The sequence below is a fragment of the Hydractinia symbiolongicarpus genome, chromosome 4 (assembly GCF_029227915.1).
Source record: "Hydractinia symbiolongicarpus strain clone_291-10 chromosome 4, HSymV2.1, whole genome shotgun sequence".
NCBI lineage: Eukaryota > Metazoa > Cnidaria > Hydrozoa > Anthoathecata > Hydractiniidae > Hydractinia > Hydractinia symbiolongicarpus.
Window position 1 is genome coordinate 1,570,125 of NC_079878.1, and position 72,089 is coordinate 1,642,213.

Sequence of the window (72,089 nt, forward strand, 5' to 3'; positions counted from 1 at the left end):
TAATTGGGAAATCTTGCTTCAGCACCGGAGATATTCTTTTACATACTAAGCTGTATTCTTGTATTATTTAGCCATTACCAACTTTGTTTTTTTGTTGTTGTTTTTTTTTTAAATTGCTATTACAAAAAGAATTTTCTTCACCTTACACTTCTAACTTTATGGACGTCGGAGATCATGGAAAAATGAACATCACTATAACAATCAGCGGAATAAGAGCCGATAACCATAGCTTTTGAGGTGCACAATTTAGAGAGAAAATAAAAGAAATTGCTGAATTTTTTTGGACAATCTCTGGGAAGCAAAGATAAAATAGGCATGTTGTAAACTTCCATGTCAAAGGTATCGCTATCCAAATTTATAAAAATAAAATAAAATAAATCTATATACAAAAATTATTTGTGCGAAAATATAAAATGATTGGCAGTTCACAAAATACAACTGATAACAATGCGAAATTTTAATACTAATGTTGTGGCAAATCGAAATCTATAGCATAATGCCCATTGTATGTCTAAGCGTGGTGGCCGTGACTAGCGACAAAATAATTTCCGTGGATTTTTCATGGGCTACCTAATAGGATGATAAATTATTAGACTGCAAAATGTGAAAAACAAAAAGCTGTAACATTTGAGAGTTAATTAAACTTGAGATTACAATAGAATTTTATATGTGATCAATAGCATTGGTGATCATATAACTTAGCGCAGAACTTAACCTATATACACCATGCTCGCATGCCATATCTACCAAAAAAATGCCCCAGTGGTTTACACTTGCGAATTACATTTTTATAGGTGATTTTACTGTTATCACCCATTCCATACTCGTTCCTTTCAGTTTGGTTAAACCAATTATCATGAATAGATGTATTTGTTAATTTATTGACACGCATCAGCCAAAACTTTTCAGCATCGTCCTCTGGGACATAAACAGCCAAAACATCATTCTTTCAAGTCATTTTTTGTATATGGTAAAATAGACAATAAAGATTTGCTGAGTTTTAAGCATTTCGTTATTGTATTTAAGGTGCAATTTAAATTCAAAATTACCTCCCTTAACATCTTTCACTGCGTTTTTCCCAGCCACTGACTAGTATAATATTGACTGTCGGTCATTGAAATTAATCGAATATAAATTAATATTGTGACTTCTTAGATGTTGCTTTACATTTTATTTGGTGGGAGAATGCGCATGTCATATTTTGAAAATATATCAATTAATTACTTACACCAAATGCAAAATCAAAAATCTACCTTATCTTGAGCAGTAAAGGAGCTGCTTATATCTAAATAGAAATAATGCAGACATAGGAACAATAAGTTGCAATTCCCAACTTTAATAGAAATTTATCCGAAATTTTTTAGTCGAAACTTTGTGGGTGTTGAGAAAAAAAATAAAAAATGCAAATTCAATTTTCATGCAAAGTAACCAACTTACTGACATTATTACCATGTATATCCATAGCAAGTTTCACAGAAATATGTGCATTTGTTGCTAAAATAATAAATTGAATTTCAGCAGCTGAAATGTTCAAACTAATTTACCAGATTCACCGTTATGTAATTTAGTAGGCTAACATCAGTGGTCATTTTAGAACTGGGACAGGCAGTGTTTTTTTACTTGTGTAGAGCCACCTAACAGTCTCAAAATGCGGTTTAATAAACTTTTTAAAAATGTTTGCAGACACCGCTTTCTTTGATAGAATGTTCTATTCATTAATAACTCGAGAAACAAATGAAAATTTTCTTTTATTAAGCCTACTATGAAACTTCCATATCTTTTTTGAGTGTCCTCTTGTCAGTAAATTATCACTCAGTTCAAAAAAGTCATTCGGGTTCAAATTTTTATACCCATTCGTTATTTTAAATACTTCTATAAGGTCAGCTCTTAATCTGCTTACTTCCAGAGACATCAAATTACATTGTTTAAGTCTTTCTTCATATGGTAGATGACTGGTACATGTGATCATCTTAATAAATCTCTGGACCTTTTCCATGTTGTTATTGTCTTTATGCAGGAATAGTCTCCATGATTGTATGCTGTATTTAACATGTGGTCTCACCAGGGATTTGTATTAACAATATACAAAAAACCTTAGCGAATGAACATTTATCTTTAACATTTTCTTTGTTACTTTCGCTAGTGCCTGGCAGTTCCTCGTTTTGTGATTCTGGAGAAGTTACTTTAAGATTATCAGTTACTGAAATAACATGATCACAAGGTCAAAAAGACAATTCTGTTGGTCACTTTCCTAACCTACTTTAAACAAGCTGAAAGAAAAACGAAAGAAAAAGAAAGAAATAAAATGATTTCCATTAAAATTGCCTTACCCCCATTACCTCAACGTTCTGTTCATTTTATTCTGTAACATTTTTTTAAACTCATCTGAAAATAATTTAAGTTTCGGATTTAAAAGATGTAAAAATGATGTGTGCTGTTACACACAAATTTACTATACCTTTTTAACTTTCTGTAAACACACGTCGAATCAACTGACCAGAGTAACTGTTTTTATGTCTGTTGCAAATCCCTCTGTGCTAAAAGATGACAATGTCATCCAGAGGGATTCATATTTCCATACAAAACCCATACGTGCATGTTGTGCTGTGCTGTGTTCAAAATATATACCTAATGTCATAGAGAATCATATCATAAAATATGGCAGCTTAAGTCACATGGTTAAAATATTTTCCGATATGGCTCTGAATTTTAACTAAATAAAAACTATATTTTTTTTTCCAAGATCAGAAGTTACCTCTACTGAGAAATAAAGTTTGGTAGACTGTTATACAGCATTTCTTTCCTGTCCATTTGCGTGAGGGCATGGGAATATAAACAACACCGCGTCACAATGACAGTGGTCTATTGCAAATTGCAAAAAAAAAATTTTCTACAACCAAGTTTTTTATTTATGCTTAAAATTGAAGAAATAACCTTATTTACCATTTTTTCTGACAGTTGGATTTGGTCGTTCCTGGTTGTGTTTTTAGGAATGTTTAGTGCATGCTTTCTACTTTTATTTTCTGACCACAAGCAGATGCATTCAAGGTAGAACAATTAGGGCAAATCTGAAAATTACAATGCTTATATAAGAGAAATAGGTTTCATTGATTTCATAATAAAGAACCTACCTTGTTTCTAAATGACTTTTTAGGATCTGTTTTGCCATCACTAGCTGCGTATTTTGCTGGCTTTGCTGCCAAAGCTGATGTCGTTGATGCTGTTGGCATAGTTGACGTTGTCATCGGCAATACTAACATTACCGATGTTGACATAATTTTTTTATAAAAAACACTAGTAAAAAACAAACAAAGTATGGCTTCAGGAAAGCCACCAGTTTAAACTAAAAATAGTAAAAAAAAATAATCATGCAACGTTTGAAAAACGTTTTTGACAACAGTTCCTTTCTCTGGTAAAAAAATGGTAAAAATTCACAGTGATCAAGTTTCTACAGGTCGAAGCGAATACAGAAAGTGGGGTTCTTGTTCTTTATAGAATAGCTAATTCAAAACAATACCTTGTAAGTTGAAATGTTATCTGTTAGGGAACTACCTGGGACCAAATTTTTGCGGTTGACTCCTGGGCGATTCTTCGCTTATATCCACATCGCATTTAACTTTTTTGATTCGGCCACAAATAATCTAAAATTGAAATGTACGGTTAAACTCGTACATGTATGTCAAATGAAACCTTTCTGGTCATCATCACCATATTCACAGTAATATTTGTTTCCGGATAATTGATGACATCATTAGCAATAATGCTAACATGGACTTAGTTGTTACTTAATGTCTTGTCAACACTGGTGGCACGTTCCATGCCCAATCAACAACTTTAGATATTACAGTGGTCGGTTGAGAGAAAGAAACTATGTAATAATTTGAACCCTAATAGGTGTCGTTTTAAAAGTAACACTAACTCATTACATTACAGCAGAAATTTGGTCCCTGTCTCGTTTGGATTTCCTGTTTTTTAAATTTTACTTAATAAAGAGAATTATGAATAGTCGATAAATGAGTACCGAAGAAGAAACGGAAATTTAGTAGAAATTCAAAGTTTGATTGCTTACACGTTGTTATCTACAAAATTGGCTATAAAATAAGAGGAGAAAAATAACCTTTAATTGTTAAAATAAGTGGCTAGATGTTACATACGTGAAGTTACAGTGCTATCCCAAATAACTTCACGTCTTAGGTATTAAGTGCATTGCTTGTCATAATATTACCAACGTACTTACTCAGGTACACAACAAGAGTTAAAGACAGCAACGCATTATTTTAAAAAAAGTATATATCTTCAAAAGAACTACGGTTTTGACAAGCTTTCGAGTGTATTCTCTTCGTCAGGTTAGTTGTGTTGTGGAAGTGGTGACTGACTGTTGAGAAAAGGAATCTTTAGAAACGTAGGTACTTTTATAATATGGCTTTTTCGATTTGTGGAAGTGGTTGCAACGTTTGATTGTTCAGAAAAGGATTCTCTTTTTAATGCTAGAAAAGTAGGTACCTTTTGTAACCGAAATGCCCCCCACCATTCTGTAAATGGGAGGGGCCCTTAAGAAAGGGCTGCTTCTTTGGCCCCCTTCTATTGCTGGTTGAAAGTTTCTCGGCTGGAACCTTAACATCCTGCTTTATTGTCTTGCTTAGATCTGCCATGTTTTCTCTGTATTTTTTCCCAAACAGTTTACTATCATGAAGTTGTAGGAGCGAGGCTTTGTTCTTTAACGTCGTGTTCTTTCGACGCTCATGCGTTAAAAACGTTACTACAATGACCCACCATTGTCATTGTTTTTTCTACCGCCGAAGCTACTTTCTCAGGTGGAGAAAGTTTCACATCATCTTCACCAGTTTGCACCTGCTTCACCATCATCCAAACTTTATTATGTTACTGCCTTTTTCTGGACTTTTTTCAGCACTCTATCCATTTCGAGGCTTTTTGGATGCTCCTTTTTTAGATTTCTGGATAAAGCCTCGTCTAAAACTTTTATCGCATCCAAGTTTACTGGTCTGGGAGCCTCCAACTGCTACTCCTTAGTTCTTTTTCTGGTATGAATTCTTCGGTTGCACCGTTTACATAAGAGTCTAAATCATCAGGAAGAAACCTTTTTAGTCGACAGAAATAGTGGCAACATAAGATGTTGATTGCATAATGATAATTTTATAATAAAATATATAACAAATAATGCAATGATTGCGGTTAAATAAGTGGATATTAACTTGAACAAATATCCGGGCTCCACTAGCTTTGTGTAGTGGAGCGGGTCGTGTTGTAAGAATCCGGTATTAGATTGATTAAGATTTTATGAAAAAAAATAAGTGCTGGCAATTAATTAATTTACCTCACTGGATGTGTTCGGTGGAAAGAGGAACATGCTATTTTTTTTAAAAAAAACTTTCTAAATTTGGTGCGATAAACACACACATATAAATTCAAAGCTAAAAAAAGGAGAAAAAATAAATCACACAAAAAAAAAACTAAAATAAATACAAATTAAAACTCAACACTTACTATTATTAAAATCACGCAGATTATCGCCATGCTCCACTATTCGGCTTTTTTTTTTTTTTTTTACTAGCTAGGAATTTGGAATAATAAAACGTACGATACGTGAATCGGTTTTTGTCATCTTTTTTAAACGCAATTTTTTTCTTTCGATCGTCTCTGGTCGGTCTCTCGATGGCAACTGATTCGCGGGGTGGTGCAGTGGGGCGTGAAAATAATTACTGAAAAAATCTATCTAATATACCCGCAAAGATAATAAAATATAATAAAGCATTCTTCACGGAGTTTCTCCGTCGCAACTGGATGTAACACCATTCATGATGTGACAGAATCATTACAGACACTTTGTTTTACATGACTACGACTAAGTTATAACCTACTTTTATGGCAGACAAGACTTTTGCAGTGAAACTTTTATATTGTGTCTTCAAACCTAAGAGTGTCTAAACTTTGTAAGGATAACCTTCTTTTTCTTCTTTTCCATTTTCGTGTACTCACTTCCTACAAACGAAATATGAAGATTACTATTTTACTAAATAAAACTTGAGAGAATGCTATTATATGTCCCAAAGTGGCGAAAAATGGCCTAAATTTGCCATATTTATGCTGATGTTAATGTGTTTTATTGGCTTCTAAAAGATTGGAGTTAACTGATTTGACTTTGCTGTCAAATGTCTCACTGAACCTTGCGTAACTTGTGTGCTTTAATGATTTATTGACAAATACATATTTCATTTTCTTTCATTTTATAATTTTACTGAAAATTGGCTTTCCCTAAGACGTTTTGTTTTTTAAACTAATTTTCCGAATATCGGTTACCAATTTATTTTATTGGATTTTATTGAGATTCGTTCTATGTATTGCTTACTCAGACTACTTTCCCTGATATCCGAACCTGTTCTGTTTTACTGTGGTGCAATAAATAGAATTTTATTACCTGCAAACTTGTAAAATATTACATGTTATATATTTATATGTATTTCATTAATTTTATTATCTTAATAATATAACTTGTAAAGATTTTTGACTTGTTGTTTTTTTCTGGATGTACATTAGAAACGGATATTTTTCGGGTTTTTTTTCTGTCCGAAAGTTTTTCTGTCCGAAATTTGTTTCTGCCAAAAGTTTTTTTGTCCGAAAATTTTGTTTTTTTTAATATTTTTTAATAAAGGACCAGTGCATAGAAATTATATATAGGGTAAGCAGAAAATCAATAAAAACTGCAGTTTTTGAACTTATTATTTTCGTTATTTTCACATTTGGCTGAGGCTCTATATATAAAGTTTGATCCTGAAGAAACTTTTTTTAGATGTTGATTAAATATATGTACACTTTAAATGCTTTTAGCCTTCTTTTTGTGTCATTTCCCGTAATCATTACTTTTTGAAACTTGGTTAAAATTCGTTCAAAAGACTTACCCCATACATTTTTTACAAATCTTGTTCAAATATTTTTCGGCTGAAAAAAAAAATTGTGCCCAAAAGTTTTTCCGTCTAAAATTTTAGTTCTTAATGTAGTTTGGTGTGCATTTCTTTCTTTTTTTTTTTTTAATAAGGTGGACAGCAAATGAGTGTCACTTGCTTTATGTAAAAAGCGAAACAGATATAACTGGAAATAATTTCAGTTAAAATGTTTCAAACAGTTTGGTCAGGGTTAAATTACTTCAGCCGACATTTCATATATACTTTGTCAACTTGTGCTCGATTTGAAATACAACCAGCAGGACGACAATTTTTTCGTACAATTCTTTGTCAGATTTAATTGGACATTGGACAAAATATCTAAAATCACCGAAAAAGTGTTTGAAATTCTTTATAATGATATTTCTATCAAATAGCGCACTGTGTTTATCATAACGGTGTTTCAAGTGGACACGTGGAACAATTCTGTGTAAACAATTAAAATATATGACGATTAACTAGAAATGGCTTGCATCTCGAAAAAAAGGACAGACCAATATGGAGACTTGTCGTTTAAATGTTTCATAGCGTAAACATGCGTAAAACATGATTTTTTTTGAGGATGGAAGGTACTTTGTACTTCTTTTTCTTCCAGCAGCTTCATAGAACTGCTTTTTGAGTGTTTGTCAGTGATTAACAATTCTAAAATATTAAATTTGTCTTTTCTCTTGGAGGGAGGGGTAGAATCCTTACACTCTTGGCTTTGTGAGCCATTTCCTATAAAATAGATTGAAGAACCCGAAAGCGTTGACTATCTGATCTGAACGTTTCTGTTGATTTAACAGAGGCTTTTTTAACGAGGTTCTTGAGGAAACAGTTTTCAATGCTAAAAAAGTGAGTGTAAAATCAGTTCCTATATATTGTAAATTAATAGGTCCAATTAATCTCGCATACCCATTCAATTTCCAAATAGAAATATACCTGCTAATACGTTTCTTAGGGCGAGTGTAAAGGAAAAAATGATTTTTTTTCGTTTTTTTTTTTTCGTGAAATCAGGGCAAAATAAACTAAACTTTTTAATTATGAATTTTTTTTTCAAAAATTCCATCTGGATCTCTGTTTATTTTGTTTGTTTATGTTTACTCGCTAATAACGCTGTGATGATCTTTGTAACACTTTTTCTTGTGTCATATGTGCTCACGTGTGCATATTTCCTTCAAAACAAACAAAAAATTTGAAGAGCTGATATTTTTCTCTATTTCCAAAGAGAAAAATATCACGCTTTAAAAATAGAAAACCTGTCAAGTGTAATTTCAATGCCGCAAGTAGCCGCATGTGGGTAAAAACTTCAAAACTTTAAAACTCTTTTTGTCAGTGTTTATTTTTTGATAAAATGGTATCTACATCTGAACTTTCTCTTACAAAACTAAATAACGTTTGTGTAGGAGAGCTGTTTTGAAATAAAGCTAAATATAATATATCTAAAAAGGTTTTTTTTATTTTTTTGTAAAAACGTGTTTAAATTTTTTTACAGCCGTCTATGTGAAAGAAAACAAGTTGAAAAAGTAGCATTTGGAAGAATATGAAATAGTAAGAAAACTATATAATGTTGAACAAAATAGTAAAAACCCTTTTTAGATACAGCCCAGCTGGGAAGAATGGTCAAAAAATTTTGAAAAAAAATCCAGCCGTTTTGTAAGAGAAACATCAGTTAGGAGAGACTGGGGTAAATTTTGTATACACCTAAACCTCAAACGACATTAATATTTTTCCAAAAAAAATATATCACTCAATTGAGAAAAATAAGAGCTTCCAAAATATCTACATATCAGGTTATGAAAATGTTATTTGGAGATGATATTTGGATTATAAAAATCATGCGCACTTTTCTTTACACTCGCCTTAAGTAAGAATTGACGTTGCTGTCTATAAATCAATCCACTTTTAACAAACTTTTTCGATGGTGCTGTGAAATCAAGTAGAGGGTGGAAATGTTTTAAATGTTTCATATCACGATACTGAATGCGTCATCAAAGTGGCCTTGGGTCATGAGGGTTCCTGAGATCATAAAAAAAGTCTCGGGATTTAGTTAGGTACAGAAAAGTCATAGAATTCACGTTTTTTTTAAAAAACATGCCATGACATTTTCTTTTCACGATGAGTATTAAAATTGCTTGTTTAAATTTTCAGCTCTTTGTGTTTTGCGTATGCATTTGCACTTAACTTCTTAAAATTGACACGATAGGTCCTATTTATCTAAAAAAAAAGCAAGTCTTTGGAATTTATGCGTGTTTAATTCCATTTTTAGAGAAAATTACAAAGATGATTTTCGTAATTTTTTAGAAAACTATCGCATCCAAAAAAGAATTGATAAATTGTTAAAGACGATAAGTAAGAAAAAAATTGCTTTTTCGTCCAAAAATGTCATTAAATAGAGAAATCTTTGTTCAAACTTTTAAAAAAGATTTTATGTCCGTGCTTTTGCTTTAATTAAATCTCCACGTGTAATTGACAATGATTTCCAGATTATCAGACTCGTTAGGCCTAACAGTGAAATATCTAAAAACACAGAATGTCCTGGTTCAAGGTTGCGGAATAGCTCAATACATATCTGTTTAAAAAGGTTGCTCAAAAGACCATTCGGTATTGATGCTACGGAATAGCGTTATTATTACTGTTTTGAGCTTTTAAAACTAAACTCTAAAAGTGTTACTCTACTATTATTACTGAACAAAATACATAGATGACTGATCAAACGGCCAGACCTAAGGACTGCGCAGATATTAGGAATATCTTGAATTTATTTTTAACAAGTATTCTTGTTATTTTTTTTTTACTATTCATAATACATTACCAACCGCAACACCTAACACCCAAACTCACCATTGTCCTCTTTTGTACTGTTATCAAATGTTGTCTTGCCTCTAGTGCATACTTGACAAACAGGTTACCTTACGTTTCTGTAAAAAAATTGATCTAAAAATTAAGGAGCTAGCCAGGAGACTCGCATAAATTTTTCTCCGCCCCGGAGAAATCGAAAGAATTGAATGAGAAAAATTACGCTGGGTCGCAAACGATTTTCCTGCAGGGAAATAAGAATTGTCTGGTTGTTGCTATAGTTGTTAGACAACGATCTGTAACTGAGTTATAGTTTATTGAGAGACGAAAGCCACCAACCAATTTATCCTACTCTAGGGTTCTCATATGTATGAAGCCAATATCTAATCAATATATCGTAATTCAATAAAAGACTCAAGTCTCACCTGCATAGCATTCGCTTAAAGGGATGCCAGGATAATTACTATAATTCTATTTTTTAAATTTCCACAAACGCAAGACTGAAATATAATGAAATGAAAAGTTACCTCATTTTTTGAGTAAAACGTTGTACCAATAAAAACATATTTTAATTAAACAAAATTCCCAGCATAAGAGCTAATATATTTCAAAAAAGAAAATACAGCATCGAGGAAACACTTTACAACATTCAGGTTAGCATTGCAGGTTAGGTTGACCACTTATTTCAGTTAAACCATGTCGTACAACTAGTGTGGAGTGCTTAACACATGTGCTGTTGTATGTTCGCGTGTTACACATACAATGAAAAGTACTTTTAGCAATGCTATTTATATAATCATATAATAAACAGTCTGTCGTTTACCATGTCAATTATATACCTCTCTCGGTTAAGCGAACAAGATATGTATACTCGATAACAAAACAGGATCTGTTTGAGTTTTTATTGTATTATTTTATTATGTAAAATAAGGTTTTGGTGCTTGTTCTACAGAGGAAAAAATTAAACTGGAGAACTCCGTCTGAAATGCACTTATACCAGACCAGACGAAATGGAAAATCACGTAATAACAAGAAATCTTACCCTTGACAAATGCACCTCGAATTTGAAACATTTTAAATTATAAGCCCTTAATTAATTAAACTTAATTAATTAAACAATATTTCCCAAAGTTTAACACCAAAACGCTATAAATTCGTGTCTTGTTTCAACTTTCTTCGTAGAATACAATGAATAAAAACGCTTTCATAAAAATGTCTCAATCTATGAGAAAGTTCTACGCGAGCAAAAATTACATTAGATCTCTATAATTCGCCAAAAATCTGTGTAGTATCATTAAGGAAGATATTAGAAAACGAACATTCTATTTGAGGAAGTTCCATCATATAGACGCCACCGTATACTTTCTTAACTGCTCTAAAATAACGGCAGTCGACATAATAAAATAATCAGGGGGGGAATTTCGGCTCTTTTGAAGTCACTTAAAAACTTTCCCCCGACTAGTTTTTGATATTCCTGTAGATAACATCACAAGGGAATTTGAATTAATTTTTTTATATTTTATCTATGTATGTTTTTACACAAAAACAACTACGAGAAAAAGTACGAAGATCTTGTCCGACACAATTATGTCGTTTTTTGCACTAATTGGAAAGTCAGTATCTGTGTCATTGTCATCCTCCTTCTGATTTTCTTCAACTAAGCCAGTGTAATTCCAATCGTAAGTTTTTTTTATCGTTGCACGTAAATGTTAGCAGTATCGGGATTTTCAAACCTCCAGATGGTATAGGCGATGGTCTGTACATTAAAGTATTTACATGACCAATAACTGTTCCGCCTTCACTCTTAATAAAGTAATAAACACGACATGATGTTTTAAGGGGAATTTAAGTTCAACTGTTACAAGATTGTCAAAGAATCGAGTTTTAATTCTGTTAGCACAAGGATCAATTTCGAGTGACGATTCATTCGTTTCCATCCCCACTTTAACTTTTTCCCAAACTCTTGCATTTTTCCAGGACGTATTTTTGAAAACGTGGTATCCCCTTGAAGCGACAGTTACTGCAAACGAAACCATGATGATTATCATAGAATTGACAACCCATTCCTTGCTTCTCGAAGTGAAAAGAACTGAGAGACCATTCGTTGTGTGACTTAAACTACTGCCGATGTTATTTGTAGATTAAAAACAGAAAATGTTGTTCCTTTTTTTGTGCAATCTTCCTTGCAATTTATTAAGGTGGTAACAATGAAAAAAAAGTTTAGGATAAAAGAAAAAAGTCAGGGTAAATTTATAATTTTTGCAAAGCCTTCTTTTTTATATCGCATTAATGCGGTATAAAAAAGATGGGCGAACCCGTGGATTTTTCCACGGGCTAACGACTAGTGTGGTGAAAATAACAGACCTACGTGCCCTTCGGAGGATTTTTACCTCCGATTCTGCACGGAAAAATGCCTTCGTCAGAAGATGACCTTTTAAAAGATCATTTTTGGCAGTGGCTAACAATATATATCATAGTCCACATTCTTTATGATGAAACAATTAAGCGTATTTCCTTTTTGAGACAACATTAAATTTATAAAAGAAATTTTTTTACCAAGGTGTAAAATTAACAGAAAATTATTAAGAATTCAGCAATTAAAAAAAAAAAAAAATGAACACACCACTTTGCCTGTCACAGACACAGCGTATATAAGAAAATTTTTTTGTTGTCACACTGCCTACACATTTTGATACTGCTTTTGCTGAAAGAATAAGGGATTCACACATTACGTAATCAATTTTTCGCCTAATTTCTCCTCCCCCCATGTAATCAGTTGTAATCATTTGGTTGACCCCTCCCAGAATTACGTCGTCATCCATTTAAGCCCCCTCCCCCCTAAAAAACAAAAAAAACCATAAAAAAATTACGAATATTTATAGTTGCGCCGCTCCGAAGGGGCGCACATTTAGTGGACCGCGGGTATATTGTGTTTGTTTTGTGTATGGAGAAGTTTTTTTCTTACTCTCAACTTCGCGGGGGACTTCGCCTCGAACATCCAACCTAGGTTTGATATAACACAACCTGTGTGTTTGGTACCATCAAGACAAAAAAAACACTGATCGAGCAAAACTTATCTTGTCTCGGTTTCCTTGTTGTCTCTAAAGATTTGACTGCCATAAAAAATGTTAATCGAGATTCTTTTGTTATGTTAATTTGAGGCTTTGTAATATTGTCTGTAATATTAATATTGTCGTTTAATGTGCTTAAATGAGGCTGCATGTGAATTTATCTTCAAGAAAATATTTGTTTTTGTTTGTCCACAGTCAGGGAAATCCTCTTAATTAAGCTGTACAGCTTAATTGGGTTGTCAGCTTAATTAGGATGTATCATGCAGCTTAATTAGGTGACATACATCTAAATTAGGAGGTAGAAAAAGTTTTTCCCCGATTTCTTGAAAAATGTAAATTTTAGCAGAATCACCGCTGCAGCTCTTTCATCATCAGTTTGACCACTTCGTTATAAAAAAAAAATGGTATCTCCAGAACCCCGGGTTTAAAAGATATGGATAAAGAATGCTAGAAATCGCAAGTCCGGCGTCAAATAACGCGCTGGTCATGTAGTTTCATTTTAACTTTCTCGAATTCATAATGGCAGCAACTCAAGTCCGGTGTAAATTGAAACAACGGTTCATCGTAGCGATAGTCTATTTAAGCTGTACTGCATCCTAGATAGGATGCACGTCACATGATACAGCCTATTTAAGCGGACATTTTTAAAACTTCAAATTTAGCGGATCTCCGGGGTGCTACGAAATAACTAATGTATAGGAGATGTTTATATGCACGTAAATATTGGATTTATTGAGTTAGATAGATGCTAAAATTCAGTTAAATGTGTGTTTATGACGATCAAAGTTTTGTACATCTTAATTAGACTGTATGATACATCCTAATTAAGCTGACATCCAAATTAAGCTGTACAGCTTAATTAAGAGGATTTCCCTGACTGGTCCACGTTGTTGCCAAACTTGTTAACAGTAAGTAAGTAGAAGGATTACTTATATCTTATATGAAATTAAACTCAGAACGGTTTATGGCGTTAATTTAAAGTCAATCAAGAACAGAAGATTCCGTGTATGGCCATGACTAAAACTGCTTACATTTTGTTGGTCTTTCCTTCCCGATGGTCTGGCTTGTCGTAATAGCTTTACTTATGTAGCTAGGGAGCTAAATACTTATTTTTAAATTCTTGCATTTTATTAGGTAATAGTCGTAAAACTACTCTTACTTGTACTACAGCTATCAAGCTAGAACTGCACAAAATAGTGCTTTCATTAGACTCCCGTTTTTTCAAAAGTCGCAAGCAACAAAAAACTTTTATCCTGCCCTATGTAATTTTATCAACGAGGGTGCTGGTATGCCACATACATCGTAAAAAGTACAGGCGTTTTGGGCGAGTAAAATAACTTCTAAAGGAACCTTTGTGGGGCTACTATCAGGTGTATATATAAAAAGATATTTGTTGAATCATGAATCATCAAGTTGAACTGATAAATTAATCAACAACATAACATAATTAGCCGTTGGAGTACAACTAGACGCTACCCACAGTAGGTTACAGGTTTCTTTGTTTTCTTACTTTTTCACGTTTTTTCTTGAAATTATAATATGATGTTGTTGATTTATTAAATCTGACAAATTTATTAATTCGAAAACAATGACCAATCAATTTCCTCGATAATAAACAATCAAATTTGTATATATATGTCAATAAATCGATTTCGACAAAATAAGTCCTGTATTGTCCACAGGTTTGAAAATCTTGTATCGCCTGCTTAATTTTTCTTGTTTAACCAGCTTGACTAAATTTATATAAATATTTATATAGTATACCTTTTGTGCATCACATGGCATTGATTTGTATCTTTTTAATAAATTCTAACTTTAAATAAGAGAAGTAGACAATAATTAAACATGTTATCAAACCATGCACCATCAGCATTTTCGAAAAATCTTTAACGAGTTATTATATATATTCGAATCGTGAAGTTCATACATAGCAATCCTGTATCCTGGAATTTTCAGAATTTTTCAGATCGAGATCAGTTATAAAAATATCCAGTTAAAGTTTTAATTATTGTTTTAAAATATATACTATATATATGTAAAAAAAATATTTTTTATTTTTTATCTATAAAGTTGTATTTTACGTTAATTACAATAATAATTGGGAATTAGGATACTTTTGATGTGTTTATATACCCCATTGTTCTCCGTTTTTAAAGTCTATTTCAAATTTCAGAATCTTTCAGGCTAATGATGGAAATCTTCAAGTCGCAGGGCTTTTTATTTAAAAATTTTCCCCCAGGCAATAAGCTTATTCACAAGCCTCTATCCAATTCCGTACTGCATTTCTTGTTATCATATTCGTTATCACGCAGAACTAAAATTTTTGGTGGAGAATGTTTCAGCAGAAAAACTTTCGGACACAATTTGTTATTTCAGCACAAGAATTTTCGGAGATTTGTTAAGTAAAAAATGTATGCGTAAGTCTTTTGAACGAATTTTAACCAAAATTCAAAAGCAATGTTTACGTGTTTAATCAAGATCTAAGAAAGAGTCTTCAGGATCCAACTTTATAGATAGAGCCTTAGCCAAATGTGAAAATAACGAAAATAATAAGTTCTAATACCACCATTTTCCATTTTAATTTTCATTCTTGTTCTAAATGTAAATGTTTTAAATCATTATTAGCAATTCGGGGCGCATTAGTGGTAACTATGGCTAGTTTTACATTTTACCTTTATAATTTACATGCAACATATAGAATATGGTGAATGCAAACGCTTTAGATAGTTGATATTTTTCCCACTCATAATAGAATTTGCTGTTAAATTTTTTTGATTTGCTTATGTCATCAACCTACTTGACCCCTCCCCCTCCCCCATAATCAAGCGTAAGCAATTTCGATGACCCCCCTCCCCTTACTTGATTACGTAATAAGTGAACGCTCCCTAACAATACCAATCCTTTTTGGGGAAATTGTAGATGCAACGTTTCTTGAATGACAGTGTATAATGATGAGCCTGCTCAGCAGTTTTTAGAAAATCTTGAAAATACAGCTTTAATGATCTTATCAAAAACAGTTTAAGTAGAAAAAGGTCTGAGATTAGTGTAAACAGATCTTGATAATGTCTACTTCGTGCAGAACCTTTCGTATGGTCAAGAACTTTTGCGGAGCTTGTTCACATTCGCGAATAATTCTTTTTATATGCGATAATATCAATAGGTGTTTATTCAATTATTTATTTATTTACTCCAAGATAGGTGTTTTATGTTAATGCCATCGCGCTTTCAGAAAATATTTTAATCGCATGTACTTGTTGAATGAAAGATTAAATATAAATTTCAACTTATTAAGCGCTCCTCCCCACGCGGTTTTTATAGTTAACGTTTCTTTTGCTTCCCTGCTTGCATAATTTGAAGGTAACAAAATCTGCATAAATAAACTTTTTAACTTTTCCATTTCCTCTGTCTCCCTATTGACTCTGTGTTCTATTAATCAAAGTAAGTAAAAAGGGAGGATTTTTTACCCCTTCAATGTTTACAACTATGGAGAGTACTTTTCTGATTTGAAAGGAACTAAAAAGATTGAAGCTATTTCTAACGGTTTGCGGGAGGTAAATGAGCTGAATGAAATAGACTATTTTTGCTTTACAAAGCTCGTAAGACTTTTTCAGCCTTCAGGTACGAGATCATATAGACGTTATTTGAATTCTGTTTTGTTTGCAAGGTAATATGAAAAGGGAATTTAAAATGTAGTTTTTAATTTCATCACAAACATCAGGTTTCTTATTTATATTTTTTATCTCTACTTTTTTATCTTGTAAACCCTTATTATTTTTTTTTTGTTTTTCACAAAGAAAGTTCTTTTATATTCGAGTTTGCATAATTTCTCAAATTTTGAGTTTATCCTGGGGGGCGGGAACAAGGTTGGTAAAACGCAGTAAAAACACAAGGTTGAAGCCAGTTTTTTTAGTTCTTATAAGAAAAACTGTGTGATGTTCAGTTTTTTTCACTGCTTGAGGTTGTAATATTCTAACTGTGAATACACCTTCTTCTAGTGATCATTATGGCACACGAGGGATACACCACATTTAAAGTAAATGTGAACGAAGGCGTTGCTTGGGTGACGTTTGATTTCCCACCTGTCAATGTGCAAGGGATGCCCATGTTGAAAGATCTGGATAGTCTATCATCGAAACTCGAAAAAGACGGGAGCGTCAAGGTTGTAGTCTTCCAATCTGCACATCCAGATATATTTGTATGTCATGCAGATATTGATATGCTGTGCGATCTTAAAGCTGAGGAAGTGAAGAAAGACAAAGAATCATTGCTTTACTTACAGAAAGTCTTACATCGTGTTTCTACTTTACCACAAGCAACCATAGCGAAAGTTGAAGGTATGGCTCGAGGTGGAGGTCACGAGTTTATGTTGGCATGTGATATGAGGTTTGCCGCGCGTGGGAAAGCTGTCTTTATGCAAATGGAAGTAGGCATGGGTATTGTACCTTGTGGTGGTGGAACCCAAAGATTGGCTCGTCAAGTGGGGTTGGGAAGAGCTTTGGAAATAGTATTGGGTGCGCATGACTTTGATGCTGACATTGCAGAAAAGTATGGAACAATTAATCGAGCTTTGAATGCAGACGAGATTGGTCCTTTTGTTGAAGAGTTAGCAAACCGAATTGCAAAGTTTCCAGCTGCATCAATCACTGCATGCAAGCGGTGTGTTTACGCAGCAGTCGACACAACTATAGAGGAAGGTCTCGTTGAGGAGGTGTACCAATTGGGACAAGCTTTAGCACGTACTCCTGCGACGAAACGATTTGCGTATGGCAAAGAGCAGGGAATACAAAATGACCTAGAAACCCAAAAAAATTGGGACAAAGGGGTTATGGATATTCAAGGTATTCAATAATTGCGCGGTTTTTAATATCACAACTATTTGATATATATCTGCTGGATAAGTTGCATACTACACGTATAAGCATGTACAAATTATCATTCCATGTTCACACACACTTTAGTATACCTTCAATAAATAAATAACTGAATAATACTCCGTGTTCTAACTTGTTTTAAACTTCTTGGCGCAAGTGCATAGCTGCAGTTAGGTAGATGGCGATTTTCAATTACTAATGGTAACAAATTGATTTGAAAACCATCTTGTTTCTTTCTACTCCACAGAGTTTACATTGATGATCTTGTATACAACTGAATTATCGAAAACAGTGAGGTTTTTTTAACTTGTGTAGAAATAGGAATTTCTGCAGTAGAAACCACTTCTTTAAAAGAGTCCTTGATATGACACAAGTTTGCCAATTCTGATTGATTTGATGTTAATTTTTCTTAAACTAACATCTTTAGTCTTTAGTCGGAAGTATTTTCACAGATTATTAATACTTTTTGAATTGGAAGAGAAATTTGCCACAGTCCACCTCGATTTAAATGAGAAATCAAATTATTTCTTTCTTCCCCCTTACTTGCTTCCATAACTGCTATTGCTTGTTGGTATTCCAGACTCTTCCAATTTTTTGAACTTTTTAAATTTCTGCGAAGTTTGTGTAAAATATATCCCCAATGTACTGGAGTCCTCCTATTTCCTATATAAACACCGTTTGAAAATCCTTTAAAGTTTGCCGATCTTCCAAACCAGTGTCTTTTTCTAATAACTATGGTAAGATGTAATATGTTAAGCTACTTTAATTTTTCCTCCTAGCCAGATATTATAGGTAGGATGTTATAGCTAGCCTATGCACACTGAAATGATGAGCTGTCCAGCTATGTATGGTTATTTTTGTCACATTTCCTTGCTTATATCCTTTTACTTTTGCATTCAGCTGCATTTTTTGTTAACCCAGTAGTAATCACAAATTTTTTTTCGCCATTTTCGATCTTTACCAAGTTTTATAATTAGCCTATTTGACAAGTTAATTTGAAAAATAACAAGAAGCCCTGGGGGCTCTAAGAATTTCCGCTCGCTACCAAAATATTTGATGACAACCTGCTAATTCGTTGTGTTATCGTGCCAAACATTCGAAGAGGTTTGGTGCTTGAAGCTCTGAAGATAAAACACACAAGTGACATTACATCTTACAACAAACGCAAACAAAACGAAACGTGTCATAATAAACTCACACTTTAAAAGAAATTGCGAACAAAAATTATAGCCTATCATTCATGGTTGAAAGTCTTCCGATTGAAACGTTTATGGTCTTAAACGGTATTTAGTTGACAAAAAAAACAAAATTTTGATGCCACCATCATGTTCAGCATACTTTTTTTGTTATCTGTGCCAAATTTTGTCGAAAATAAAGTAGTTTAAATTTTTGGACCAATTTTGGCCTAAAATGATATTTAAAGTGCCCAAAAATCGAAATTTTGATGTCACCATCATGTTCAGCATATTTTTTTTGTGATCTGTGCGAAATTTTGTCGAAAATAAAGTAATTTTAATTTTTGGACCAATTTTTGCCTAAAATGACATTTAGGTGGCCAGAAATCGAAATTTTGATGTCACCATCATGTTCAGCATACTTTTTTTGTTATCTGTGCCAAATTTTGTCGAAAATAAAGTAGTTTAAATTTTTGGACCAATTTTGGCATAAAATGATATTTAAGGTGGCCAAAAATCGAAATTTTGATGTCACCATCATGTTCAGCATACTTTTTTCTTAACTGTGCCAAATATTGTGGAAAATAAAGTAGTTTTAATTTTTGGACCAATTTTGGCCTAAAATGACATTTAAGGTGGCAAAAAATCGAAATTTTGATGTCACCATCATGTTCAGCATACTTTTTTTGTTAACTGTGCCAAATTTTGTCGAAAATAAAGTAGTTTAAATTTTTGGATTAATTTTGGCATAAAATGATATTTAAGGTGGCCAAAAATCGAAATTTTGATGTCACCATCATGTTCAGCATACTTTTTTGTTAACTGTGCCAAATATTGTGGAAAATAAAGTAGTTTTAATTTTTGGACCAATTTTGGCCTAAAATGACATTTAAGGTGGCAAAAAATCGACATTTTGATGTCACCATCATGTTCAGCATACTTTTTTTGTTAACTGTGCCAAATTTTGTGGAAAATAAAGTAGTTTTAATTTTTGGACCAATTTTGGCCTAAAATGATATTTAAGGTGGCCAAAAATCGAAATTTTGATGTCACCATCATGTTCAGCATACTTTTTTGTTAACTGTGCCAAATATTGTGGAAAATCAAGTAGTTTTAATTTTTGGACCAATTTTGGCCTAGAATGACATTTAAGGTGGCAAAAAATCAGAGGAACGTGAAATCCCAGGGTCGATTTTTTCTCAAAAAATGCTCCAAAAGAAAAAACGACGGTTTTAAAGAATTTCCTACGCCTTCGGGCGCGGAAATTCAATAAAAATAAACAAACGTATGTGCATCACTTCGCCGGAAAATTAAGTGTCTAAACTACTGACCTCGTTTTCATGTTAACGTGTGCGCAAGTGCGTCAAACTTTTCAATAAACTCCATTAAACTAGCGAGTTTGATGAAAATTTTGACACATTTGAGTTGAACCATCAAACACGATTTTTTCGAAAAAATGAGAAAAGAAGAAAAAAATTGAGTTTGATGAAGTTTGTTCGTGATCAAACTTTTCATCAAACAAATAACCGCGATGAGTGCAAAAAACATCAACAGTGGAGGGTCTTTCGAACGTTTCGAACATTTTCAACATTCGAATACTGCTTTTGATAGTCCATAACAAAACACAAATGCTCATTCGGTCATTCGTTGAACGTTGAACAAGACAAAATGGCAACGTTAGAAGGTGAAACGGAGATCAAAAATGGCAATTTGTTTGCCAACAAAAAGAAAGAGAAGAAGAAAACGGCTGCTAAAAACAAAAAAGAACTAAAGCTAAAGGTTGATGATAAAGCCAAGGCTTTTAGTTCCTTTACAATGTATCCCTTTTCATTTCTTCGTTTTATCCAGCTGCGTGTTTTTCCTCGATGTGGCTTTTGATCATCAGAATCCATAAGCTCACTTAATACCAGACGTTTCGCCATATCAGTCGCCATTTTGAAATTTTGTAAATAAATAGGCCTTCAATCATTTCGAATGTTTTGATAAAACGTCTTTGACGAATTATACGCAGTTTGATAAAATTTTCATCAAACAGTTTGATGAACAGTGACGCATTTGCACCCGTCTTTAGCATGTTTATTCCGGCCGTGGATTTTTCGAAATAAAAATGAATACCAGTAAATGACTTGATTCGAACGTTTGTTGGAAAAGCTTAACGGAGTGTTCAATTCAGGTACCGCAAGTAACATTGTGGTATAAACGGGACGGGTAATCGCGTGAGTTTTCCACGGGTACTGCCTAGTTTGTTATAGGTTCTTCGTATATACTTTACATTGTTAGAATTTAACAAATATTTCAAATAATTAGTCATCAAAAAGGGATACTTTTGTAGAATTTTGTGTTTCCACAGGTGCCTAATATTTTTATCGACTGAATATGTATACCAACGGTTTCGAGTCCACATTTTTTTCACCGACTATCGACAAGCAACCACATTATTGACAACAAACAGTCATAGGGGTGGCGTAAAGAAATATTTCGTGGTTAAACAACATATAATTATGAAAATAATTACAGAAATAGCATAAATTTACATACAAATTAACTGATTAATTTATTCAACTGCCTGTGTGTAGGGTTATTGTAGTTAGAAGAAAAGGAAGTTTTTGAGCCAGTATGTTTTTCAAAAAGTCATAAAAGTATTTCTTTCACAAAGACAAATTACTTTTTGATTATGCGTATTGTGTTATTTTAAAATACACTCTATTAGTGGAAAAAATAGGATATAAGAAAGAGAATGCTTGGCTTCTGCCAAATAATTACCACCAAATGCAAGAAGAAAGAATCAAAAAAGAAATTACAAATTTGATTTAAAGGTTTAACCGCTGCTTTTGTAAAAGTAAGGCTCTGTTTTATTATTTTAAAATACACTCTATTATTGGGAAAAAATAGGCAGGCTAAGTCAAATCAGGCTCCACAGCATACGAAATTTATAATTTTGATTTTAATTCTCCCTGATTGTCATATTCGTTGTACTTAATCCAATCCAGAGCAATTGGAGCTGACAACATGTCGTCTGTCAGCGCGAAAGCGTCCGTAAGCGCAAGCGATTGAGGGGCAATCTCTTTGCACAATTCGCGAGCAACTTCTGGAACTTTTTTAGCCGCCCACGCAGGCAGAAGTCGCTCACCGACAAACCATCCTAGATTTCGCTCTAAAATTGTGATCACGTATAGATGATGCAGCTTTAATAAAATATCTCGTAATGACGGATCTGCCGAAAGCCGAGTTTTAGTGCACACTTCGCTCACCAACCGTTCACCATACGCATGCGCAGCATGTTGAACAAGATCACTGGATTCGTACATCCATGTTTCGAATAGTTTTGCTCTTCCGGCTTTTGCCATCTTCGTGCCCAGTTCTAAATACAACAAGTCTTCTCTTTTTTTCAACAAGCCATGCAAGTAATCAATGCTGTTAAGGTTTGGTCGCGATAAAATACCAGTGCTAAATTTCGACGATAACCACATCGTCATAAGATCAGACTTCGTGTATGATGTCAACCGTTCCTTAGCAACCTTTTGCATCAACACGCAGTTGTCTCCTTCCGCAGTCATCGAAGCATGGGAGGACGTGATGACAGTTCCTAAACGATTGACAGACAAGAATCCTTGTCCACCGGTTCTTTCGCGACAGATAGTTCCAACATTTTCCACATTCCATCCACACAGAGGCTTAATGACGCAACACATTGTGACAACATCAGCATGTTCGGATCCATCAGCAGCTTGGAACGCCCACCTATCTTTTACATAATCCAATCCGATGTTCAAGCAGTAAGTTTCTGCTAATAGTGGTATCAAAGCACGCTGCTGAAGTTGGTAGCTCAATATCGGTGTGTCTGATTTACCCTTTGGACCTACAGTCAGTCTTGTTGCCGAATACCTAAAATCAAGTTGTATAGAAATGTAAAACTGGCTGCTCTTACAACATCTTTTTATAAGCTTATAAACTCTGTAAAGTCCATGAAAATTTAGCACATTGAAGATTAATTGCAGCCTAAACTTTGAAAGCTTAAAATTTTTACCCTGATACGCAGAAAGAAACCTTTGGCCAACACTGTTAGACATACTTTAGGTATATTTAGATTATAATACCCATATATGTCTGTCTGTCTGTCACGCGAAATGGTACCGCAAGTAGCGAGACGCACGCAATAAGTGTAAAAAGGACGAACGGGCCGTGGATTTTTTTCACGGCCAGTGACTAGTATATATAGAATAAAGCACCTACCGTAAGGCAACTGCTAATGCAGTTTTGGCACCGCCTTGCGACATGGCAGCTATGCACAATCGTCCGGAAAGCAATTGATCAGCTACCGTTAAAAAGCGACCACGGTTGCTTTTGATATCAGTAGTGAAGGTTCCATCCTCCGCCACATCAGAAAATTTATTCAATAAATTTTCTCTTGGCACTCGAACATTATCAAAACTGAGTTTGGCGTTGTCCACGCCATTTACGCCCATCTTGTATCCCATATCTTCCACTGTAATTCCAGGCAGTGGTTTCAAGTTATCGTCTCTGATTTGAACAAGTATACCATGTATGCCATGGTCAACGTCTAAAACACGAATAAACAGGCATAAGAACTTACAAAATGTAAGTTCCTGCTTTAAAAAAATGCTGACGTGCCACATTCTTTCCATTAGTAAAAAAGGTTATAAATATCCCTAACCATTATTTTATGCATTTAATCTTTTAGAAATTGAGCCCATCAGAATGTTTACGCTTTTTTATAAAAATATATTTTATAGTCAACTTTTGTCTGACAACTTAATTTCGCGAAAAAGCTATCTTATAAAACACCATTTCCCTTCCCAACTGAAGTTATCTCAGGTTGCCCAAAAAATGTCACATTGGGTAAAACAATTTGTACTATGAGTTTTACGCCTATCAAAATAGTATATTTCAATTAAACTGCCAGAGTCTACATTAATTAACTAAGAAGCTGAATGAAACAATTTCGGTTGAGACCTACCGCCTATTTTTAATTGTGCGAACACCACACAGTGTTTTGCATGGATGGCTCCATTAGTGATCCAATATTTCTGAGCCAGTGGTGTAGGTGTGTTTATGATGAATTCTTTCGTGGCTTTGTCATACACAGCTGTGGTTTCCATTTCTACCGCATTGTTGCCATAACTACCAGAATATAAAAACATACCAGTAAAATAAAACAAAAAAGAATAAAAAAGCCATCGGTTTAAATTGACAGTTTTTTTTATATCGGTCAATGTTTATCAGTTTGCACGAAACTTGCGTTTTCAGGATCAGTCAAGTAAAATTAGAAATTTTCATAATTAGTTTAATTACTACGATTATTTACCCTCCTCAGATTCTAATGCTGCTGATTGATGACGGTCCTGAAAAGAGGGCCCTAGTGTATTTAAACCTTCAATTTGAGCTACAGAGGGCGTGTAATTACAACAGCCGCTCAAATAATATCAATCCTATTCTCAGGCTGAATGTTAAGCATAAAGGATAGATTTACACTTAATAGTCTTTGGCATGGCTTGGTCACAGAGTTAACGCTCTACCACAAAACCACCAGTCGGTAACTAGTTTTTTAACATATTTTTGCATGAATTTTGCCTGTATATATCAGTTTGTGCAAATACTTCTGTACGCAACACCTATACCAAGTGCCAAGAATACGAAGTTTATCACCCCAAAATAGAGCTACAAATCCCAATTCCGTAAAAAAAACTGGGACGAACGTGATGCGTGACGTTACAAAGTGTGGAAAGCGCAATTTTATGAAGTGACTGGTCTAATAAAGTAGCAAATTTGTAAATCGTTTATAGTTTTGACAAATATAGCTACTCGCAATTCCATCTTATTTTATGCTAAATATGCCAAGTTGCACAGCTTTCGGTTGTACATGTCGCTGCACGTTTAACAAATAGCTTAGTTTTCATAGGATACGTTAAGAAAAATCGAACAACACACTTCGTAAAAAATGATTGCAAGCGATTAAAAGAGATAGTTCTTTAACAAAAGGTTCTGTTTTTTACATCTGCTCAAAACATTTCACTGGCGATTGTTTCCAAAGGGATATGATAGTGAGACAAAGTTCATCTTGATTTCTTGAATGTAAAAAAAGTCACTGGTCTTCAAGTCCACGCCATTGTATAATTTACGTTCACTTTTATTTTACTAATATTGTTTCACAAGTTTATTACCTTCTTCCATTTTAAAATTTGATATTTTAAAGTTAATTTTTCGTCCTGCTTGCCACTTATGATTATCTTTTTGCTCACAACTCATAAGCAAAGTTTTACTTCAGAGACTAAAAAATTGTCCCTTTTACCCCCTGAATTGTTTCTCATTTAATATGCAAACTTTCATCACACTAAAAATATAAAAAAAGGATGGGCTACTGTTCTCCTTCGTCCATACAATTTCCTTTTTTAAAATTATAACGGTTCAACGGGAGAGGGACAATGCATCAAAAAGTGTTTGAAAACATTTACTTTCTTTATGAAGACTGTTTATTCATTTCAGAAATATTGTTGTTTTTGACGAAAAAGAAAGATTTATTTTTTATATATGCTTAGTTATTTTGCTTCTTGTTTATTAAAAAATAAGTTATAACAAATCGTAATGTCTTCTTTTCAATGTGTTTTCTTGGAGGCCTCTCTCTGCGGCTTGCTACATGTCGCACTTTGCAACGTCATTTTTGATACTATTTCCAGTTTTCTTGTTTTTACGCAGCCCGTTAAAAAAAAGGATATTTCTGGCAAAGAAATTGCTTTTATTGAGATAAAAACAGACATAATTAAGTTGCACTTTCTTATTTTTTTACATATATTACCCATTTTTGACAATATATCAAAAAATATTTTTTGCACGCAGTTCCCCTTTAATTTAAAGGAATAAAAACTATGATGCTCTCCTAGAAGATAGCTTGTTCAAAATTAGGAAAACGTGGCCAATCTTACCCAAGCTCTGTCAGTCCGAAACACCCTACATCTTGCAATGAGTCGATTCCTTTTAAAAGTTTCTTGTGATGACGTTCCGTACCAAGTTTTAAAACAGTGCCACCAAACAGATTAAACTGGACTGTCATTTTTGTTGACATTGCTGGATCCACAATACTGGCCAACTCATGAGCTGCAAATATTTTCAACGGATTGTCGCGAAAATCAAGCACTGAGATATACCCTTTGTCGCAAATCTTTTGCAAGCGCTGCAGAGCTACCTAGAAAATCAATCAAATGTTCCAGTTAAAAATTTTTAAACTATATGACTATGAAAAAAAAATTGTCTGATAACTTTAAAAGAACCACACAAGGCAAATTGAAGAAAAAACTGAGAAAAGAAGACTTTATTTCATTCTTTCTGCAACCAAACAATTGCATATAAGACACATGTAAGCTTTAAAATGTCAAGTGTGTCACATCACCCAAACATAAATAAAAACTACAAAACTACGAAGTCATTAAACAGTTTTGAAGCTAATTTCCAAACTTTTAAAATTTAATACATAAAACACGGAACATGCTAATGCTACAAACCTCTCTTTCCTCTTGTAAGCTAATGTTGTACTCTGGTCGAAACACAGGATCACTGAGAAACTCTCTCATCTCCTTTCTCATCTCATGATTATCATGGTCAATCAAAGCAGTCATTTTGTCTACATCAAAAGATGCTTTTGGCCATTTTGATCGCAACTCTTTTGGATCACGGTTAAGTTCGACAGCAGTCCAAGCACATCTTTTCAAGTTTAATGATTGCCCGTTCCGAGGTTTAAGCTTAGTAGTGAAACTTGAAGCGCCAGTTGAAACAGCAAACCTTTGACTTGACTTAATCATCTTACATGCGAACATTGTCTAGTGTATCTATATATTTATTAAAAAAGTAATTTATTATGCCAGAAAATAAAGTTGTGCCAGACCCCCAACTATTAAAAAAGTTTAAAAAAAGTATACATTCCATGGAACTTATACAATGCAACTTATATAGCCATATTACGGAGGATAATTGGGTAAGAAAGTGTAGAGACTTGATAGTTCCTGGGGCAAAGCCTAGAGGCAGACCGAGAAAAACTTGATACAGAGGAGGTTGAGTTTGATCTAACACAGTCTACATCAGATTGGAAGAGAGTCATTAATATACCCCGTCCAACCCATGCTAGCATGGAAAACGGACGTCAACCCGAGAATGATGATTACATTAATGGCAATATGTACGGGCAATTAGGTAATTTCTTGTATATATTTAAAATGATTAGCATATATATATATATATACATTTTTTTAATTTATTTTTAAATAAAGAATGAGTTATGACTTCCCTAAAAATTTAAAGGTCTAAAATTTACTTATAAAACTGGAAATAAAGGTAGTTTAATTTCTTAAGTCTCCCATTGTTTTTTCCAGCTACCTACTTCCAGCTACTTTAAAATAATTCTGTATACAATGGCTATGCTTTTGAACTTTCAACAAAGGCATTTTACCGGAGAATGAGGATATTTTTTAAAGAAAATTATAAACTCTGACTACACAGTAACAATTCGCAAACTAGTTTTCATTTATCATACTTTTAATGAAAAAGGTTAAGGCAAGCCCACCTTTTTTTCTTTATTTTTCAGCCATTTTATTTGCCAGCTCTTACAACGCAGGCCATTAATAACACATGGACCATAATTTTGCCCCCCTTAAAAAATAACTGGAATAGAGTAGGTACATGATCACTACATCACATCACCAACATAAAATCTAAAGTTCTATCATAAGTCAATTTACATAGCAGGCAGCGAAAAATTTTTGGTGGAGCAAGACCGTTTAATTTATTAATATTAAGCGGACGCCACAAATATCTGGTGCTAGTGTCACTTGACCAACCATATTTTTTATTACAATTTTTGTCTCTTTTACATAACATAACAGCAAAAAGAGAAAAAGTCCTGGGATCAATGTTGCTTAAAATCTGCATTTTTCTATACTTATAATCGCTGAAACAAAACGTCTAAAAATAAAAGCATGTGCAACAAACAAACAAAAAAAAATTTATAAAATAAAATGTCTAAAATAATCCAAAGTGTCTAACAACCGTTACGTAAAAAGCGGAATACGCTAAAACTATATACTTGCTTTGCCATTCCAGAAGTACACCTGGGAAAAAAAGAACACCAAACATTAAAAAAACCCAACATTTTTGATAAGTCATGCAAAAAGCTATTCAGTCTATTGCATACGACAAACCTTACAAAATTATACTAAAAATATAAAAAATTAATAGCTGAAAACACATAAAAGAGAAATATGAAAACTTGAATATTGTATATATATTTTTATATGTATATAGGAATTACCAATGATACTATTACAACACAATTAAAACCCCACCAACAAGTGATTGTTATTAGAAATCGCCTAGATAGAAGATCAACAATCTCCCTCTATTTTCTTTTTGTGTGGCTTTCAGTTGGTTATTGGAATGTGAGAGGAACTTATAGCAACTCCAACTCGCTTAGTACAGTGGTCTAGGGGCAAAACTGGCTTTTCACCAAAACCCTCTACTGTACTGGTCTTGGTTAAGTCATCACTACATGTATCTCTCTTTCTTCGTGTGATTATTTGTGTGGAATTTAAACATAAAAATTCTAAAAGATAAAAACTAAAAGAAACTTTAATTTTTAAGCAAAATATTCAAATTTTCAAAACTTAACATTTAATTGTTCACTATTATTCTTCATGACCCCTCTGTAGCACATTCATTAAGAGTGTGCTATTTGCTCCTTGTTTTGTTAATACGTCTGCTAACTAATGTTTGGTAGAAATCCACTTCAATTCAATCTTTTTCTGATTGATACTCTGTCTAAGTTAAGACATATCAACCCTTAACCGTTTGTCTTCCAAAGACTTTGTTGAAAGGGCAGCTTCGAATAATGATTTGTTATTTGTATGACATAAGATGCCTTCTAGATTAGTATTCAACACTTAATTTATCACATTCTTCACCCATATGCATGAATCAATACCATTAACAAGAGCAAGTGTCTCAGCAGCAAGAGTGCTACTCGCAACCCTCTTAATTTTCTTAGACTGCCATGTTATAGGCACCATAAAATTCTCAACACCTTTCAGGAAAATAAAAATTCCACTTTGAGAGCTGCCATCTTGAAGGTTCCCAAATGAAACATCAGAATATAAGATCAGTTGTAATGGAAACTAAGCTTCCAAAATTTCATGGAAATGTTGGCATCCAATTTCAACTTCTTTACCACTTTATTGGCTCTCATAACATCATCAACTACTGCATAGTTTAGTTTTCTGCTTAGCTGGCACACATCAAAAGAAATATCAGGCCTTGATTGTGATGACATCCAGTTTAGTTGTCCACATATGCATCGGAAGTTTGATTGTTCTTCATGTGATAGTTGTTGATGTCTGTCTGTTGTGTTTTTCATCTTCACCAGTTCCATACCTGCCACATAGTTCTTTTGGTCATTGTTAATAAAACCATTAGATTGTTGTATATTGACACCAACATACTTGAAATTGGAGTAATCTTCAGATCCAATAAGAAAAGTTTCTCTGATAGACGAAATGGCCTTCACTTGAAAATCATGGAATCCTCCCCACAGAAAATTATCAATATATATTACAATCAGTCCTTGGCAGCAGTCATCTTGAATCCAATAAAATAATGCCTAATCAAATAAAGACATTATCAACCCCAAGCCGATTAGCTCTTCCTTCACACGTAGATACAAAGCTCTTGAAGCATCAGCAAGGCTGTATACAACTTTATTTAGTTTCCAAAACACACCTGTTGATTTGCTTCCTTTAGGGGCTTTATGATAATCTCTCTGTCAATCTGGTTGCCTTGAAGAAATGCGGTCTTGACATCTAAGGTGTGACATTCCCATTCGTAGGTTGCTAACATCGTAAGTACAATGCGAAGACTTTCTTTTGATAAAGTTGGGGATTTTTTACCTTTTCTTATTTGAAACCAAACGACCTTTAACTGTTTTGTATCCCCATGTTCTTTGTTGTGACCACCCATCTTGTGGATATTACAGATTGACCCTTATCTTCTATGGTGGAGAAAACTTTGTTGTCCTCCAATTGGTGAAGTCTTTATACTTTGCATTTAGGAGCTCATCTGTAACAGTTGCTTGAGTCGATAACAGTACTTCTTCAGTTTCGTTTGTCTCAACAACAGGTTGCCAGTTACTTACACATCTTTTGAAATCTAACCAATTTATTTCACCTGTGTCTTCATTTTGGCATTTAAACAGCTACCATACTGTCTGCCTTCTTTTCCTTTTTTGCTCACTTTTCCAACTCTGCTGTGGACCAATCTCCTTGTCGGGAGTTAGCTTGTAAATGATTTTTGTCCACAACTTTTGTGATTTCATTCATTGAGGCACCGTCTGATGTTGTTTCTTTTGTTGTTTGTAAATTTGTTGTTTTCTCATTTTCTGGTTCTTCTGTATTTTTACTGTCAAAATCATCTGCACCAACACATTCACCAAAAACATCATCTGCACCAACACATTCACCAAAAACATCATTGCATTCAAGTGGAATGCAATTGTTTACTTGTGTAGTTGTCACTTCAGTATTCCTTTCTGTGTCTTGTAATGTGATTTTTCAATTACAATGCCTGGTCCATGCCATTTTCCACTGTCTTTTCTTTTATAGAAAACTCTATCTTCATTGATATATCAGTCATCATTGTAACATTCAGAGGATTTTTTCCAATATTTAACAATTGTCCTGTAGGTCATCTTTGCAATAGTTCTTTCCTGTGTATATAACGCAACGCTAAATTAGTGTGATTGATTCAACTCAACACTATGGAACAGAACCTTAACTGAAGACAATATAGGAATTACCAATGATACTGGTTTAACACAATTAAAACTCCACCACCAAGTGATTCTATTAGTAATTGTCTATGTAATTGTCTAATTGTCTACCGAAATATTTCAACACAAAATATTAAAACAACAATTTGCCTTACAGACCCAAACTTATAATCAACAAAATCATGCATAAAATCAAAGAAGATAACAATGCAGCGTTTTTTGAATTTAAGAATTGAATATTTTTCAAACCGTTGTAATGTAACAGATGAAAACATTGATTTAAGTTTAGTTTTTATGTTTAGGTTTTTTATAACAACATTAACACTGAATCACCCAGTCTGTAGTGTTAAATAGAGTAACAACGGCAAAATTACTTTGTATAGCTTATGTAAATTTTTATAAGAATAGTATATTATTTTTAATATTTTCTTAGCATAACTATAACCTCAAAAGACATATTTAAAAAAAATAAGGCCATCTAAAAGTTACTATTTTTAATGCGAATTTCTACTGTATGCAACAACATTGCTTTGGACATAAAAAAGTTCAGTTTGTTTGATATGCAATAAAAAAGTAAACCTCTGATTAATTTTGTGCATCATAAAAATTTTCATATTAAACAAACAATCAAGCTTACACATATTCTTAGGATATTCTGACCCATTGTTTAGAATGTATTCTTACAAAAAAAGTTCCTAACTTTCTTGACAAATACAATCCTTGTAGCCTAAAAACTTGCTAAATATTGCTATATATAGCTATTGGCAATTTTTTTATATTTAGAACAAACAATCAAGGGTAGATATATTCTTAGAATAATCTAAACTTTTGACCCATTGTTTAATATATATATATTCTTACAAAAAAGTTCCTAACTTTCTTGAGAAACACTATCCCCGGTATTCTTAATTATATTTTTAGCATGTCTATGTCCTGAAAATATATAATGCATTAAAAGGGCTATGAACCAGTTAAAATGCTCACATTCCGTATATCCCACGCACATATTAAAAATCCGGCAAACGCGTTTTGTGCAATGAACAGACTAGTGCACTTTGCTCGCTGGTTCAATATTTTTTCCCAAAAGTATATTGCAAAGAAATATTTCAGCAAGACTCATTCTTGATGAAAACATGACCAAGGCTGGAGAAGATAAAAACTCTAGTTATATCTATATGTTCGAGTCTGAAAATTACATACATGCCGGAAAAATAACCATTTTTGTTTTTCGCTGCCTTCAGCTCTGATAGTTGTATCTTCTCATTAATAGTTATCTAACTCATACAGCTGCATGGGATGCTGAGTTTATATCAACAGAAGTATCACCAAAGTATCAATCTAGTTGGACAGGATCAAACTCACTGTAAGTGTTATATTTCAATTTAACAAGCTCGACTTTCGTGTAAGTCACGAAAGTCGAAATCCAACAACCGTTCTGTAGCCGTTTTAATAAAATAAAGATTGCTATAAGTTGCTTTATAGCTATCGGCAAATTCTTTTTATATTTAGAACAAACAATCTAGGTTGAACATATTCTTAGGATATTCTTAACTGACACTGTTATAAATTGCCTAATATTGTCGCTAAACTGATTATACAAAAATCATAAAACATAGATGCATAAATGCAAAACAAACCTTTATATATTATGAAACTAAACATATGATAAAATGTGTGAATAAAAAGAAAGAAAAACACATTGCCAACAGACCAAAGGCCTTATTTTAGTAATCAAGTGAACAGCTAGCTCAATTTGCTTGAACTGTTGCTATAAACATTAAATGTTGTTAAGACCCTCAGAAATCGAATTTTAAATTAAAAGGATTTTAAATTAAAATAATAGTTAATTATGAAATTGAGTTACTTACCCTCCACCGAAATATGGTTTGGTCAATCGCGTCTTTTCGTGGACTTTGAACTCTATGTCTATTTTGTAGTGCCGAAGACTAGGGCGGCTGCAGTAGTAACGACTGACACTGCGCCCACCCAGAAAAACCCGGGCTACGGATACCGTCGCAATGATGCAATTAAGCGCCCAGCATTTTTTAAGTTTCCCCCTTTTGAATAAGCGCCCAGTTAATTTCCTTAAAGTTCAATGAGCGCCCAGCACTTATTAAGCGCGCCCCTCCTCGAATAAGCGCCCACCTGATAAAAGGGGGCGCTTAATCGAAAACTACCTTGAGAAACTGGGCGCTTATTTGAAAATTTTACTTTCTTATATTAAGAACCCTGAAAAGACTAAACTCATTTCGCTTGTTCGGATCATCAAGCTGTATATTGGAAGCGTGGACGCAACATCGTTACCAGCACCTGCCCCTGATTTAAATAAAAAGCAGCGTGCGTTAGAAAAAAGGTTGGCATATGAACGTTTCAACTAAATCGTTTTTTCTTTGTGGACAATATCCCTAACGTTTGTCACAGACATCAAAATACGTCTCAAACAAAAATCTCTAGGAAGATTGTCTTTTTCTGGGAAGGTCAAAAGTTTATTCTGGATTGCATCATGGTTTTTAAAATAGAACACCTTTCTCTGGCGTACAATAGCACTAAATATTTTACATGGATCCCTCTTTTAAATTAGGCGCCCCTCACCCAGCCTTCCGTCCTTTAATAAACGCGATAAATTAAATTAATTATTGTAGTGTCAAACGACGTTTAATTACCAGGCGCCTCTTTTAAGTAAAATTTCAAATAATCGGCTACTGCATTTGTCACGCTATTAACCTGACCTAAGTACCTGTAAGTCCAATTTTCTTTTTATCAAGAGGCAATTAATGCTATCCGTTCACTACTTTGAAAAAAAAAATCGATGTTACTATCATTTTCTTCCACACGTGATTCACACTTATTCCGAATTTTGTTGATAAAAGTTAACCATATCTTTAGACTGATCACACAAAAGTTCGATATGTCCAATTTGCTTTTTTATCACTGGATTCCATATGTCAGTTTGAAGATGGTATTATGTGTTCTATATGCCAGCCCTTACCGTATTTTTTCCGCCTAAGTGTTCAATAAACTATGCTTTATTTTGTCCTCGAAATACTTCGTTGTTGCACCCAAGAAAATTGTGGAAACTACTCCCTCATTTCCCTAAACCCCCTTATGAGGTTTGAGGGTTAATGATATCTACTAGGTGACCAACAGGATAATAAAAAGACACTTAAATCTTAAAATATAATGCTCGTACACTGCCTTCTCACCTTACTATGTTCGCAGATTCAACTTTCAACGCATAGTTTGAATTTGGAACTTCGAAAATCGTTCTCGCATAATCGACACCACTGCACATGTTGTTTACCTTTGAGATTGACACTTGGCATGATCGAAACATCTGATGCAAATTTTAATTCGTCAAAGATTCGTCAAGCAATGAAAGGTGACAGGTCGTCCCTTTTTTACTCTCCATTGGGCACACACAAAATTCTTTAGACATTCTAGACAATATCTTACCGAGTGGAAGCTAAGAATCCAAGCAGAGCATAATTTTTATTGTGAAAATTTCTAATCTTAAGGTTAGATTCAGGGCTGTTATACGATTTACTCGAAATGATCCTGGTAAGGGTCGCGTGCGAGTGAAGTTTGCTTATCTCAACTTTCACGGGTATAGTAATCAATTTACTTTTAGGATTGTAAAAGACTTCGTCCACTACTCCTTTCAAACCTTATGCAGTTGTAGGTCTTCCTTAAGGCTAGTATCCTCCTTTCTTATTGTGATGACCTTACTGGGCAGTATTTTTTTAAATGTCATGCCCATGCAGCAAGACCATTCCACAGGACCTTCTTAACTTACCTTGTTAAATTTCAGTGCAATGTTGAAGATTTTATAGGTGGCATCAGCGGGCGTAAAGAAACAGAAGAAAGGTCTGGTGTACCTGCAACACCTGGACCAAGAATGATGGAGGCAGTGCTGCTGATGCAGCGGCTAGTACTGGATGTAGTAGTGGTAAGCGCTTTGTGTGAAAACAGTTTGAGAGGATTCCTAACATGCTAAAATGGCTAGCCGGTAAAGCTGCAGCTGTCCTACCTGGCATTCTAGCAAGGAAAATCAAGTTCTTCTTACGTTCAGCTGCTAACGTAAAATATTTTATTGTTCAAAATTTATACATTGCAGTTGCTTTCGTTGTAGCTAGTCATGACGTACACTCGACGTCGAAGTTTTATTGCTTGTGAAAACTGTAAAACTGTCTAGCCTTGCTTATGCAAAATGAGGAATACTATACTTATTACACCAAAAGCAAGCACAATTTTTTTCATATCCTCATGAGCATCGGCCATTCTCCGAATATGTGGTGCAGACGTGTATTATATGCCATGGAGCTCCGCCTAATCTAAAAATGTTGCCAACTGATCAAGATTTGGTTTTTGAAGCTTATAATTTTACTTATATGAAAAATTATTTTAGTGAATACACCTTTTTCAAAATGAAAATTCGTTCTTCAAAATACACCACAAAAATAACCGGGAAAAAATTTCGAGTAAAACTTTGAATTGCTACATGGAAAAAATCAAAAGTGAATGTTTAAAATGTCACAAAAATGCAATTTAGCTGAGCTTGAGATCAAGTCGTGTGACGATTTTAATATATATGGTGCGAATGCACTTAACAGTACTTGGGTATTAGAAATAAATCTTTAAATCGTTAATTCGATACTTTGGCCAAAAAGAAATCCTTTATTTTCATTTTCTTATAAGGTATGTGGTATCAAAAAGCTATGTTCTCGTTTTTTTTTCTTTTGCAAGCTTTTTTTGTTTTTTTGACTACACATTTTTTCACTTCTCTTCTTTCAGGGACATCGAGAACGTTTGTTACTGAAAGAGTACAAAGAAAAGGCTCTCTCTTTGGAAGATCCTTTGGCTTGAGTAAGAGAAAATGAAGGATTAGCTTATTGGCCAAAGTTATATTGCTTGGACATATCTAGGTAATCTCGGTAAAGTACAACACAGATAATTTCGGTAACGTACAACACAGGTAATTTCACCAATTTACCTTCCAGGCTGTTTCCATAGAAAACGTGTAAGGTAATTTGCTACAGATCAGGTCATGATTCTCAAAACTCAAAGAAGTTTCTAGTGTCAAAACATCTCCTGTTTCTTGCATTTCGAAAAACAAATTTGTACCAAAGTTGTGCACTGGCGCGTGTAAACAAATAACAAAGGGATGCCGTTTCTCCCATACATGCCGTTTATTTTGGCGTTCCTTCAGGATATGGTTAAGTGGGTTTGAATAATGGCTTGGTTGTTGTAGGACCATGCATTATTCAACCTTAGAAAGCTGACGATATTCACGAAGTATGTAGGGATCTTGGCATGCTTGTATAAAATAGCCTTTCCCTGTAACATTTGCTACACACAAGATCTTTGTGTTTAAAACTCAAAGAAGTATAGTGAAGTATTATTAGTTAGAATCATGCAAATCGGTGTATTATTAACTCAGTGAGTAAATGTTGCTACAAGCGTGTGGCTAACATACTCAACAGATATCTTTAAAGAAAAGCAAAAAGAATTTGGACTGACATTCGAAAGTTTGCAGTTTCCTACCAAATGTAGATCGACGCTCATCACCACTTCGTGTTAATGTGGCTGCAAAGATGTGTTATCCAACTTAAAAGAAGCATTTAAGATGGTAAAACGTCCAAATCCAAATTATTCTCCTAAGCTTACAGCGTTGCTGGAATCTTTAAAGAATTTGGAATACAAATTCATCTTTGCGTATGGGGAATATTTAAAAAAAGGACGTGTTAAATGTCACACAAAATCAAGCTTTAGTAAATCTACTTTGATGAATAAAACTAAAGAGTTTTTTAAAGACAGTAATGTTAGCATCATCTTCAGTCGTGTTGCCGTACGAAATTCTGTGATAATAAGAGAAACGGTACTATATTTAGATCATTTTAAGCGATATGTCATCCCATATTTAACAGCGTAGAGAGAAAACAGTGTTTGATGTTTATTGACTTAGCTAAGCTAAGCCATTTTCAGACCAGGACACTCGACTTCACTCTTGTTATTCAGATTTTGTGCAACCATTTCAAGCCTTTAAATATTTTTACCAAAATTTTAATTTTATATAACAAATCACTACAATATAATACATATTCCTTTTCAGTTATGTAGTTCGGTTTTTGTTACCACAAAGGAAAAATGTTAAAAGTTTAAAAAATAAAGATATTATAAGAAATTGCCATATTCTCTAGTTTCGTCATTTGTCCCTAACCTTCGGCAAATTAAAACTTTTCTAATGAAAATTTGTATGCGAAGCTGGGTGTAATACACCTTTTTATTATTTTAACACTTTACTTATTATTGTATTAATTTATCTATGTTCGCTAATATTTATTAGTATTCATTAATAGCAAATTTTAGGAGAAAAAACTTGTGCCTCCCACAATTTGTTTTATTGCTGTACCTTTCACCAAAGAAATTTCGATTTCCTACGCTGGTCTAACATGGCAATACATGCTACAACTCTGTTCAGTTATTAAACAGCAATTTTCTATTTTCGTGTAATTATATTTTTTTCTTTTCCCGTTGACACAAAACAAAAATGACATAAATTGTAATTACGATGAGCTGAGCGCTTAAGTGCAGGTAAATCGTGCTACACAGCCAGGTGAGGTTTGTAGTATTGACACACGTCGCTAAGCAAATCCAGTGGAGCACTTCCGCAACCATTAAGAACATATTTTATACTTAGCTAGCCAACTATCTAAGCTAGCTCTGGTTTGGGTTTTTTATTGAATATATAACTAACTAGCTAGATGCCTAAGACTTACACTTTTTTCCAAGGAGGAACAAGACTTTTAAAATAGAAAAGCTAGCCACCTAAGTTGGGCTAGGTTATCCATGTATCAGCTTATTGCAACAAAATCAGCTCTATCTAATCACACATGACCACATTTTGTTTATAAATAATATTTCTTAAAAGATTTCATCACTATAAAATATAGTTTCATGTGAACAAATGATTTTGGTTTAAAATAAAACATTTTTAAAGTCAAGCGTTTAAAAACATTAACAACCAGAATACTTCGCCATGTGAAAGAAACTGTAACAGAGCCACAAATCAATAATTATTTATAGTGACTAACATAGTGGTTATGAAAAGCAGCCTATACCAGGGTCTTGTTTAGCCGTCAAGTAAGCGCTAGAGGCTTTGGCATAGGCAACAAACCCTGGGGCATGTTATATTTTTACATCTGCACTACAAAGTTTGATACAAAATTAAATTTTGAAAGACCTTAGAAGAAAATGTTTGATGATGCAACATTTTCACTTTTTGCACATTTTCACTTTCTTCTGTCAAAAGGTTGATATTTTTATTTAAAATATATATTGTAATAGTTATAAGCTTACCAATGATACCAAAATTAACATAATGACAAAAATAACGCTTTGGGTGTTTTATGTATAGTTATTTAGCTCTATAATCTCCGAAATTTAAGAAAAAATGTGGTGTTTTTGTTACTGATGCATTCAACTGGCTTTCATAAATAATCGCGCCCACATGAATATTTCGCAGTTAGCGTAAATTCTATAATGAACGCCTCGTATTTTTCGAATTTTTGGAGAGAAACGTTTATTGGAGACGGGTATTAAATTAGAGACAGGCCAGGCCGGTTATTAAAAACAAAGGTTTGGGGAGAAAGAGAGGTCTAGCCTAGCTGAAGGTTTATAAACTAAGTTTCTCTCATACAAAAACTTGACGCAAACGAATGTCAGAGCAAATCCCTAAAATTCAAATCCACCGCACAGCAAACACCCGAATCTAAGTCAACCAATGCGCACATAGCCGGCGTGGCCACATCTTCCCTCTTACAATACGAGAATTAATTACATTTGATCGGGTGGGTGAGACCATTCGCGCTTAAAACAAAAGATTTCCCGATATTGATCACGTGAGTGAATAAAGGTAATCAACCGAAAATAACCGGCCAGTTTACAACAGGCTAGGAATATTATGCTGGGTTTTCTTGCTAGAGGAGATCTGGCCGTTTTTTTTCAATTTTCAGTTTAGTTACGCACGTGATGCATGGGGTTAAACGTCAAACCAGTCTTCTCCCTGGGTGTCTTAGGTTCTTGTATTTGGACATTTCAATAAAAAGAAACTAAGGATTCCTGGAACGAGATGTGGAATTTTATTTTGGTGCGTAACTTATGCACGAATGGGCGAAAAACCAGTACATGTAAGGTTATTATATTTATACAAGGTGAAAGCATGATTTCTTAGTTAATCATTACTATACTTTAGTGAATTGTATTTCCTTAGATGAAAGTTTTCTGAATAAATTGTGATGGAAACATTAGAAAAATGAGAAGCGATCTTTACCTTAATGAAAATTATTTTGGCAACTTTCGTGAAAAGAAAATTAATGAAGATGAGTTGAAGACGCATCATAGAAAACTAATTAATTTAAAATTCATGGAAAAGAAAAAAAATTTGGCAAAAATCGTTTTTTAGAATAGCTGAAAAAAATTAAATCCGCGGGAAAAAATGTTAGGGTGAATTAATTTCGCAAAGCTGATGAAACTCAGGAAATTTTGGCAAAATAATTTCCGAAAAACTAATTCCCTACAATCGTAGTAAATAAATATATCGTTTTTAATAAAAACATCCTAACCACGATTACCAAAATATAGTCTCATTTTTGTTATATAAATAATAAAATAATTCAAAAAATGCTTCCGTCGAAAACTACTTGTTCTACCTAATATCGAGGAAATGGTGTAAAATACAATAAATTTTATGCCAAATATTCGTAAATATTGTGCTCCTTTTTAAAACCACTACTTCCTCTCTCTAGCCTGCAATTTATCCTGCTAATGACGTGTACATGTAAAAATACATGTAGGTGACAAAAGTTTTAAGAGTAAGCCTATCGCAGCGCAATAATAACAGCAGGGCGCTTTCAATTCATAGTAGAAAAAAGAATTTTTTTATTATTTCTACTCTAGTAACTTCTTGTAAACGCCACAAGACTATTATAAAGCAGTGTTTTTTGAAGAGGCGTTTAGGTATTAAAATCCAAGCCTAAGTAACGCAAATAAACAATGTTACATTCAATTTATTTTTTCCTTTATTAATGGAGCGTTTATTCAAAGGCAGCATTCACAAAAGGACTGGATTTAATAAATAAAATCTGTGTTTTCTCTCAAAAATCTTTCTCATTTTATTGTAAATTTATGTAGAGTAGCATTTAATATAAAATTCTAATAAAAAAATACCAACCTATCTAAATAACTACCACCTATTGATATTTATTTAAAATTCAGCTCAACTCGTTTAGAGCCGTCAATTGAAGGATGTGATCACTAATCTTGCTTAGCAATAATTTTTAGTGGTGACGTTTCGGTAGGTGGGTCATTTCGTGTCATTTTGTTTTCAAGCAAGATATACTCTTCCTCATCATCGGAAGCATTTAACTTCTCTGAGCTATGATGCATGCTATACCCCAAATACACAACCAAACCTATGTTGAAAAGATGGAGAAAAAAGAATTAGCTAGAGTTATTAAGTATCACTTTTTTGTAATTTGTATGAGGCTTAGATTTGCTAATAAACCGAGCATACAATTTTTCAGATATTCTCTCCCTGAGCAAAATGATATAATGTAAGTAGCTAAACACAGGAAATGCGGTAAATAAAGGACGGGTGAACCCGTAGGTTTATCCACGGGCCACGGACTAGTCTGGTGTAAGCCAAAGATAGCCGTTGCAGGACTAGTATTTTCTTAATTTTACATGCTTACGAAAAATGTTTATTACTAAGGAACACTTAAATTGCGCAAGCTATTTCTGCGCATAACGGGTAATGTATACAAACGGACGGACGAACGAACATAAGGAACACCTTACCGCCAGCCATCCACACACCAAATCGAATCCAAGTTAAGTGACTTAGTTCTAACATAAGGTAAATATTGAAGAACAATGCAATAACAGGTAACCAAGGTACCAATGGTACAGTGAAACTCAAACCTTCTATATTTGTTTTCAATCTGGATAAGTAAAAACATGCAGCCAACAACATGATTAGTAATACCAGTAGTATTAAAATAAAGCCAAAATCTTTCTCCAGTAGCTTATGTCCATATTTTGAAAACACAATGCATAAACCCAATAAAATGAAAATTATACTGACAACCATGACATTAATTAGTAACGGATTGTTCTGAAAGTTGCATCCATTTTCAAAGCAACCTTGATTGGCTTTCGATTGGTCCAGAAGGAGAAATTCGTCTAAAACAGAAAACTGTCATTGGGTACAGGTAAATAAATAAAAACTTTGAGACTGTTTTTGTTTTGCTTTGCACTCACAAAATCACTTGCAATACACTTCATTGCGCATAATTATCTGAAGTTTTGTTTTCAAAATTAGCAAATTAAATGAAGCGCCTGTTGTTTTTTAAGACATTTTAATACAAAAACAACATAAACAGTACATACATAACTAATAACTTAAACAATATTTATGACAATGAAACTTTGTTAACTTTATAAAATTACTCTCAGACAATCACAAGAGACACAGTTTATCCGTTTAGCATTCCTTCGCCTCCTCATTTTAAATTGCGTTTGTTTACAACCGCGCGGACTTACGTCACACAGCTTAGTAATTTACCGAACAAAAGGTCCTTATCGACACTGTCATGGCGGCAACTGTAGTACTAATTTGACCTTAAACATCTCGAGAACCAATCTTTAGTTTTCCTTTAAAGACAAAAGTAAAAAAAGTATTAATTACCTCCTTCTATTTCCTGGGTTTGAATGTCTAAATTAGAACCAATAATACTTTCAGATTTAATGGGTATTTGTCTTTGATACGTGTTAAAGAACCTGTAGCGCAATACGATAACACAAACATCTACGATGGTGTACGCTAGCAGAGTACCAATAGATAGCATTTCAACTAAAGCTTCAAGGTCTAAGAGAGCTGCCATCAACCCTAGAACAAAAAGCAAGTATGTTTATAACCTCCGTATTTTATAACAGGTTGCCATCAAAGTGAGATAACGTTCAAAAAGTTAGAAAAAAGCACATTTTGCGGTTCCGCTCGTTTTTTAAAAAAGAAAGGTTGAGGTGCACCACGAAATAAAATTCTGCAAAATGGTAGATTCTTTAATTTTGCTTCCTTGGCGTCAAAACAAACAAACATAAAAATCTTTCGATAAAGTTCTTGACAAAAGGCGAACTAAAGAAGCGGATAAAAAATGTCTTTTTTCGACGATCCCTTAGTCATAAAAAAGTGCAGATATTAAGAATAAGGAAAGTCAAAGTGAAGAAGTGGAGTGGTTTAAAAAAGTATATAATTTGGAACAGGGTTAACATCGACACACAAAAAACAACAAAAGAACGGTCCCTTCGTCTTCAAAAAAGGGCAAAAAAGTAAAGTAGTTCAAAAAAGCATATATAAAAAAGAAAAAAAGAGACTAAGTGAAGAAGTAGAAGTAGAAGTAGAAAAGTGAAGTTGGAAGCTACAATAAGTTACTTCGGAAGTGAAAAGTGGAGCTAGAAGTAGTAAAGTTAGAAGTACAAAATGAATGCTAGAGTTTCAAGTGAATTGGAATTGAGAAAAAGTAAGAACTTTGATATTTTTAGACGTTCCGTTTTTATATGTAGCACACTTAAAATTGTCAAGGGGAATCGCATTCTCAATAAAAAATCCATTGGAGCTTCAAACTCTTTAAGTTTTATGTGTTACCCCGTTTTTTATAACAAAAAGCTAGCATTTGTTTACTTTTTTTTGCATAATTAATGTGTCTCCTGGTGCGAAACTAATGAATTTTCTTAAAATTCAAAATGCTGCATAAAGCTGTTAGCTAGCTACCAAACAAATGTGCTAGCGAAATAGAAAATTTTGGTTTGTTGAACTAAATTCAAATGTCATAATTTTTACATTGCTATTGTTTTCCGTTATATGTGTTTTACTAAGCATAAATAGCTAACTATAGTCTCCCCAGCTTAAGTATATTTAACTGAGTGTCTTAGGTATATACTGTTTTGTTAGCTAGCTAGCTAATGTTAGCTTCAAGGCTCCATCCCATAGCTAGCTCTAATCTATGAGTTTTGTTGTTATTCCTCTTTTTTAGGTATTTATAGCTACCTTAGTAGTCAAACTTCTCTTCTTTTTTGAACACGAATTATGATGTAACAAGCTGGCTACAAAATCTTTCTTGAACTTTTAGGATACTGTGGCACATTTTTATGCCCATAGAGAATAATTTTTTCACTTTTCCTGTAAACTTTACATGGGGAGCACAATATGACAAGTGGAATGAAATTTATAGAATTTAAAGTGTGTGTGTCAAGTTATTTTTTGTTTTGTTTCCTCATCCTGTTAAACTTTTGTCAGCCTACATGTAAAATGCCAGGTTTTTTTACAGGAGTTTTTGACATTTAATTGGAAATTTATATACGTGGGTTTATGACTTTGGGTTAAAAAAATTTATGAGAGGATGGTATGGTTGTCAGTTCATATTGTTCGTGTTTCAAAATGCTGTTTTTTGAAATTTTGTCTAAACTTTGTGGAAATAGACCTCATGCAAAATATATTGAGAAAACAAATCTTTGTAGAATCAGACTTCACTGTAAGCTATTGTAAAGTTGATGTCTTCATCGGTATAAATAACAGCCATATTTTACTAATTAAGAAAAAAATAAAACGAGTTTGAAAGTTAAAAAGTATTTATTACATTAAGTACATCTTTAGACTATATAAACAACTTTGTCTGTATATTTCGTTTTATAAACTATTGTTTGGGAGAACTGTATGTGATGTAATTTTTGCTGGAACAAAATTTCATGGCTTCACGTTTTTGTTTTTCTTGAGAATTTTACAAAATTTTGGAGGGATAAATGTTTACTGATGATAAACAAATTACTTAATGTTCTGACTGAAACTGTTTTTGTTTTTATATTTTGTAATCTAAACGCGAGGACTGTGTGCACTGAAATGACTGATTTTCTTAAATTTTGATGTGTTTCATAACCTTTTTGTGGAAGATTAATGGGTAATGGCATTTTGAATTTTAGGACATTAATTATGCAAAAAAAAGTAAACAAATTCTAGCTTTTTTACAAAAAACGCGGTAAAACATAAAACTGAAAGAATTTTTTTGAGAATGCGATTCTCCTTGACAATTTTAAGTGTGCTACATATAAAAACAGAACGTCTAAAAATATCAAAGTTCTTACTTTTTCTCAATTCCAATTCACTTGAAACTCTAGCATTCATTTTGTACTTCTAACTTTACTACTTCTAGCTCCACTTTTCACTTCCGAAGTAACTTATTGTAGCTTCCAACTTCACTTTTCTACTTCTACTTCTACTTGTTCACTTGGTCTCTTTTTTCTTTTTTATATATGCTTTTTTGAACTACTTTACTTTTTGCACTTTTTTAAAGACGAAGGGACCGTTCTTTTGTTGTTTTTTTGTGTGTCGATGTTAACCCTGTTCAAAATTATATACTTTTTTAATCCACTCCACTTCTTCACTTTGACTTTCCTTGCTCTTAATATCTGCACTTATTTATGACTAAGGGATCGTCGAAAATAAAAATTTTTTATCCGCTTCTTTAGTTCGCCTTTTGTCGAGAACTTTATCGAAGGATTTTTATGTTTGTTTGTTTTTACGCCAAGGAAACTTTCTATTCGAATGCCGTCCTGTTCAAAAGTACGTAATTGGGCAAATCATACTGCTTATTTTCTATCACGTGGTTTCTAACGGTTGCGAGACAAATGTAAACAAAATAAAAAAAACTCGACAAACTCCCGCATTCAGGTGGTAAAAAACATCATGTTTGCAAAAGTGACAGACAGACAGAACTGGCGTATTATTATATAGACTAGTCGATAAGGCCCGTGAAAAATCCACTAAGGCAGGATACAAATAAAAAAGAAGCGTCATTTGAATTTTGATGACGTCAGAAACCCATCCACAAAAAAAAAATCAGAACCTTGTTTTCACGTTGCCTCTTGATAACCAGTTAATGAGATATAAGGGTTTAATAATTTTCCTGACGTCAGCAATGGCCAGTCAAAACTTAATTTTTTTTTTTAGAGATTTGTATACCTGTTGAGTCCATCGTGTAGATATTGAAACGCTGATCAAGAAAATGTGTAGGATCATGTACTTTCGACAAACGGTTGCAGAGATGTTAAGGTTTGAAGGTTTTTTGATGACGTCATTAACCCGTCCATTCCGAAAAGGATTTGGAGACCCGGGTTTGGGAAAATTACGCAAATTGGTCCTAGGTGGTCCCTAGTTAACCACGCGCTGAAAACTCATTGACGTCACCACCTCATTTCCCAGTTATTTTGCCTCAAAGTCTTAGGTGCACTGTAATGGCTTCCATAATCTATTTAGTATAAATAAAATTCGCGGAAATAAACTTTCCCGAGTAACATTTTTAAATATTTAGGGGCCAGGGGGACTAACTTTCTGGATTAAGGCGAAACTTAGTATATTCGCAAAAATGTGTTCCTTCGCAAAAATGTGTTCCTTTATAGTATTCAGTGATTTTTTTACACATCGGATAAATTTTTTTTTATCTAATTCGCAACAAATTAATCTTTGTAAAATTGATTTTTGCGATCTCAAGAAAATGAATAACTTAAAGGCTTCTTTCTAATTTATTGGATCGGACCGGATTTTTGGGCCACGTATGCGCAAATTACACATAATTTTAGTCCAGAATGATCCAAAAGAGATATGGAAAAGTTGAATAGGAGTTAACTTTTCCTGGTTCGCCTAGATTAATCCAGTTTGATCGATGTTTGAACCAAACATTCAAACATTAATACCTCTGCAACCTTTTGTAAAAAGTACATGACCCTATATATTTTTCTGATCAGCGTTTCAAGATCTATAGGATGAAGGCAACAGGTATACAAATTTCCAAAAAAGAAATTTTAGGTTTTGAAGGACCATTGCTGACGTCAGCATAATTTTTAAACCTCTAGATCTTCTTAACCGGTTGTTTTATAGCACATGATATTATACATTTTTCTTATCACCAATTCAAGCTCTGCAAATTACAGGAAACGGATAAACAAATTGCGCGAACTTTTTTTGTTCACGCACTGGCTGATGTCAGCGAAAAACCTAAAACAACCTATTTTTTATATTATTAAGTGGATTTTTACGGGCCTTATCGACTAGCTTTGTTAATAAAGTAAATCATCAAAAGAATTGTACACCCAAAATCTATACTATATGTCATAATACACATAAAAATACACCTAATTTTCCTGAAGATCTATTTTTTGGCGAACTTTAACTAAAATGTCCACAATTCGCAATAATATATCTTTGCAAAATTACTAAATAACTTATTAGCTAAAGTTAATCTTCTACGAAAGAAACTTTCACGAGTCAAATCAGGAAAACAAGAAAAATAACTTTCCAAAACAGCCCCTTGTAAATTTTTTACTTGATTATGATATGTTAAAGTCCTGAAATAGCGTTTAAAATTTACATTAAATTGCAAGCATCGATAAAAAACCACATAATTATAGTTTTGTATCTCAAAGAAAAAAATTTAGAATAAATAAAATTCGCGAAAATAAACTTTCCCGAGTAGCATTTTTAATATATATTTAGGGGCCAGGGGGGACTAACTTAGTATATTCGCAAAAAAGTGTTCCTTTATAGTATTCAGTGAATTTTTTACACATCGGATAAATTTTTTTTTATCTAATTCGCAACAAAATAATCTTCGTAAAATTGATTTTTGCGATTTCGCGAAAATTAATAACTTAAAGGCTCCTTCCTAATTTATTGGATCGGGCCGGATTTTTGGGCCACGTATGTGCAAATTACACATATTTTTAGTCCAGAACGATCCAAAAGAGATCTGGAAAATTGAAAGGGAGTTAACTTTTTCCAGTTCGCCTAGATTGATCCAGTTTGATCGATATTTGAACCAATGAAGAACGAGTATTTCTGGTCATTTCACTTTGAAATAACAAGGAAGGGCACTATAATGCTTATTCGGAAAAAAACGTTCATGTTGACAGAAGGAATTTAAATTCATTTGTTGTAATGGATAACCACGAAGAAATTTTAAACATAATTTTTTGGGGGTTTCTCGTATATGTGGCAGCATTTAAGAATGTTGAAGAAAGTATACTTCTGATCATCATGGATTAAACAAGTTAAACAAGTTATATATATCTCATGGATTAAACAAGTTAAACAAGTTATATATATCTCATGGATTAAACAAGAAAAAGTATTAGAATACCTATTGCCACACCCGATATTACAGTTGATATCACCGGGACACCAGTTCTATCATTCACTTTGGAAAAAAACTTCATCACCATACCATCTTGTGACATTGCATACAAAAGCCGAGGAAGAGGTATCATGGACATAAGTGTGCAACCTAAAGAGGGGGTGTTAGACAACTAGATGCCTATACACATACAGCTTTGAAAACATAAACATAATAAAATGATCAAAAATTGGAGGATTAATTTTTCTGGTTTTTTTCACTTCCACAACATTTCGCGAACAAAAGCGCATTTGCACCTCTACTCAATTAAAAAACAAACCTAATAGGCCCATGGTAGCACCTACGCCAATTAAGTATCCCATAAATCCCAAACCACGTTGATGAAATGCAGTTGCAACAGCTGAAGAATCGTGCAAATCAGTATATGGAACAAGAAGAGTAACGGACGCACTGACTCCAAAATATGCCAAGAAACAAATTGCTAAAATGAAAACATATTACATGAGAGCTTTTGTGTTTCTTTTTGTTTTGTACATGTCATTTAGTACAAAATCTTTTTTCAACTATACAACTATATACAAGCAAAATATATATATGCAAATATTATAAAAACTGCAAAATATATTTAGAAAATGTGTTGACCTACATCACTTATAATCAACTCACTTATGGTTCCAATCATACTGATTGGGATAGATCTTGATGGGTTTTTCGCTTCCTCCGATGTTGTCGCAATGACATCAAATCCAATAAACGCAAAGAAGCAAGTAGAGGCACCAGCCAAAACTCCCTCGAAACCATAAGGGGTAAAATTACCCCAATTTTCTACTTTTGCATATGCTAATCCAACAAAAATAACCAGTAAAACAGTTGATATATTAATTGCAACACACACATTATTAAAACGTGCTGAATTTTTAACACCAAGTGACAAAAAAATTGTAAACAATAACACAACACTTAAAGCAAAAATGTCAAAATAATTGCTCACACCAGTAACATTAATATCACCAAATATTCCAATAGTTCCATTTTTAATAGCACCACTGGCAAGAGAGTCTACATAAGCACTCATAGCTCTTGCTACAGCAGCTCCACCTATGATATATTCCATGATGATATTCCAACCAATAACAAATGCACAAAACTCTCCAATAGTTAAATAACAGTATACATAAGCTGATCCAGCTTTTGGAATTCTCGCACCAAACTCTGCATAACATAAACCAGATAAGACTGATGCTACTGCAGCTATTAAAAAAGAAAGTACAATGGCAGGACCAGCCTTATTTTTTGCAACCTCACCAGTAAGAACATAAATACCAGATCCCAATGTGCTTCCAATTCCAATAAAAGTTAAATCTAATGTTGATAAACATCTTCTAAGTTTAGTGTCAGTGCTTGATGAAGTATCCCATGACTTTTGTCTGGCACAAGATGTTAGAATGTGAGTTACAAGTTGTCGTAAAAGTCTCATTCTCTGTTGGCAAAGGTGTTTTATCTGAAAAACAAAAAGAACCATTAATTTTTTGTAGTGTACTCAGGAATATTGTTGTTTGCACTTTTCTTTGTTTTCTGTTTTCATCTAGGGAGCATAAAAGCTATACAACTGTTAATGCATATAGATAATCTTTTGGCATTTCTTAAAATTCTTAAACAGCATCAGCTGGTTATTACTCTACAGTATAAGCAACCTGTTAAAGTTATGATTTTTGCAGCAATTTCCCTATCAATCATTGTTGACAGTTTGATTTGCCGTCCACCAACTATTTTCATTATTTTATTTTATTTTTATGCTTATCAATCACTTTATGGATTGGTATATGTCTACAACTGTTGTTGTAGGAACTAATCCTACAATCAACTGTAACCCACTTATCAAATAGATTACTGAGATGTAGGCATTTCCACAAAATATGCTTAGAGGGTTGCACGAGAGACACTGCAGGTGAGTTTGCATTTCCAAGAGAGACTAATGTTTTCATGTGAGACACCCTATAGGTCAGTTAGTGTTTCTATACGAGACGCTGGAGGTCCATGACAGACACCCCAGGCGAGTTAGCATTTCCATGAGAGGCACATGTTATTTCCACTAAAGCCGTCTTAAGGGTCTACTTAATACAATCCTTGCCCTTTCACCAAACTTAAGCGTAGTTAACATGATAAAAGAAGAGACATATATATACTTTTTTACACAATTTGTTATCTTCTTTGTTTTTGCTTCGCAACCATGGCAATTGAACCTAAAGGAATTGGCTATTATGTCAACAGCATGTATATATTGTTTAGTTGATGGTGTAGAGAACAATTTATTCTTTCATTTATGGTGAAATTTCTAAGCTGTTATGAGTTAGGGAAGGAGGAAGCTAGTGTTTGCAGCGCTGTAAATTAGTGGTTATGTGGCGCCGTAGATTAGTGGTTATAGCTCTTGAACCGTGTGCGGGAGATTGGGGTTCGATTCCTCTTGACAGCGACTTAACATGGGTGAGTGGCGCCGTAGATTAGTGGTTATAGCTCTCGTACTCTGTGCGGGAGACCGGGGTTCGATTCCTCTTGACGGCGATTCAACATGGGCGAGTGAATGTTACCATAGCCCCGGGTTAACCCAAGCCATGTGAGGGAAATTGGGAAGATGGCACACTGTGTGGGCCGTTGGATGTTGCCGGGAGTTGTCTAGTAGAGCGCGGGCTCTAATTGGGTCTGCGTAGCTCAAAATGAGCATTAAATACTCTAGGACTCTCCATCTACGCCATGGCCCCTCCTGGAAATAATAGACAGGGTATATCCCTCGATATTTGTGAGGCTAGCCATGTAAAATATGCACCTCTATCTCTATCTCTAGTGAATGTTACCATAGCCCCGGGTTAACCCAGGCCATGTGAGGGAAATTGGGAAGATGACCCACTGTGTAGGCTGTTGGGTGTTGCCAGGAGTTGTCTAGTACAGCGCAAGCCCTAATTGGGTCTGTGTAACTAAAAATGAGCATTAAATACTCTAGGACTCCCCATCTAAGCTATGACCCCTCCTGGAAGTAATAGACAGGGGTATATACCTCGATATTTGTGAGGCTAGCCATGTAAAATATGCACATCTCTCTATCTACCTAGTGTTAACGGCATTTAAGGTTGCCGCCAACCTTATAACAAGTTAATCTTAATCGAAAGATATTATTAAAACATTACAGAAAAAAGTATTATTTAATGAGCAACTTATAAAATAGAAGCACAAAAACAGTTCATTTATTCTGTTTCCATAAAACCTTTAGCTTTGATTGACATTATTGAAGCATTAAAAACATGCTTTTCAGGATAACTTATGACGTCACAAAAGCCAAAGGTACAGACAGTAGTCTTGCAGCATGAAAACTGCGAAGAGGGATTTCGAAATTAATAATTAAAATTTTTTTGCGAACCTATAATTCTAATTATTTAAAAATGATTTTCTTTTAAAATATCGTAAGCATTGTTTGGTGTATAATAGGATGTAAAAATAACAGAGCAAAGAATCCATAATTATCATTTTTGCCTAAGAATAAAAATAAAGCAGGAAGTTCTCCAAAAACTATGTTAAAAGTCATTCTTTTGATCAGTTGATTTAGAGCCAAATCCTCTTTTTTGCAATCACATTAGGAATCGTGCAATATTGATTTTGAGGCAGAAGAAATCCATGTCAATTTTGATGTATAAAATGTGATCTTGGTGTTTGGGTAGCAGTAAATTGTCAGAACGCTAACGGAACCCTGTTGTTAGCCCAATTATGGAATGCAAGAATTTTCGTAGATACTAAAAGTAGGAACCAGCAGTAACCAACAGTAACCAGCAGTATTTCGAAGTAACCACCAGAGAACCAACAGTATTATGAAGTAACCAGCAGAGAACCAGCTGTTTTCTTAAGTATCCACAAGAGAACCAGCAGTTATTATTAATTTACTCCAAATAAGGCTGCAACAGCCGCGCAAAGGTATTGGGATTTTTGTGCGCAGCACTTCTTGACCTTAAAACTACCAAATATGATAAATAAAAGGGCACCTAGCTCTCAGGGCTATTTTCTGATACTTTATGCTCTTGCTATCTAGCTACGTTTAAGTTGTTTTCACGAGGTCCAATAAAATGCATTCCGTGAAGATTAATTTTCGCAAACATGAATAAAATTCGCGAAATTCGCGATACCAACTTAAGTTATTTATTTATTTATTTATTTCGCCTAAAGGCAATAATGGAAACAAGAAGAACAGAACGATAATAGTATTTTCGGGAATAAGTTTCATTCTTTGAGATAAAATATAACACGTTTCAAGAAAAAAAAGTTCATATCGAAAGCATAATTTTTTTTACTTGAACAGAAACCATGTGAGAAAAACAAACGTATATTTTCCGCCGGATGCCACAATGTTTCTTCACACAATTTATAAATTCATTCGAACTTTACTTTGTCTACCAAAAGAAAAAAATGTCTCTTTTTGACCCTCCTCCGCATAGCGTTATATTTGGTTTACAATACACGAATTGTAAAATGAAAACCCTTTGGTCAAACACATAATCTGATTAAGCAGAATAATTTTTTAGGAAACGTTGAAGGAAGTGTGTAATAACTGCGAAGAATAAACTAAAATTTGATATGAACAGGAAAACAATGTCTCTTTTTGGACTATTCTCCATACAGTGTTTCTTTGTTATATTTGGTTTAAAATTCAGATGTTAGTTCGTTATTTAAAATATTAATTGTGTTTTTGTTAATTCTCGCGTCTGGTCTTCTGTCTCAACTGTTGCATAAAGCCCGAGTCACACCAGACATAAAAATTTCAGAAAAATGGGTAATGAACTGTTGTGTATGTACATTATTAAATGTTTCACATTTGAAGCGGTAGATGTGTTTTATTTGTTTTATCGATTTAACTGGTCGTTCTCTTGTGGTTACTTAAAAAAAATTCTGGTTCTCTGTTGGTTACTTCCAAATACTGTTGGTTCTCTGGTGGTTACTTCAAAATACTGCTGGTTACTACTGGTTCCTACTTTTAGAAAAAGCGGTAAAATATGCACATCTATCTATTTAGTTACTCGAAGAAGGAAAAAGCCAAAGCAAGAAGTTAAAAATTAGACTAAAAATAAGGAACTTCAGTAATTTTTAAGGGTTAGTTGGGGAACACTTTAAAATTCTAGTCTATTTTTTTATGCGAAACCAGAAAGATTTCTGACGTGATGTCCAAACCATTTCAGCAGCCATCTTGAAATTGTGTTTACAGATTGTGCGCGATAGGCGCCCAGGCGCAATTAAAGAATTATAAAGAAGGCGCAAAAATGTACTTCTAAACGCCCCCCCCCCCCCCCAAAAAAAAGAATCTGAAAACATTTATAAAAGCCTCTCTCTAATAAACGCCCTTTTTCTAATAAACGCCCCTATGTTCTTCAAAGGGGGCGTTTATTAGAGTTAATAAAAAATCTTTTAACGGATATTCCTGGAATAAAATAAACGAGTTTGGCCGTCAATTTGCTTTCTATTTCTATCGAACTACATTATTTATAAAATTTATAAATTATAAACAAAAGCATATGATACAGTTTTTTTCTTGATGTTTAAGTTCCATGTTAAGTTCAATGCTTTATTGTATCGTTGTTTTCGCTTAGAAATTTCTCTATCCAGCACAATGGCTGTTCTTTGTCAAAAGCGTTGGATTTAGGCGTTGTGGATGAGGTTAAGCTTACGTGCTGCATGGATAATCAAGATGAAACGTTAACGGAAATGTCACGAAAGGGTGAACTACGGCAGAAACACAGCATGGAATTTAAAAAAAGTGTGAGTAGCTAAGTATGCAAAAAAAAATTCTTACAAGTGCAGCCAAGAAGTTAAACATTGACGGTAAGAGAGTTCGTGAATCGATCGAAGGAAAATCGATTCAGAGTTGCATTGGAGGTCGTAAACTTAATGACAGTGATTTGGAGGAGGAAGTTCTTGACTGGATCCATGAACGAAGAGCAAACATGCTACGCATTTCCCGAAAACTAATAATGTTCAAACCCAAATCAATTTTCGATTAAAACTGTTGCGAAATTGAGGCGTTGACGGAAAGCTTTATCGCTAGCAATGGCTGGCTCGACAAGTTTATGAAACGCAATAACCTTTCATTACGAAAAAAAAACCACCATTGCGCAAAAGGACCCATCTCATCTCATCAGCAAACTTGTTGGCCACGTAATTACGTAGCCAACATTCATATGGTGTCTATCGGTACTGTCATATGCATATCCAAGCAGTAAGAAAAAATATTGACAAAATCATTCGCAAGTAGTGATTTCGGCTATTTCTATATTCTATTTACCCAATTTAAACTTGTGAAAGTTCACTATTTCTTATTATTTGGTTATACCCAAACTCTTAAGTTGTGCCAATGGTTGCTGACCTGAGATCCTTTTTCCGATATTTCGGCACCACTTCATGGCACCTAATGTAGGCTATTTTGTAATGCACGAAGGCTATCAATTAAAACCAATTATTCACGTTATTCATTGCAATGGACGAGACAGCTGTCTGGTCCATTGCAACTGCGAAGACTGATGGTATGAAAATGAAACCCTTCATTGTTTTTAAAGGTGCCAATAGAGAATCAGCAGCTCTTTTGTTGAATTTAAAAGTCAATGTGTTATAAAATTTTCTGTCAATGGTAGAATGAATGAAGAGCTTGTCCTAACATATCTGAGAAAGATTCTAGGTATGTTTACTTTCCAAAAGAGACTATTAGCCTGTGATTAATGCGAAGCTCACATGACAGGACCAGTAAGGAAGTTGTTGTAAGATATAAAAACAGAAGATGCTCTGATGGAGCGTGCACCAAATATATCCAGACACCAGATACTTTATGACATAAACCTTTAAGGAGTCACACGATGGAGCTTTATGATGAGTGTTTAGCATGCGGCGTACATGAGTTTAACGAATCTGGGAATAAGAAAGCTGTATCAAGGCTTTTAGTAATCAGTTGGGTCTTGCAAGCATGGATTCGCCTAGACAAAACTCTTATCCAAAACTCATATAAGAGTTGCATATGGAATATGAAGGCCGATGGTAGCGAAGATGACTTGATACACTACTTTAGAAACGACCAACCGTGCGCGCCTGGATCTGCTGTTCTGAAGGATCAGATGAAGCTATTGAAGGATGCTGATTTTCTTGACATAAACCTGTTCCAAACATTAGCCGATTCAGACATTGAAGAAGGCAACATCAAAGACAACTTAATAGATATTGATGATCTGGATGGTAAAATAACATTCTTCCTGATAAAAAAAATGATTTTTGAAAAAAACGCCCCTTTTTTTAAAGCTCCGTTCCAATAAGCAGTCCCTGTCCTACAATCTGAAATTTTTATAAACGTTCGAGGCGTTTAATTAAGAAAGTACGGTAAGCATGAACACCCTTAAAATTCCCACTCCATTCCCTAATTTTAAATATAGAGAAAAAAAATGATACCAAATGTTCGAATCAACAAAAGCTTCCGTTAAGTTTAGCTCGAATAAAAGCGCAACATCTTCGAATTTTAGTTAGCACGCATTAAAACATATTAAAATGTTGCCAACAAATCTTGCACGGAGTTGTTTATTTTTCGTTAAAAAGCAAATGTAATGCTTTGTCCTAACCTCCTAGGATAACTTAAGCGGGCACAACAAATAAAAAAAGGGTAGAACCGTCTATGACTGTATTACTCTCTTTCCGAGGACCAAGAAAGAAAGCGTCAAGTCACACCGCAGGGTCCCTGTATCCGATATTATAGTTTAAAACGTTGTAAAAACTATCTAAAATAATGCGAATACAGTCTTAAAGGTAGGATGATAAGTCTTAAATCTGTTGGGATTTTGTTTGTCAACCGTTTGTTCAACAGGTTTAAGCTTCATGTCGCCTAAAAATTTTGTTTAGAAAAAAGAAGAAAAGTGTTCTGCTGCCAACTTTCCTTACACCAATGTTTGTAACATAAATCTTAATTGCATCATATTTCCCATTACTTACATAGAAAAACCAAGATCACATTTTTTGCAAAGTGTTAGAACTTAGAAAAAAAAAGAGAAATAACAAACATTTTTTTTCAACGCCGTTCAGAAATGAATTCGTCCGAGATATACCTAATCCTGATTGACAACATAGTAGCTATGATCTTTATTACGATATATAAAAATAATTTTTTAAAAATGTGAATTACATTGAGTTTCTTTGTCTGAGAATTATCTCCAGACTATTTTCGCTCGTTGAATGCGCGGCTTTTTAAGGCCTTTATATGCTACCACTGCAAACTTGCTGTTTAAATAGTCCCTTTTTTCCCTTTATGTCATTTTTATCCCTAGGATTTCATGCAACAATTTTTAACTCACGTTTCGAATTGATCCCAAATCGTGTGTGTTTTTATCGAAGTGATATTTTTTGTGTGGACTTGGAACGGCATTTTTAGGCGTTTAGCTCCTTGGTGGGAAGCAAGGCTAGAATTTTTAAATTTTTACCAACAAGCAGGCAGTCGTCTTCATCCAATTGCGGACAAACAAGTCTTAACCTATGGTACACATCGGTTCTGTAATAGGCATTGTATTCACCATTCGTGTAGTACTTTTTTGCAGGCCAAATAGCTCTTACAAAAGGTCTTAATAACCACCGTATACCCGTCACTGACACGAAGCCTGCAGAGTTCATTTTTCAGGACAAAGAGCTTAATCTTATCTTCTGCTTGGCTATTGACAATACTCGCAATATCCTCAATCCTATATAAACCGTTCATAATCTCGATCCGGGTTACCCTCTGGTCAGGCCCCACTTTGCGGATAGCAAAGTCGTTGTTACTATACATGTTCAGCCATGCAGGTCTAATACTGATGGATTTCAGAGCTATACGGGTATCCTGTCCTAGGTAGTCTTTAAATATAGTAGACTTTTCGACATCACTGATATACAGTTGCTTCACCCCTTTCTTGTTAGAAGAAAAGGATGAACGAATACTCATACAACCCTACGGCAAATTACAAAGTTAACAGGGGAGAATGGCTACTTGTTGTTACAAATTTGGAGCATCAGGGCTGGCACGTGTCTACAGACTCACATATTGAGGTGGCATCCCCGATTCTAGCAAGTATGCCATCTCTATTCCCACAAATCTGCTAAATGACCTTGTTAGAGGGAGATGGACAGGGCAGGCGATGGACTACTGGAATATCCAAGTTAATTTTAACACCTATTGTGCAACTACGGCAGTAAGCATATCTGCCAACCATCTCACGGGTTCCGCAATTCTTGTTAACTCCATCTTTAAATTTCACGTCTATTACCACATGCATTATATTCTTGCCAGAATGAAAGCACCCATGTCTTATGACGACGGCTTTGCTCAGTAAAAAAATCCCTACTCCACATCCGGATACGCCCAAGTATGCCACGAGTATGGTGCAGATCCTAATACCCTGTACAAATTCAAAGCTGTCATGTCGTCGTTGACGACATGACAGCTTTGAATTTGTCATCCCCACAAGCCATGGTCTAACGTTGGAGGGTCTGACCAAACTTAGTGAGAATATCAGGGTTTACGCAGTCCTGGCATTCCTCCTAGGGTCCGGTGCAGACAACTACACAGAAAGGCAGATCCTATTGCAAAAATTCGGGGCCATTGTCCAACGTCAGGAAAATGTGGGGCATGATATCACGGAATTCCAGAAGGTGCTGCAGTATGCGAGGACGCTGGTAAATGTTGCTGTTATGCCCGACGTCTACATGGTGCCCTTTGATATGAACCTGAGGATAGGCAAAATTGTAGGGTATAATAAAAATATTTTGATCGCACCTGCCAACGTAAACGTGGAGGTGCGGCTCGATGTGAACAACAAGCCTATTCATACAGAAAGTGTCATCAAACCACTTCTCAAGCATACCGAGCATACCATCAGACATGTTGGAGCTATCAAAGCACCTTCAAAGCATACTACACCTCCTGTACCTCCTAGGCATACCACACCTATTACACCTCTCATACATACTACCGATCATACCATACTGGCTATACCGTCTATACTTCCCAAACGTGCTACGCCTCCTATGCATCCTCCAGAACAACTACCACAAAACCAGCATGAGGATACCAAGACTGTCATGATCATACCTGGGGTAGGTATCATTATTGCCTATATATGGCTTTAAAAATAGACCTATTTCCTCACGTAGCACGACAAACCCAGCAACGGCTGCAATGGCCATGTACAGATGTTTGGCCGCATATTTCACGATAGTTGACGCTACCCTCAAAAAGAAGGAGACAACGGCACCGATGACTCCTGGTAATGTGATACCTGCTTTCTCTTGCAGGATTTGAGAAAGTTTTCGAGCCTTTCAAGCTGTTTCTCCACAAACCCTTTCCTGGCCCCATCCGCGGCATTTCCCCCTGCAGCACCTGCCGCTGCACCTCCTTCTGGAATGGAGAGTACAATGGTGCTTAATAATAGACCGATGGCAGACACTATACTCGCTATAGTTATACCCTGCTCTTTGAAGAGTATCTTTAGCTTCTCCAGCAAAGGCATGTCATCCCAGCGAACTTCATCAACTCAGCCTTGATATTTTCCAGATGCTTAAAAATCTCGGAGGAAAGTAGACCATTCCTACTCAGTGCAACCTTCTTTAATTTATCAATCTCCTTCTCAAGATCGGCGATATCCTGATTCCTTCGCACCCCGACCTTCTGCTTTTTGAGTTCTTTCAGATTGCCCTTCTTTGTATTGATGTCACTACCATATTTTATAATTTTATCCTTCACCTCCTTAATTTTATTCCGCAAGGTTTCAATTTCGAGCTTTATTCCTCCTATATTAATATCCTCCTCTACACGTATCTACATAACCCTCCAAATCATTTGTAAAATTTTGAATACCATCTAATGTTTCCATCTGAATTATCTCACCCGGGGCCCCCTATTTACCCTTACTCACAAGGGCATTAACACCCTGGATGAGGTTCTGGGACTCTGCTTTATTACCTCTATTAGGTGTTTGATAGTTGGTAAAGCCTAGGGCCTTGATACGCGTAGAGCCTAGATCCTTTTCTATGGCTGTAATAGCCCTTATCTCACCAGCCTTGGTTGTGAGTACTATCTCTTTATAGACCTGTTCACCCTTCTATATCTGCCTAAAAGTAAGCTTCTTGCCCTCGCCTACCCTAAGATAGTCATAGATTTTTTCGGATGCTGTCCTGTTTTAATGCTTGCTAAGCTCTTCATAAATTACGTCTACATCATCCTCTAAATTCTGTTCCCCAGCCTCAATACCAGTCGCCTACGTGTACCCGACTGCTGTCCCGGCGTTGAGGTCCCCGATGTCCTGGGGAGTTGTTGCGTCGATGGGGTATATTCCTTATCATCCCCATCACCCCTACCAAGATCACCGTCATGCGTGAATACTGGATTATCAGCCATTCATTAGAACATTTTCCTCCTGTAATAAAATGAATGCATTCGGTATAATGCTAGATCCCTATGCAGAGAAGAAGCAGCTTTTTGGTATCAAGGGCAGGGTTCACATAAGTCACATACCCTCGACCATCAACTAGAATGAGGACCTCTACGTGAATATTCCCAACATGGGGCAGAATGATGTCATTCTGCCGGGTAGTCTAAAGCTCCTATTTGACCGGACACTGGCAGGAACTAATACAAAGCGTACCGTTGCCAGTGACCATGTAGGTACGGATGAAGAAAAGTCGATCGCGGCTGCCTATGGCAACACCTTTTCTATATCCTTGGGAAAAATGTTTAAACTGGCCCGAGATTTACACTTATATACGGCAGGTTAATACGACAGACTGCAATTTGCCTTACATTTTGCAGCCCATGTCGACGTCATCAAAGATGCAAGGACAGCAGCCTCACGGTCTACGGCAGACAATATGAAGATCATGATGAAAAAGGCAGATACCTGTTACAACCTCCAAATTGACACCCCGGCAAAGAGCCTCAAAGGCGTCCTTCTATTGTTCATAGACCCTGGAAAAGTGAAGCCCTATGCCGGTGTCAACGAGTTGTTCTACACGCCCAAAATTGAGAGTATTATTATCACCGTTGAAGGGGAGCCTAATGAACTGTATAGGCATGTATGTAACTGTCATGCTTCCCAAAGATCATTTGGAACAGATTGTTAACATTTTCGGTGCCCAATTCTTGAATGAAAGGTATGCCATATTTGTGGACTTCCGGGCCTCTCCCGACGATATCCTACATGGTAGCGGAAGGCCCCTGCAGAGGGTTAGTGATGACATTAGCCTCCATATGACAATAAGGCTCACGGAACTGGGGATTATACATGCTATTTATACTTGCTCCAAGACGCCTAAATGAACATCCTGGATGGCAGGCTCCATAAGGTGGAGTATTAAATAACGATGGCAACGATAGTTATGATCGTGGCCAAATTATCTATTTTCTAAGCTTTCGAGGCATGGAAAAGCGGAGCGTAAACGGCATGACGAGGCCGTTAAAAAACTTAACAAAGTCCGGGCAGAGTGGATATTAAAAAGGCAGGCTAAATTGGACTGGTTCAATGAGCATAGGCAGATGCTGCACAAGGCAGGAAAAAGTCTCAAAGAATTGGACGACGATATGTATCAGTATTACATTGCTTCGGACAAAAAGGCCCTGCAGCTAAAAATGTTTTACACCCCTTCAAAAAACCCAACAAGATGGTGAGTTAACATTCGTTTTTGGCTCATTATCCCTACTAAGATTCATAGCCTATAAATATAAATGACGCCTTTTACAGCAAACATATTTACAGGTTGGACCGTATAGTAGCGGGTAGTCGCGTTTTGTACTACCTAAAAGACGGTCCTGAAAGAAGCTTCTTCTCGGAAGAGTTGATGTTTATTCCAGAGGATGTGAAAGTACCTCCACAACATGTAAAGGATTGGTGGACCCTTTCAATTAGCATACCTGAACAACTGTAGTGGCCGGCTAAGCGAGATCGGCGTTTTACGTCACAGATACGTGCGACGAGTTTGTTTTGATTCCTCTCATCGCAACACACAAATTTCTCACAAACTTCCTTGATTGTTTTGTGTAAATGTATAAATATACAATAATGTTATTTAGGCTGCTGTTTACTTGAAGAAATTCAAGCAATTTAGTTATGTGTATTTCACTGAATTGAGTAACTAGGTTGCAAAACTTGTAGTTAGGGGAAACTTGGAAATTATCCGTGTCTGCATTTACTGCTTTAATAGGATGACAAAGATTTTGCTGTATTTAAACAATACTTAACTGAAACTGAATTCATATATAGTGGACTCATTGCTTGCAGTTATATTGGCTGAAAAAGGCTTCAGAAAAGTATTTACTTCAGAAGTATTTTTTCATTTACATTTGTGGCCTCAACATTTCCCAAAAGCCACCCATTTCTGATAAATTCTGCTTTTTCTTTTCTTAAAGACATGTTTTTAAAACGCCTTGCAGCTTTTTTATTTTTTACTCAACAAGCTCACATTTAATTTGCACACACAGATATACAAAAACAAGGGTTTTTCTGTTTAAAACATAAATTATCCAAACATTTTATCAAGAGCATTATGCTGGTTTGAAAATTGAAATCGAAAAGTGTACGTGTGATCTGTTTTCTTGATTTAATGTATCACTGCCTTAATAGTTTAGAAAGAATTGGTATACGACTTTACCAACAGCAAAGTATTGCTACCTTGAGAAAAAAATGTTTCGGAAATAATTTTTTGAGGAAATTATTTTGGGGATTTTGGACCAAAATTAGTTTCATAAATTCGCACTTTTTAGAGCTCATCAAAATTCTGCTGCTGTTCAAAAATCGATTTTTTATTGATACATGCATCTATTTATTGTTATTATTCTGCTTGGAAAATATTTAAAATGCCAAACTAGCTAGCCGTGAAGATTAATTCAGTATTCTCATAAGAGCATCCTATGACAAAAAGATATCAGCAAAGAGATATTTCTTGCAACTAAATTTTTTGTTTACTGGCATAATTTTAGGTTGAATCTTATCTGACATTTCTGAGGTTAGAATAGCTTTTAAAATTTTCTGAATCTGTATCTTGGTCAAAATTGATATGCTGTCAAAACGCCTTATCGGCGTCTCTGAAAAGGGCTAAATTCTTAAACTCAGAAAGCATGATGATAATAAAACTATTTTTTGGCTCAATTTCATCAAACCAATCTAAAACCATATCATACCAAATCTCAAGTCAATATTTTAATTTTTACTGTGTAAGGTTCGTGAGTGGGTAAGTGGGATCACTAGAGGAGCGGAGCGACGGAAACGTTTTGCGGTTGTTGCAAAGGTGGAACTGCTGATGGGCAAGGTCTCACTGGAGGAGGGATTGAGCTGTCATCGTTGGTCTGGCGGCAAACTGGGAAGATCTGTTTGAGGAATCGTCTGTTTCTCCAGGTGGTGTATCGGCTTCCATCGACGACGGTCCGATATTGGCGGTTCGGCAAAGTTTCGGATACGAATCCGGTACTGTTCCATTTCTTTGGTTGATTGCCTTTCTGGTTCTGTATTTGCACGGAGTCCCCTACGTTGAGTGGTGGTAGTTCGTTGGTTGTTTCTTGTGGCGGTTTGACAACGTGTCGTTTTGCTAGCGCTTCTTCTCTCTTGCTTGCGATTTCTTGCCATTCGGTTCGTAGCTTGACATTCGACATTGGAAGGTGGTTTCTGATTGGTCGACCGAATAATGTTTTTGCTGGTGATATCCCGGTAAGTTGACAGGGGGTGTTACGGTGAGTCATAAGGACTTTGACAGCGTTTTCATTGTCTAATTTCCCGGTTCTTGGATCAACATTGCCGAGGAGGATGCGCTTAGCTGTTTTGACACCGGCTTCCGCTCTCCCGTTGCTTTGGGCATAGTAGGCTGACGATAAGCGTTGGCGGATCCTCCATTGTTTCAGGAAGACTCTGTAGTCGTGCGAGTCGAATGGTGGGCCTCCAACGGCAGCAATCTCTTCCGGTACTCCGAACAGGGCAAAGTACATCAGTAGGACTTTTTTGAGGGACCGGAAGTTCGTACACGTTAGATTTGCAACTTCGACCCATCCAGAGTATGCGTCTACATAGATGAGGTAAGTGAATCCTGAGAGTTTGCATATCTGTGGCATCTGTGGCGACGATTTCGAACGGAACTTCTGGTGATCGTGACTCGATTGGTGGTTCTGCCGGCTGTGTTGGTGCTTGCTCGTTGCATTGGCGACATTGAGCTCGGTACAATCTCACGACTGCATCGAGTCCTGGCCAGAAGAATCTCTCACGAGCATTTGCCATCATACTGCTGATTCCCCGGTGGGCTGCGTGTAGGCCTTTGAGGACGATGCGACGGAGATCTTTGGGGATGAGCATTTTGAGGCATTTGAACGGCACGCCGCCGACAACATACAGTTCTTCTCGCATGTTCCAGTAGGGATGTAGGTCGGTAGGCAGGTCGGCCTTCGTAGACGGGAATCCGTTAGTGATTACGTCGACAAGGGCGATGCACTCCTGGTCATGAGCTGCATGGCGTCGGACGATTTTTCAGTCGACTGAGGAGATACTATCTGCTTGTGATTGTGCGAATGATAGTGCTGCTGCTTCACAGGCTTCAGTCTCATTGGCTTCTTCGACGGGGTTACGGGATGTGGTGTCGGCAACCTTCATCTTCTTGGACTTGCCTGGGATGTGGACGATCTTGAAACGGTACATGAGTGTTTTCTCCTTGAAGTATAGTAACCGTGGGTTTGATATCAAACTTAGTTCTCTGTCGTTCCGAGTCAGCGGTTTGTGGTCGACCGCTACCGTAAGATTTGGGGACCCCAACACGAACATTCGACAATGTTGTAGGCCGTGGACAACTGCTAGGGCTTCCCCTTCGATTGGGGCGTATCTGCTCTCAGCGTCGTTCGTGAAGCGGGAGCCAGCGTAGACTAGTTTCCAATGGTCGTCTCCACAATCCGGTTTGGAGGATCCCTGAAAATCACAGTGCTTCTGTGTCAGATCGAAACCTATTCCTGTTTTTGACCAGTCTGTTGTCAAACAGGTAGGGCGTTGTGGTTCAAATGTTCTCACACCGTCTTTAACTAGTTCAATAATCTTATTCTTGGAAGCTTCGAAAAGTTCATCTAACGTTTCGTCCCAAAAGAATGTCTTTGATGATAGTAATTGGCGAAACAGTTCCATGATCGGGGCCTGAGCAAAAGCGTATGCGAGTTGGTTGACTAGTTCAAACCAGGATCTCACGTCAGTGACACATTTTGGTGTTGGGAAGTCCTTGATGGCGGAGAGAATTTTCCTGAGTGGGCGGTATCCGTCTTCGAATAGCTCAAAACCAGCGATTTCGACGACTGGTTGACAAAACTGAAATTTATCTTTGTTGAACACAATGCCGTTGTTGGCGCACAGAATTAGATAGTCTATTGTGTGCCAGAAAGAGTTTTCAATGCTGTTGTCCCAAAGAAGTGTATCGTCGATAATTCTTGCGGATCTTGGGAATCCTTGCGTGATGTCGTCGAATCTCCGAGTGTACGCGTCTCCGGAGACGTGGTGTCCCATAGGGGCACGGCAGTATCGGTACCGGCCCCATTCTGTGATGAATGTCATACTACTTTTGGTGGATTCGTGGAGCGGTAAGCTGTGATATCCGTTCCATGCGTCTATTACGGTCCTCAGGGTTCTCACAGGAACAGTCGATACGACGTTGAAGGGGCTTGGTGTGTGGTGTGGTTCTCTGAGAGTGGCATCGTTGAGTTTTTGCAGATCGACGGTGCGGCGAGGGTCTCCGTTTTTCTTGGCGGTTACGACCATGCGTGCACACCATGGTGATGTTGTTCCTTGGGGAACCTTCTTGATGATTCCTAGGCGGACGTCTCGATCCATGTCTTCTTTAACCTTCTGTTTCCAGTGATGTGGGACTGGGATGGGCGTATGAGTCGCGTAGGGGGTCGTGTCTTCTTTAAGGTGCAGTCGGACGGGTTCTCCTGTCATCGTAGGTAGTTCTTGATGAGGGCATTGATTGAAGGCGGAGGAGTTGAATGTGTTGAGGATCCATTCTTTCAATTTCGGACTGTTCTCTGGTATGGGCTCGAAAGGGATGTCTTTCGGCCGTTCTGGTGGTGGCGTTCTCTTGGGGCAGTGGCACTCATCGGCTGGAGATTCGGCAGATGAGGCTACGCTGTTCGGGAACGACTCGTCGACAATCCCAAGATCTTTCATAGTAGTTTGAGAAAGGTAAAATTTATGACAGTTCTTAGAGATGTAAACCATTTGGTTGGATGAGCGTCCTCCAAATGTGATGCGGAGGAACAAAGTGCCTACTATGTCAAGCGTGGCGTGTGTAATACCCACTATTTTATGCTTTGTTTTTACGAGGTAAGCATGCGGGCACTTAAGCTTGTTTAACAGTTCGGGCCCAGCGGTGCACGTCTGGCATCCACTATCTGCGATGGCTTCGGTAGGTACGTCCGTAGTTAATGGGCCGTTCTTTTTACCAAATTTTTCGTGTGTTCGTTCGATGATGCTGATGGAGACGTCGATCTTGGGTGGCTTCTCAGGTCGGATTGGGGCGAAGGAGTCGCCCTTCCACTCCATGTGGGAGGGCACGGCTGCATTTGCTAGGGTCGGTTTTTCGGATGCGGGGCCAGACAAAAATCCTCAGCATTTGCAAAGGCGAAGGATGATGCATCATCCGGTTGGCTTGAATCACCTTGGTGTGGCTGGGCGGTTTCTCCTCCTGTGGCGTTTGCTTGTGAGCGGTTGGATGTGTCTTCCATGCACACGGCACGGAAGTGGCCTCGAATACCGCAATTACCACAGTTCTTATTGAACGCTGGGCAGTCCTTCCGCGACATGGTTTTCCCTTCGTGTGACGTACGACCGCAGCCCTTACATGGGTGGATGGTTTGCCTCCTTGTTGTTGTTGCTGTTGCGGGCGTTTGTTTTGGGTGCGTCTGTAGGTTGATTTGATTGGTGCGCTGGTAGAGTCGGAGGTGGGAGGTTTCGTCCTCATGAGATCAGTTGATTGTTCTGTTGACTCCAGGCATTGCAAGCGTTCTATTTTGTCTCTCAGCGTTGGTAAGGATGCTGTCTCAGGGAGGATTCGGGACTGGTGTTGTTGGTTTCTCAGACCGAACACTAGTTGATGGGTGATCATTTCCTCTGCAAAGCTGACGTGGTGTGGTTCTTCATGGTTTTCGCATGCTATTTTAAATTTGCACAGGATAGCGTACGATCGGAGACGGGCGACGAATTGTGTAATGGTTTCGCCGTCCATTTGACAGAGTCAAAAAAATTCATACGATGGACTTCTTTGTGAGTGCCTTTTACGGCAACACTCTTAATAAAGTCTAACAATTGATCTTCGGTAGTAGTGTTCAAGGTTTCCGCGCCGATGTATTCAAACAGCAGGCGGTTGACGTCTTGGGAGCATGCGGCTCTAAGTTCTAATTGAAGTATATTAGCGTCAGTTATAGCTGTCATGGTCTTATATCTCTCCCAAGAGTCTTTGAAGAGTTCCCATTCTTGTTCGTCGGTGTCGGCGTTGATCACCGGTCGGTCAGGGGATTTCCTCTTTACTCTTGGTTGTTGGTGTTGGTGTTGTTGAGGTGGTGCAACGACGTTGTTTCTTAGCTGTGCGTTTTCAGTTTGGAGAGTTGTGAGTTGGGTCATTTGTTGCTCCATAAGCATAAGCATACGTTGGATTTGTTCTTCGGTAGCCATGGTGGCGTCTGATAAGCGGCGAGCGTCGGATGGGCGTTTTTGATGATGTTAGCGCGCTGAGGGCGGATCGATGGGCGTTCTTGAAAGGTGGGCGTACGCGTCGATACGGGCAAACGCTTTCTTGTGAACGGGCGGAAATTCGGTTCCGTACGAGTGGATGGGATAGTGGTGCGTGCGACCACAGTTGGCAAAACAACAAATATGGCGGATGAAAAAGTTCCGTACCTCGTGTTGGAAGCTGGTTGAATTTTGGTTGATACAAGCTGGATGCGTGATTAGGCTTTTTGAAATCCTACTCGCAGCGCCATGTAAGGTTCGAAAGTGGGTAAGTGGGATCACTAGAGTCTCAAAGCCTCGATGTTTAGCACGAAGGTGACAAGTGACAGGAGATCAACAACGTGACTGATTACCAGAACTAGATATCTTAAAAGAGGATGGCCTCACGGCCTATGATAAACTATATACATTCTACATACTGAAGTTATGGGACGCTATATAAACTTTATACTCGGTTTAGACTTTTTTTTTTTATGTTCACTGCTTTGTAATTTGTATTAAAACTCTTGAGATAATGTATCACAGTGGTGAGCTGTTAAATATCTACTACCATCTGCAGTACATCCTGGATTTAACCATATGCCTGATTGAGCGCTCAATCAAATTTGATTGAGTTCCATTTTCTGAAATTTCTTCATAGCGCGTTAAAAAAGGCCTAGCAAGAATCAGTTTAAGAGAATCTTCCTCAAAATGGCTTTGTAAATTTTTTATGCCTTGTGAAAAATTATATTTTATCAGATTGGTTTAAAAGTACTCCTTAACAATAATAACTTTAACTTAACAATAATAATAACAATAATAACTTTACCTTAACAATAATAACTTTATTTTTTTACTGAAGCAATTGCACTTTGAATTTTCTTGAATTAGGCCTGGTAAATGTGCATTCAATGATAAAATGGCTCCGACAGTTAGCCTACTGAGTTTTTATATCTTTTATAGTAACCAAAGCATATAAGGTAATAAAACATGCCCACTAATAACAACCTGATATAATTTAAAACGTAATGTATATATATATTTTGTAAAAAAAACATTTTCGATATTTTGTGCAAAATTATTTTGTCTATAAAGGACATGGGCAGCAATTTTATGCAACGTCATTCTTTGCAAAAAGCTGCAAATTAAGCCTGGCCACTTGGAAACAAGTTGAGTTTCTTTCTTTTGTTCTTATCTTGATAGTTTGCTAGGTATAGTGTGCTAGCTAGCTACTTTTCTAGCTTTATTAAACATTCCCAGCTATTGAAATATTGTCATGTAAGCAGTATTACTTTATGATGTCTTATTTTATACTCTCATTGCTTAGTAATGCTTTTTATTAAATTTTTCACTTTGAAAGAAACTTACTTCTGATAACCCCCTCCGCCATTTTAATACGAACAGCTTCCTCCTGTTGGTCATAGACTCGCCGCCTCGCCAAAATGTTTTGTATGACGCAATAATTATTTGACATATCCTCGCCAATCAGGTTTCATATCGGACCAGCCTCCTCCAGGGCCATGTTCGTATCGCCGTCCCAGGGTCAGAAAAGATACAAGATGCCCTGGGGACGGGGTTGTTTCTACTTTTGTGGGTAGTAGTAAAAATTAGCGTCTGCCTAGTCCTCTAGTGCCGCAACACCCAGATCTTACAGGTCATCACGAGTAAGATCGATTAGTCCAAAATGGTTCCTGAAACGTTCTACATGCCCATCCTCTTAAAAACTATTAAAGGCGTGTTTACCATTGGATTGGATTGTCGATGACAACAATCTCTTCGGATTTTGGGTAGTTGATGTTGAACCATCTCCCTATGAATAATACGTCTTTGAACACGCGCACAGTAGTATTAAAGTTGATGGTATTCGCCGTCATCCTGTGCACTATGTTTTCTGTGTATCATGATGACGTTGTCCTTACCTGGATCCTGAGCATATGGTACGTACCGTTCTTTGAGCCTTGCATTTTCCTTCTGTACTTCGAGTTCGTATCCCAGCTCCACAAGTTGTTCATCCCTGGAGTCATGATCATCCTCGAGTATGGTGACGGCAATATCTCTGTCCCGGCGGTGCTCTTTAATTATATCCTGTAGTTCTTGGACACCTGTCCGGGCTGGCCATTTCATGACCCCAATAGCTTCATTCTTTTTTGACCTACGCACAATCTCCAATGCATCGTCTAATGTCACAAAAGCGTTATGTCCATTATGACCTTCTTTGAGGAGTGCGACCGCCGCACCCCTCATAATATCACGGCGAGGTAAGGTTTTCATGTCTCTGTATTTTACCTTTATATCATCAATTCCTAAAAACCTCCCCAAATCGGCACGTTTGAACATAGATTGATCCTGGTTGTTGGCCAGGGTCTCGATGGCTCCTGCGTTGAACATAACTTGCGACGACATCTTTCAAATATAGAGACGAGGGCCAGAGGATTTCAACGTGGTCATTCGAGAATCTTCCAAGTCCTAGAGTGTCAATCTCACATATAGGCATGAATGCTTGCTTTTTTAAGCTCGGCTTTAATTTGATCCCAGTCTGGGATTAAATTCGTCTCCTCGTCCAGCAGCTTCATGTCGCTCCGTTCATTAGGGTAGCACAGAAACAGGGCCTTCTTTTACCTCCTCAAATTTTTGGGGAGAGCGGTATATGACTGCTTAAGTAGCCACAAGCTGTGTTCGCGGTGCCTATCACTGATAGCAAGCTTAAGTAGTGATTGTCGACGCTTGTCGAGGCTTTCATCGGCTATGACGTGGTCGACTACGAAGATACTCTTTTTATCTGCCAACAACGAGGACAGTTTTTGGATCCATTCAAATAGTTGTTCCTTAGGATCAATCAGAAACACATATTCGTCACGCCATAGCGTTGCCCTCTCAAGGCATGGTTTATTCCATTTCAGAGTAGGGCACAGTATGACAATATTGTGGTATTTCGTTTTATACTCATTTTCCAGGAGGTTCAGTACACGCTGTGTCTTGCCGCAAGAGGTAGGGCCTGTGAAAATTTCCGTGTTGTAGTCTTTTATATCATGCATTTAGTAATAGTTGCTCCACTTCCTGTTTACCTTCCACTGAAGGGCGCTACGGGCCGTCTAGAATTTATGCTAACACACGCCTATCACCATGAAAAGAACGTCTCGTCCACCGGCCTCACGATGTATTTGCTAATTGATTTAAATTCAATGCGGTTAGCCCTCATCGAGTGTATAGCTAGCAGCTACCCTGTCCATTGCAATCCAATCATTTTACATGCTTAGAGCAGCTCCTAAAAGCAAAGTAGCAATAAGACATTAAATTGCTTAAACTGTTTTATATAACATTTAAATATGACAACTTGCAACAACTTTCTTTTTTTACAAAAACTTTTAAGTTTTTAAAGGAACGAGATTTCAAAGATCGCCATTTCTACGTAAAAGAACGTGGTATAATACACCAAGTATATTTAAAGGAACACTTAAACCTTCACTAGCCATCGCTCTTCATTAAAAGGTTATTACTAAAGTGAAGAATAAATCCTTACCTTCCTGCATCTATGAAGGATTCATATTCCGTTGAGTATTTCTTACAAAAAATACGTTTGTTTTTTATATACATACGACAACAACAAGTATGGTTGGTTGACCTTTAATCTTTTTCTCAAACTAATTCCCTTTTAAATTATGCAGCTAAATTTTTTTAAAGACAAGGGTAAACCCCTAAGGGTTATTTAAACAATAAACTTTGGCGATTCTTCTTGTGACAAGAACTTGCAAATTAGAAATGAAAGTTCGATTGGTATATGCCCAACTAGCAACGAATTATGTTGATCATGTTTATATATTCCAACGGCTTAATCATCGTGAAAAAGAGCTTCTTCTTGTAATTATGATGTCCACGTGCTGCAGACGTAGAAATTTTTCTGTTAGATGAAGATGATGATGAAACAGATGAAGTTACATTATGTATTAATTTGAAACATAGATATTGTGTTTAAAATTCTATTTTTTATTTACCCCCCCCCCCCCTTTTATTAAGCCCCTGTTTGAAACCTTCAGAATTTAAAACGCCTTCCCTGGGGACTAAAAAGAGGAATTATGGTATTTTCCTACTATTTTGCAAGTAAAATTATCAGCATTCTACACTGAAAGAATCGGTCATTAGTAGAACCCAGTGACGAGCCTCCTCCGCATTGTTCGTTTGAACAATAGGGTTTATCGCATTGTGTCTCTTTCTCTTTAATTATATCTAGGTCTGACCTAGTTTTTGTCAATGCCTTATAATATTTTTTGAAGTACTTTGGCTGTAAATGTCTCAAACGAAATTAAATCCAATGTCTTTTCTGTAAACCAGCCGTACGTTGATGCAACCGTTTTTTTGTTATCAGATTTGTTATTCGTTTACACGATTATAATCGTTAAAAAAAAACCCATCTTTTTCCTCTGTAATTCTTTTATCTTCATAAATAAATAAAATAAGTTTTACGATTGAGGTAATAACTTTTGTTATAATCTCAATCTATGTATTATCATTGCATCATAACCCCAATAAAAAAAATTCTGAGAATACTTCCTCTTTTATTATCGTATTTTTTAATTTATTGTAATATGTACCAGGAAAAAATCTGCACGACAACGTTTAATAAAACAACCTGATTATTCTAAATTTTATTAACAAAAGATAATCATTCTTTTCTTCAGACAAAACAAAACAAAACAAGGAAATAAATTCGTATTAAATTTAAAAAGGATTTTATGTCACGCTTTTGTAAAATGGCCAGTATTACGCTTTATGATCACCTGGCCCAGATTATGGATACAAAAGGGTAAATTGTAATTAATTTCTTCAAAAGGATGAATTAAAAAAACAACCTATGCTGAATGTTGATGCAATTTTAAATGGATTTGAATGATTACGTTTATCTACGTAGTAAAAAACTTGTTATCTCCCTTTTTCTTGTTGAAATCCTTTTAATTTTTTTTGCAAACGAGTTTATTATTCAAGTATTTATGGTAAAAGGAAATATATTGTCCTTAAAAAATACAACATTGGTTGCTGCAACTACAAATCCTCTAACATTTTTTATTCTTTTACGTTATACCTTATGCACCATCTTCATGCGTTTACCCTTTGCCATTTGATTTTCAATTTAATTAAAAATTGAAAATCAAAACTTTTTTATTTTGAAATTTAAAATTTATAAAATAAAATTTACATATTTTAAAAGAAAAAATGGAAAATCAAAAATCAAAATTGAAATTCAAAAATCATTATAAAATTTTGATTTTTTAATTAAAAATCACAATTAGCCACTATTTGTGATTTTTAATTTTCAAATTAATTTGAAAATTAAAAATATAAAGTTTGAAAATTTGAAAATTTAAAACTCAAGAAAGATCAAAAAACAATAAAAGAAAATTCAAATTCAAATTTGCTTTTTAATTTTAAGTTTCTCTACGCACGTTACGCATTGGCTAAACGTCGAAGCAGTGTTCCTCCCCAGGCGTTTTAGGTTATTGTATTCGGATTCATATCAAGCCTGTCCTTCTAGGTCAAACGTTATTACACCCGAATGTTAATTGGAAATTTGCAATTTTATACCAATAATAAACGCCTTTTAATGTGTTATATAATAGACTCTCGATGAATGTCAACAAATTAAGAAGAATGAACATTAATTATGCTTCTGATTGGTGCAGTTACGTTTCCTAATTTTCTCCTATCAAATTAAGTCTGTAAATGCTTGATCTCAAACTCTTCTAAGATTAGCATAAACGTTTATTTCCAGATCTTTTTGAACAAAAGAAATCCAAGGAAATATGATTGAAGCATATCAAACAAACAAAATAATATATATGCCTGGCAGTCTCAGGACTTCCTAATAATATTAAACACCAATCTCAGCTCCTTATGAAACGCTCCTAATAAAAGAACTCTGTGCAGGAGTACACTAGGTTGGTCAAAAAGAAACTGTTTTTTTCATTGCATCACATTTGATGGCGAAGAAAAAAAATTGATTTTTGTTTTCAATTTTCAATTTTTTTTCTTCTAAAATATTTGAATTTTATTTTTTATTTGAAGTTTATAAATTTTGAATTTGAAAATAAAAAAGTTTTAAAAAATGAATTGGATTCAGTTGTTCCAGAGAAACTATTGGTGACAAACAAAATTGTAAAAACTTTTATGCAAGTACTAATATGTATCCCAGACATATGCTATTTATACTATTTTCAATAAAACTATTGTATAAAAAAATGGTACGTGTTGATTTGAATAAGACGTTTTTTAAATTTACCATAAAAAGTCGATGCAAACTTTCTGATACACGAGTCTACAGTTAATGATGCTACGCAAACAGTCAAGTTTTTATGATACTTTAGGTACTAATTTTTACGCATTTTTTTGTTTTCAATAAAAAGTCAGAAAAGTTAGAGAACACACAAAGAAAAAGAAT

The 72,089-nt window shown here is 35.5% G+C and overlaps 4 protein-coding genes across 5 annotated transcripts; 1 reads left to right on the forward strand and 3 right to left on the reverse strand.

Moving 5' to 3' along the window:
* The first annotated feature begins 16,340 nt into the window (after window positions 1–16,340).
* Window positions 16,341–18,236, forward strand: LOC130642424 (short-chain-enoyl-CoA hydratase-like). Of its 2 annotated transcripts, none has more exons than XM_057449514.1 (2): window positions 16,341–16,426; window positions 16,804–18,233. In XM_057449514.1, the coding sequence occupies exon 2, from the start codon at window positions 16,812–16,814 to the stop codon at window positions 17,655–17,657; it is 846 nt and encodes a 281-aa protein (XP_057305497.1). In that variant the 5' UTR covers window positions 16,341–16,426; window positions 16,804–16,811; the 3' UTR covers window positions 17,658–18,233. The 2 variants fall into 2 exon arrangements, with proteins under 2 accessions (XP_057305497.1, XP_057305498.1); XM_057449515.1 differs by having other exon boundaries at window positions 16,353–16,472; window positions 16,804–18,236.
* A 3,094-nt stretch (window positions 18,237–21,330) lies between these two features.
* Window positions 21,331–32,701, reverse strand: LOC130640800 (uncharacterized). The gene is made up of 6 exons (XM_057447358.1): window positions 32,544–32,701; window positions 26,372–26,695; window positions 25,796–26,055; window positions 23,833–23,996; window positions 23,088–23,415; window positions 21,331–22,739 (listed from the first exon to the last, which is right to left on the reverse strand). The coding sequence occupies exons 2-6, from the start codon at window positions 26,681–26,683 to the stop codon at window positions 21,785–21,787; spliced, it is 2,019 nt and encodes a 672-aa protein (XP_057303341.1). The 5' UTR covers window positions 26,684–26,695; window positions 32,544–32,701; the 3' UTR covers window positions 21,331–21,784.
* A 6,089-nt stretch (window positions 32,702–38,790) lies between these two features.
* LOC130640801 (cationic amino acid transporter 2-like) lies at window positions 38,791–48,707 on the reverse strand. Its single transcript, XM_057447359.1, has 6 exons — window positions 47,580–48,707; window positions 47,233–47,394; window positions 46,920–47,063; window positions 41,420–41,620; window positions 40,531–40,914; window positions 38,791–40,145 (listed from the first exon to the last, which is right to left on the reverse strand). The coding sequence occupies exons 1-6, from the start codon at window positions 48,433–48,435 to the stop codon at window positions 39,988–39,990; spliced, it is 1,905 nt and encodes a 634-aa protein (XP_057303342.1). The 5' UTR covers window positions 48,436–48,707; the 3' UTR covers window positions 38,791–39,987.
* A 19,238-nt stretch (window positions 48,708–67,945) lies between these two features.
* On the reverse strand, window positions 67,946–69,516 carry LOC130640803 (uncharacterized). Its single transcript, XM_057447362.1, has 2 exons — window positions 69,180–69,516; window positions 67,946–68,924 (listed from the first exon to the last, which is right to left on the reverse strand). The coding sequence occupies exon 2, from the start codon at window positions 68,692–68,694 to the stop codon at window positions 68,275–68,277; it is 420 nt and encodes a 139-aa protein (XP_057303345.1). The 5' UTR covers window positions 68,695–68,924; window positions 69,180–69,516; the 3' UTR covers window positions 67,946–68,274.
* Window positions 69,517–72,089: the final 2,573 nt, after the last annotated feature.

What these genes read in the sequence shown, in the direction of transcription:
- LOC130642424 (XM_057449514.1), top strand. Translation starts at nt 16,812, where the DNA reads ATGGCACACGAGGGATACACCACATTTAAAGTAAATGTGAACGAAGGC.
- LOC130640800 (XM_057447358.1), bottom strand. Translation starts at nt 26,683, where the DNA reads ATGTTCGCATGTAAGATGATTAAGTCAAGTCAAAGGTTTGCTGTTTCA. An exon ending in GCTTACAAGAGGAAAGAGAG is followed by an intron (nt 26,056 to 26,371) that starts GTTTGTAGCATT and finishes TTGATTTTCTAG; the next exon opens with GTAGCTCTGCAGCGCTTGCA. An exon ending in TTCGGACTGACAGAGCTTGG is followed by an intron (nt 23,997 to 25,795) that starts GTAAGATTGGCC and finishes ATATTCTGGTAG; the next exon opens with TTATGGCAACAATGCGGTAG.
- LOC130640801 (XM_057447359.1), bottom strand. Translation starts at nt 48,435, where the DNA reads ATGGTTCTTTTTGTTTTTCAGATAAAACACCTTTGCCAACAGAGAATG. An exon ending in TGCTACCATGGGCCTATTAG is followed by an intron (nt 47,064 to 47,232) that starts GTTTGTTTTTTA and finishes CCCCCTCTTTAG; the next exon opens with GTTGCACACTTATGTCCATG. An exon ending in AACCCAGGAAATAGAAGGAG is followed by an intron (nt 40,915 to 41,419) that starts GTAATTAATACT and finishes TTTCTGTTTTAG; the next exon opens with ACGAATTTCTCCTTCTGGAC.
- LOC130640803 (XM_057447362.1), bottom strand. Translation starts at nt 68,694, where the DNA reads ATGCATGATATAAAAGACTACAACACGGAAATTTTCACAGGCCCTACC.